The sequence below is a fragment of the Aulonocara stuartgranti genome (assembly GCF_965226115.1).
Source record: "Aulonocara stuartgranti genome assembly, chromosome: 16".
Lineage (NCBI taxonomy): Eukaryota > Metazoa > Chordata > Actinopteri > Cichliformes > Cichlidae > Aulonocara > Aulonocara stuartgranti.
Window position 1 is genome coordinate 11,045,581 of NC_138952.1, and position 72,089 is coordinate 11,117,669.

At 39.9% G+C, this 72,089-nt stretch overlaps 1 protein-coding gene across 3 annotated transcripts; it reads left to right on the forward strand.

Moving 5' to 3' along the window:
- The first annotated feature begins 14,072 nt into the window (after positions 1-14,072).
- LOC309691264 (alsin-like) lies at positions 14,073-47,548 on the forward strand. Of its 3 annotated transcripts, none has more exons than XM_082508863.1 (41): positions 14,073-14,291; positions 16,135-16,311; positions 18,545-18,705; positions 18,789-19,013; positions 19,465-19,655; positions 19,967-19,999; positions 20,084-20,284; positions 21,399-21,499; positions 21,591-21,784; positions 21,956-22,043; positions 22,184-22,365; positions 25,353-25,521; positions 25,765-25,861; positions 26,235-26,312; positions 26,481-26,702; positions 26,879-27,050; positions 27,141-27,336; positions 27,988-28,053; positions 28,239-28,398; positions 28,624-28,755; positions 29,529-29,657; positions 29,916-29,939; positions 32,722-32,792; positions 33,462-33,528; positions 33,655-33,824; positions 34,890-34,955; positions 35,165-35,263; positions 35,550-35,714; positions 35,937-36,048; positions 37,864-37,941; positions 38,101-38,237; positions 38,402-38,554; positions 39,289-39,403; positions 40,416-40,573; positions 41,198-41,296; positions 41,411-41,593; positions 41,699-41,744; positions 41,860-41,921; positions 42,806-42,955; positions 43,604-43,700; positions 44,031-47,548. In XM_082508863.1, exons 2-41 carry the CDS (start codon positions 16,292-16,294, stop codon positions 44,067-44,069), a joined length of 4,908 nt encoding a protein of 1,635 aa, XP_082364989.1. In that variant the 5' UTR covers positions 14,073-14,291; positions 16,135-16,291; the 3' UTR covers positions 44,070-47,548. The 3 variants fall into 3 exon arrangements, with proteins under 3 accessions (XP_082364989.1, XP_082364988.1, XP_082364990.1); XM_082508862.1 differs by having other exon boundaries at positions 14,074-14,291; positions 38,399-38,554; XM_082508864.1 differs by lacking the exon at positions 29,916-29,939 and having other exon boundaries at positions 14,074-14,291; positions 38,399-38,554.
- The last annotated feature ends 24,541 nt before the right edge of the window (positions 47,549-72,089 follow it).

Below are 72,089 nucleotides of genomic sequence, written 5' to 3' on the forward strand. Positions count from 1 at the left end.
AGTTGCCAAAAATCTTGAAATTATTCATTCCCATTCATGTTTTCTTTCAAACATTTACTGAAAGAATAAAAGAGGTCACACGTGGATGAACACGGTCAAAAAGTTTGATTTGCTCAGTTTTATTTCTATGTTTTCGTATGCAGTAACATATACAGAGAGAGAGAACAGAAAAGTTTTTGTTTGCTGATCCTACCATGTTTATGTCACCATGAAACTGCTAAGACTTAGCCTGCTTACTTTGACCGTTTTTCTTAACCTCTTGATAATGTGATTAAAATTAAAGTAATTATCATTAAAACTGCAATTAAAATTTAATTATAAGTGATTGCAACTACTTTTATGTGAAACGTGTTGCTCGCAATTATAAATGGAAAATTCTCATCTGACGGCAATTCAGCTTTTGCTTCTTGTTTTAATTTCACCAGTTTAACTTCATCTTTTTGATTCACGTTGTCTTTACTTGTAGTAGTTAGCTCTATTCGGTGAAACCCATGCGCTGAACAACAGTCGGTCAAAGTTCAGAGTATCCAGCTTGTGAACATAGTGAAGCATTTAGCAACCACAACCCAATACTTCCCTTAGGAATTAGTAGAGAGCAAGACAGAGCTAACAGGACAGCGTATGTTGGATTCACAGTCATCTGGTGGACAGAAACACAACTCCAAATGAATAATGACACTACTACATGACTGCTGGATGTGTAAATAGGCATCCATCTGTTGACAAATTTTCCCTCTTAACTTAAAGGGTGATAATGTATTAATGTGTTTACAGCTCTTGCAGTTTCCACAACACTAAAGAGGGGAAAAAATCTGTTAGTGAGGTTTTAACCTCAAAATAAACACACACACACAACCCCCAAGTAGAGTCTATACCAATGTTAACAACAACAGAGCAAAGCAGAATTAAACCAAACAAGTGAAGGCAAGTTTCTAAAGACATAGTGGAAAAAGATCTGATTGGCTGAGAAGGTGGAGCTATTGTACCTCAAACTCGAGAGATGAGGACGAGTTTAGAAAGCAGCTCTTAAGGTGTAAAAAGGAACAAATTATGTTCTGCTCTAGACGATTTATTTTACTTTTATCGTCCGAGGTGTCTCTTGCCTCGTTTCTATGTTATGGCTGAGTATATATAGCATGACAGAAGTATGTGTGGAGACTCATCTGAGTGGGGGGAGGGGAGATCAACCATAAGAAGTCAGCAGAGAGAGAGAGAGCGAGGGTGGGGGGCAGAGAGGAATGCGGGCAGCTGGTTTGTGTCTGTCAATGCAACACAGAGGGCCTACAGTACTGGACTACACACACGCACATACACACACATACACACACACTGTGATGAAAGAACGATTTATTTGGACCAACAGAGTGTGTGCTCGGACCGTGGTAGGCAGCAGGAAGCTCACTGGCTGACATCTCAACTACTACTCGGACAAAAACTACAGATTATGTGGCCATAAAAATCTGAGCCATTCACATGTATAGAAATAAGAGTGAAATTCGGTCAAATGAAATACAGTCAGTGCGAGAATGGTTCGGTGTAAAAATGTACTATAAGTTATAAACCCTGGGCAGGTCTTGTTTATATAGCGTCACTCTTGCCATTACTCTAAACGGCTGGGAACACAAACATACTGTACAGCGCAGTTAAAAAGCATTAAGACAGTGACAGCTTTCTTCTTCAGTGTTTGGGTTTGGAAATCTGAACTCTGATTTGAATGAAAACAATGGGGTTCGGCTTCAAATGTTTATTGTTCAACTTTAAACCATTATTAGTCACCTTTTTTTGTCCTATAAATCACAATGACACTCTCATTTACCAACTTGTAAATATGTGTCTTTATTTAAATATGCTGGGGACGTCATTAGTTTTGTAGGTATTTGGTGATACATTTAAATACTGGACAAACTACAGGGCGGGGTCACCAAAGTTATTCTTATTCGTGTTGCAGGGGCTTAAATGTGTGTACAAAAATTCACGGTAATCCATCCAACAGTTGTTGAGACTTGGCTCTTAAAGCCACAAATGTCAGCTTCATGATGGTGCCAGAGGAAAATGTGGAGCTCCCCACAGTCAGCAGGATTCTTCATCTGTCAGTTAAGACTGTTTGTAAAATATTCACTCGTAATCCTTCTACTGCATGTTGGGATATTTTAGACTGGACCATAGTAATGGACCACCACACTAAACACACGTTGAAAACAAATCTGATGATTAAACATATAAGAGCACATTTAATCATCAATATTATGAATGATTTGGCTGATGAAGTCACAGGGGCACTTCAGTAATCAATGCCAGATGAGTCTAAGTGACCCAGTGCAAGTCTTCATGGAGCCTGGAGATAGGAAACTGTCACTGAGCCTGCAGGTTTGAGATATGACACTGACACCATCTGCCAGATGGCAGAGGGGTAAACAGTTTGTTCATTGGGTGGCATAGATCATCATATGGGCCTTCCACTCTGACAACGAATGTGGTGTCAAAAATGACAGGGTGCTCTCTGCCAGTGGTTTGCTCTACTGTTCTGGAGAGTCTTGTGGTTGTGAGCACAGTGTTGCCAAATCAGGAGTTAAAAGATTTTGGAGCATAGCTGGGTACATGCAACACTTTGTCTTTAAAAGAAGCATTTTAACCATGTCTGCGTGAACAGTCCCGTCAGGACACCAAAGATAGTCAGACTTCTAACCCTCCCAGCAGGGATGTGGTGTCTCCTGCAGCTTCCTGTAGTCCACTATCATCTCTTTGGTCTTGTTGATGTTGAGTTGGGGGGTTTTGTTGTCATTACACCTACTCACTGGCCCTTGGAAAACAGTCTTAAGTCCACATCACTCACTGTCAGTGGTGAGGAGGTGGGGTTGGGTTTTTTTCTCAGCACTCAAGCCCTTTTTCCTTCAGGAAGTCAAAGATCCAGGTGCACGGCGAGGTGCAAAGCCCGAAGCCTGTGACTTCAGAGCTGTTTTCACAAATGCACTAACGCCCTGAGCTTCCAATACAAAGACATGCATGTTAGGTTAACTGGTGATTTTAAGCTGGATGTAGGTGTGGACAGACAGATAAAGAGCTTAAAATGAATACAATAAAGTACTGTATGAATGTCTGTGAGGAAAAGCAAAACAAAAATAGACTCCTTACTTCATTGTTCAGTTTCAGTTTAGTTAGGTTTCATTAACAAAGCTATGTGATTAGAAAGACCCACCGTTTAGCTTATAAAAGAAAGTCAAAATAGTTAACAGTGTAAAGGGTCGCGTTTAAACCCAAAGTCATATATTTTTCCTGAAGACAACAAAATAATTTTAATGATTAAACCTGGCAAGATGGTGACAGAAGAATAAATTAAAAATATATATATAATTTGCAAATCTTCACCCCATATTTTATTAACGGCAAAAATATATCAAATGTTTAAACTAAGAGATTTTACCAAAAACATTTAAACTAGCTTATTTTGAATTTGATGACACAGAGACAACAAAAGCCTGGAAAAGAAAGTAGTACTAAAGAAAAACAGCTGGAGGAACATTTTGCAACTAATTAGATTAACTGGCTGCTGGTCAGTAACATGACTGACCAGCGAAAAAAGACCATCCTAGAGACACAGATTTCCTGAGAAGTAAAAATGGGGAGAGGTTCACCAGTCTGCAAAATACAAATTTTGAAACTATTTCAGAATAATGTTCCTCAACATTAAATTGTGAAGACTTTAAATATCTCGTCATCTGCAGTACAAAAGCAGCGAGAATCCTCTATCAGACAAGAATGGGACAACATTCCTCTGCCAAAAGTCCAGCAGCTGATCTCATCAGCTCACAGACATTTATGGAGCGTTGTTAAAAGAAGGGACGCTACACAGGTGTTTTTTTTTTCTTAAATTGGTGCATTTTCTTATTTTAACCAGATGTTAAGTTTTTGAATGTTGTAATCATTAAAATATGGATTTATGAGATTTGCAAATCATTGCATTCTGTTTGTATTTAGATTGTTGTTGGTGTTGAACATCCACCTACCAAAATAAGCATTCAGCTAGCCAACCTTACAGCTAAGCTGAGAGAGTATGCCATTAAGTTTTAAAACCTGTCACGCTGTCACTAAAATAATCCTCTCACCAGCGGTCATCATTTTTGGAAAGGATAATTCTGCAGAGTATTTCAAATGTACCACTCAAAACCACTACATTTGGGGTGAGCTTCCTCTTCCCCTGCTGTCTCTTTACAACGTCTGTGTGATGTCACATTGCACTCCTGCAGATAGGAGCATGTGCGATGAATTCACCCTGAGCCAGAATGCGTGCAGTGTGAGGTCTCCCGCTTACTCCGCTTAGACAGCACTCGTGTCTAAATCAAATATAGTATTTTCAGTGGTGTCTGAAGTGGGCTATTTCATACTGTGTGCTAGATGTGAGAAAGAGCAGCTGTGGAAAATTATCCTTACTTTACTATCCTCACATTGTCTAGGGATCAGATGTGAACACAGCCCAAAACTGCATAAATCAGTTCATTGCAGTTAGCTGGGGATTCTACCCTAGAATAGAATCACTTTTACATTTTGCCATCACAAGATCTGGCAAATCTGTCAATCTGTATGTCAAAACAGTGGCATCTGATAGTATGATCACTCCACCGACAGACATTTGAACTGGTTTAACTAGTTTGAACTGCAAAAATGGAGACACAATCAGCCCTTCAAAAGGCACAGTGGGAGAAACTTGCATAGCAGTGGTCCAGTGTGTGTTCACCTTGAATAGGTATGTTAAATACTGGCCCCGTTGAATTTGAAAGCTGCCTCAGCATGTGCATTCCCAAAGCACTGATACCATCACAGTCCATTATGTTAGCTCTTTCTGCTCGTGGTTGAATGTAAACTACAACAGAGCTGCACTTTAAGCAAGTGAAGTAAAGTAAAGCCTTGAGAACTTAGGATAAGAACCACGTCATGAGTTAAGCATGTAGCAGAGTTCTGTCGAAGCAGTCTAGGTGCAAAAACACCAGTTGAGCAAATCCAGGTTATGCAATGCTGCACTCACTTTTTCTAACTTGTTGTCAGTGCACTTAATACTGATCGCATTGTCGACAAAATACCACAAAGGTCAATAAATCCACACAAAAGCCATGCAACAACACTGAGAAAATATACCCAGACTACAGACAGCTTTAAGTGAAGCATACATGGAAACAGACAGCAACATTAAATTAAGCGTCACAGCAACAGTACATGTCTCCCTGACAGCTGTTGTTATACTGGGTTGAGATTAAATTAAGTAGCCTGTTAGATCTCTGTTATTTAAGTGAGTATACACAATTGTCCTGGCTCTTTACTTACCCTCCCCCACAGAACACACACACACGCGCACACACACGCGCACACAAAAGTCTTGGAGGTGACGTGCTAATTGATGCAAAGTAATGGAGGAGGTGAATCACAATGGTTGCCCCACTAAGCTTCACACAGAGCTCTTTTCCAGCTTGTGTGGCTTGTATTACTGAAGTTCTCTGCTCTAAAAGTGTGTTTTTGGCTGATGAAGAGAAATAAACCAAAATGAGAGGAAAAGGGGGAAATTATAGGAGCTGAAAGAGGGAGACGGGTACTTGGTAAAGTAACAGGATTAAGACGGGGGAGGCCTCCTGTGGGTTTGAGGTCCTGACACCCAGCTGTGTTCATCACCTTGCTCTGCGAGGAACACACACACACATGCACACACTGCTGCGGTCATCACTCAGTGGGAGTTTGACCTGAGCCAGATGGTCACCGCTCTCTCTTTTTATTGCTCTCTTTTTCTGTCATGTCCACACTAAACCAACGTTTTTCACACCAAAAAAAATGGGAGTGTTGTCAATACACGTTCCAGAGTGGAGGCTTTTTATACCACTAGTCTTGCATTATAGTGTGAAACAATTAAACAAGGCCAAATTAAGGATCTATAAATAACATGCTCATTGTGAAACCTAGGGATTTAACAGCCAGAGAATACAAACTCTAACTGCAAGTAACAATATTATGTCTGGGTTCTGAAACAAAGTAAAATATTTTATTTTAGCATTTTGCTCAAAATTTCATAATTATACCATTTAATTTAATTATAATTATAAGTAATTGTATCGCAGTTTGGGGGCTTTTTTCACTCATGCACTCAAATATTTTCCACCATTGTGCTGCCAGTTGGAGCCAGTTTGGTGTCTTTTGAGAAGCAGCAGGTTTGAGAACTGATACTACGTAATGTTACGAGCAAAACTTCTTCTTCTATAGAAAGAAAAGTTATCTGCCAGGTGTCTATGACTTTCATGCATTAACCCTTTGGCAATTTTAACGTGACATGCTGATGACAGGTTTTTGGCCTTGGCATCAGTTTTTGTTTGGCTGGGCTCACACTGTGTCGGTCCATGCAGATGTATCCAGCGGCGAAAGAGTGCATGACAGATTAAAGGCATTCAAATTAATTCATATTATTATTTTTGTTGGCAACAAACACACTGAGGGATAATTAAATCTATTTACTTAAATTTGCTCAGCTTTAAAATTACATAATATATTTTTTACTGTGAAACTTTAAAAACTGATTCTTCAAATGCTTTTTCAAAACATTCTTTGTATAAAGCCTGTGATCACTGCAGTGGTTCATTTACTTTATTTTATGTTGTTTCTAAAAATGATTGTGTAAAATTTTAGCTCATGAGCTCTGATTATCACCTAATTTGACATCTCTTCAGGGTGAGATTGTATAGATCTGTATGGTGTTTGACGCTGTCTCCCTCTGCTGTCTCCTCGTTCCTCCCACTGACCTTACAGCTCTGGCTGCAAGAAAAAATGTTTCCATTCATATTTTCAAATCAAGTCAAACAATCATCATTTTGCATTTTTTATAAATAATTTTGTGTCCTTTATCCAAGGATTTTCAGTCAGACAGTAGGCAAAATGCATATTAATGGTGGATGCATAGGCTCCAGACTATTTTGGACAATTGCTTTACATTTTTAAGTCTAAGAGACTGCATAATCAACTCTCAATTGTAATGGAAATTGTAAAATCTGACATTTCGGCAGTTTCCTTCAATTAAATTTACAGTTTTATTTATCCAGCATCAAATCACAACAACAGTCAACTCAAGGTGCTTTATATTGTAAGGTAGACCCTATAATAATCCATACAGACAAAAAACCCAACAATCATATGACCTCCTATGAGCAAGCATTGTGGCAAAAGCGGGAAGGAAAAACTCCCTTTTAACAGGAAGTTCTAAAATCACATGTTAAGCCATCTGACAGATAAAGCTTGGTCATGCAACAGAACAATGATTCAAAAGCAGTATATCTACAACATGTGGCTGAAAAAGAAAGGAATCAAAGTGCTGACCCACTCAAAGTTCAGATCAACCACACTGCAATGGTGTGACCCTAAGAGAGCTGTGTGTATAAGAAGATCTGCAAACTCAATGAACCTAAATGACACTGCAAAGAAGAGTGGGCCAAAATTCTTCCACAATGATGTAAGAGACTTTTAAAGTCGTAGAGAAAATGATTACTCCAAGTTAATGCTGATAGAGGCGGCTCTATGAGCTACAGCTACTGAATCATGGTGTGTGCTTAGTTTTTCAAAGGACATTCACAAGGTGTAGCATTCAGATTACTCTAGGAATCAACTGATATTGATCTAAGGTAAACAAAGTACTCATCAAAACAGTTAATGTTACTATATTCTCACATTTTGATGCTTTTAGTACTCCAAATTAAGACAGAGAGGGAAACGGCTATATTATCTTCTTTTTAGATGTGTGAAGGTCTTTGTTTAGTTTTTATTTTCTTAATCATAAAGTTCACCAGGTTCCCACAGTTACAGTTAACATGAAGTCACAGTAACAGGTCTGTATTTTTCTATATGAGAACATGTTTAAATTGATCTAGTGCATGTTATACTGAAGATCTTCACAGCGTATCTGATGAAGATATTTTATATGTTATTTTTCATGAGGTCAAACTTCTTCCATCCAAGCCAGCCCGTCGGTAAACTTGTATGTGTGTGTCTGTGTGTGTGTGTGTGTGTGTGTGTGTGTGTGTGTGCGTGTGCACAGATCATGCCAAATTACCCACTGCCTAAAATATTCTTTATCAAGCTCCAGACATGTGTTTTCAATGTTCTTTAAATATACTGCCTACAAACACACACACGCACAGCACTTCCAGTGCCAGATAGTTAAAACGAAACCCCTCCCATGTTGTCTCTGAAACAAAGTTCAATTTATCCTTGAAAAAAACATTTACACAACTTAACTTTAGGAGATTCACCTGTTGAGGAAACACCAGAGCAGCAGTCAAATCATTTCAACCTAAAATCTGCATTTTAATACTAGATGTCAACTAGATTTACATTTTACTTTCTGAAAAAGATCCTCTAAAAAACAAACTACAGTGTCAAAGAGAGAATAAACAGAGAATAAATGTGAAAGAACGCTTTTTATAATATGTTTAAAATTTACATTAAACATGACCGGTGTTACCTGATTTTCCCTAAGACTGCTGTGTGTGTGTGTGTGTGTGTGTGTGTGTGTGTGTGTGTGTGTGTGTGTTTGTGTGTGTGTATGTTACTTACTCCTCACGACATTGCGGTCAGTAAAACCCGCCTTTCTTGCTGTGTTTCTGTGGCCTGGCTGCAACCCTGCATGGTTCTACCCACATACACACACACACGTGCACAAACACATACAAACACACACACATACAGCTTCTGCAGTCTTGTAAACCCAGGTTGTGTTGTTTCCAGCAGCAGTAATATTTTATGAGGGTTTGGTGAGGGAATTACAGGCTGCTCGGGTCACGAAATCAGGTTACCGACTGTTTGTCAGTGATGTGAACAGATTTTGTGTTTGAAATTACAGGTTACATAGATTTACATGAACTACAACCAGACATTTTATTAGGTACACCTTGCTAGGATGTGGGTGTAACCACTCTTCCCTTCACAACTGCCTTTATTCTTGATGGCACAGGTTCAAAAAGGTGCTGGAACCATTCCTCACAGATTTTGATCCATATTGACATGGCAGCATAAATAAGTTGTTAAGGTGGTTGTGTGCAAAGAAACCAGTGATACAAGCCAGGATGAATCCACGCTTTCATGTTTTTTACAACAAATTTTGAACCTACCATCTGAATGTTGTAGCAGAAGTTGAGGCTCATCAGATCAAGTAACATTTTCACAAACTTTTGCCCAATTCTGGTGAGCCTGTGCAAATTGAAGCCACAGTTTCCTGTTCTTAGCTGACAGGAGTGGCACCCAGTGTGGTCTTCTGCTGCTGTAGCCCATTAGCTTCAAGGTTCAGCATATTATGTGGTTTCTCTCAGGGAATTGCCGCTCAGTGGATACTTTCTCTTTTTCAGACCATTCTATGGAAACCCCAGAGATGGTTGTGTGGGTGAAACCCAGCAGATCAGCAGTTTCTGTAATAATAAGATCCAGCCTGCCTGGCATCAACGACCATGCCACATTCAAAGTGACTTAAATCTTCATTCTTACCAATTCGTCACCATGTCTGTGTTCCTAAATCTACTAAGCTGCTACCATTTGGTTGGCTGATTGCATATTTATGTCTGGTGACTGTACTTGCAAGCACCTTTGCCGTCCTCAGTATTTTCTTGTGTGATAAGTGCAGCCTCCATTTATACTAAAAGTACTGCATCCTTGCTTTCACGAGTTAGCTTGCCACGTTTCCCTTTTCTTCTGATCAACCAGAGATTCTTCTACTTTGTTCAGAGTTTGAGAATTACAACAATGTAAACTTGTTCAGGAAAAGATTGCAGTAATTTTGTCACACCGTTTTAGATTAACATTGGAAAAGACATTGATTTTAAAAGTTTGATGTCATGAAAAACAGCGATTTCCAAACAGAAGCCATTTTAATTTAACAAGATTCAAGATTTACCTTAATGGTAAGAGGCTCATTCATTAACTTTAAAGATGAATGTTAGCAAATTGTGTCCTTAAAGCACTTTTTTGCCATTTATTAAGCACTTAGCTTAGCTATGTGAAATCCAGACTTTTAAAAAATTATTTTTAGGCAAATATTGATGAGAAAAAGAGCTATACTATTATTCGGCTACGCATGAACTTGAAGTAATCCGGTCCCATGGTGATGACTTGACGAGCATATGAAATCATGAGAACAGCAGCGACTTGAGCAACGTGTCTCCTTAGATGAGCTAGATTTCACAGCAGTGAGACGTTTGTGTGATGGAAACTGAAAATTAGACTGCCAACAAAAAGCGCACATCAGAAGCTACTGCCAGCAGCTGTGATCCTTTAATGTCTCATGTTCAGCTCCAAGAAGGCAAAATATTAGATTTTCTCCCTCTGAATTCACTGCCCTTTCTTCCCCCTGTTTTATGAGAGGCTGTAAAAGTCTGAGCCAAAACCTGCTGGATGCTTTTATATAGAAAACACTAAAAAGGCAAACGAGAGCTGATCACGAACATGGCTGAAAGGAAAGGAAAGGAAGGAAGGAAAGGAAAGGGTGTTATGCTACTTAAATTGTTTATTAAAAAAAAAGTGTCTACAGCTAAAAATGATTGAGCACTGTTTTGAGTATTCGTAACAGACTTCTTATGACTCATCATGCTAGGATTTAAAAAAAAAACGTAGCTGTGAAGATCCCCGTGGAAAGGAAAGGAAAGGAAAGGAAAGCAAAGGAAATGAAAGGAAGGAAAGGGAAGGGAAGGGAAAAGCCACAATTAAGCGATTAGGTCACTCGTATGCGTCACAGTGTTTTAAAGTAACACGCTGGCAACACTGTTGCCTGTGAGTGTAAGTGAGAAAGGGAGGCATGCTGTTACATAGCCTACAAGTTGAAAGTTTTAAAATACAAACACAAAACACCACAGTTAAGTTAAGGATTTGTTACAGAATGACTCGTGAGGAACCACAGTTGTGAAGCAACATATTTGTCATAAATACTGTATGAGGGGTTTTAAATGAACTGAAGGAAAGGCTCAAAAAAAGCCTCCTCTGGAGGGCACTGCATCAAACAGGATTGAGGTACAATACAAACAGATACTGTGTAACAAATGACCACTTACCAAAACAAATGTGTAATTTTAATTTAGCTAAAGCATGGGGTTATTCCAGGTGATTGTAAATATGCAGCTTGCAGTAAAGTTGTACCTCCAGTTGAGAGGTTGATGTATTTGCAGCTCAAAGACCTCTGTTTTTTGAAAGCCCACATGAGGAGCAACACAGAGCATTGAGGCCTGCACTTACATCCATATGCATTAGTCTTGCTATTTAATTATATTAAATTCACCCGAGGAACAACTTATAGTTATCTTTTTTGATCAGTTTTTGGAATCGCGTCATCAGACCTGAACATTAATTGTTTTCCAACAGCCTCTTCATGCAGTTAGATGGCTAAAACTTATTCTGTTGTATGTTTAGGTGATGTGTCGCACCTAAATGTGCCTGATGTGTTTTATAATCAAATGTTGTATTTTTCTTTGATAAATATGCCACTTTAATCTAGACATCCTGTGTTTGCATTCTTTCAATAGTACCGCTTCCCCTTGCAAAACTGCTTTCATGGTTGGTGTTCATGTTTTTAACCTATAATGGCACTAATTGCCATCATATCCGTGTTCTATATTTTCCCAGTGTTTATTCCAGGAAACTATTTAAAAGGGACAAGAGCATTTCCAGGATTCTTTAATTTGGGATGGCATGGCAAAAACAAGGCAGGGGAAATCCACAGGAAACCAGAAAAATGTAACCAGACATTAAAAAGCAGAGTAGAAATACTACACAACACAAGAGTTTAAAAATTATATGGAATAGCTGTTTTACAAAGTGGTGAAAGAAATATTTACACTCTTGAGTAGCCTAATAATAGAAAAAAAAAACTAGCATCAAACTATTCCTAAAGTAAAATCATACGTTATCCAGAGTCATCTATATTATATATCATGAGACTATAAGTATTGATTCATTATTATGAATTATTTTGCACCTGATATGATTATAATTGTTTATACACTCCTGGTATCTATAATACATCAAATCCTTTTCTTATTCACTCACCCAGTTCAGGGTCTTAGGAAGCCTCGCACCTATCCAGTTGTTGTCTCAAGAGGAGAAGTACATCCTGGACAGATTTTCAGTCTACCAACAGGGACAACAATGAGAAACAGACATCTATTTAACCATTTACATCTAAAGGCAATTTTGAAATCACCAACTAAGCTAACATGCATGTCTTTGGACTGTGGGCAGAGAGAACCCATGCAAACACAGGGAGACTCCACACAGACTTCCCTGTGTAACCTAGCATTATATCATATACACATAATAGAGTTAGAGGTAGATTTACTAATGCACTGCACCAGAACAAACTGGATTTTAGTGCAAAAAAAGTACTATTTTTAAAGAGAGCGAAGTGACGAGATTGCGTGTAAGATCTGATCCTGTTGCAAGTTGAGTTTCACTGTCTCAAAGTGCAAAATATAAGAAGGAAAATATTTAAATCAAGAGTACAAACTGGTTTACTAATGTCAGTAACAAGCAACTTACTGCTAATTGTCCTAATATAAATGCTGAAAAAAGCATGTCCTACCTGAACTTGATATTATACCTGCGATGTCATGGTCCTGGGCCATGTTGGCCCAGTATTCTTAGTTTTCATGTATTTTTGTATTTTGTTCCTTATTTAGGCCATGTTTCCTGAGTTGCCCTGGTGTGTTGTTCCCCAAGTGTGTTCCCTTCGTGACTCTTACCCCCTGTGTGCCCCTCCGTGTATTCATGAGCCCTCGTCTCTCTTTGTGTTTATTCTGTTTTCCCCAGCCCGTTATGTCTGTGTTTTCCCCGTGCTCTCTCTCCTCCTGTCTGAACCTCTGTACTTCCTGTTTTACTTTGCCCATCTCCCGTCAGTGTGGTGTTCACTCCTGCCGTGTCTTGTTATGATTATCAGTGTCACCTGTGTTCCCCGTGTGCTCCCACTTCCCTCGTTAACCCTCCGTGTATTTATGTCTGCGTCTCCCTCAGTTCTGTGTCGCGTTCTCCCTCATGTTGTGTGTGTTCTTCCCTGTGTTTCTTGGCGAGCTTTGTATTTAGTTTTCCCAGTTTAGTTTTGTATTTCCTACGTTCTGCCTCTCCAGCATTAAAGCTGTAATTTTTGAGTTCATCCCCGTGTCTGTGAGTTTTGCATTTTGGGTCCTCCTCCTGCCTGCCACACAGCGATCCATGACATGCGATAAGAAAATAGTACAGCTTTTTGAAACACCCGTAAAACTAACCACACCTATTGGAACTATTTGGGGATCATGCTCACATGCTATTTTATTCTGTTTAGCAACTCTGGCCCTTATTCTATTATCTTAAAGCTTTAGTTACTTAGCATGTCATTTGATTATCAATCAAGTACACAGGAAGAAAAAAAAATGCTGTTTGATGGGAGCTTTTTCATTTCTATCCATCCAGCATGCAGATAACTGAAGACCTTTTTGTTAACACAAGTTATAACATAATTCTAATGTAATTACTGAATTTAGTGCATTAACGAATTACCGTCCATCCCTAGTCTGTTTGAAAATGTAAGCAGTAAAAGTAAAAGCTTGTCAGAAAAAACAAATACTCAAATAAAGTGCAAATACCTGAATATTCAATATAAATGCTTCCAGTTAAGAGAACTGGTTATACATCAGGTGGGACCAGTAACAACCCAAGCCCAGATTCTAGACATGGCTAGGCAACTCAATAGTGGAGGGCCCAGAGTGCCAAAATGAATTAAAGAATTAAAGAATTAATTATATATTTAATAATTAATTAAATAGCTATTCATTTAATTTAAAAGATTTAATAAAATACTTGTTTACTTATTTAACATTTCAATGAATTGATGTCACGTTTAATTAATTATTTAATCTGTATTTCTATAATTCATTTTGGCACTCATGAGTCTCCACATAAAACAGATAACTGGATTTGAAAAAGATGATACGCCATTCAGACTGCATTCTGGAAACAGAGCTACAGTAGACCCTATTTTTCTTTCTGTATACTAGAGCTTCTTTCGCGTGCTGCAGCAACAGGTGAGTCGCCGCTGTAAAGTTTGTCCCTGCACGGATGCCATCGCAGAGTTTCCTCCCAACAACAACCACACCACTTCTGCTTTCACTGCGCTGCACTGATTTGAATAAATAACAATCTAAAAAGAAATGCCGTAGCTCGGTGCCCCTCCTGTGACACCTGGACACAGTTCCGGATTTATTCACAGTGACCGCAGCACAAATCTCCGCAGCCTTCCGCCGACTTCAAACGGGCGCTCGGTGAGTTTAGTTAGCTTCTTTAGCAGCTGTAGCATCGAGCTAGCCAACTTCTTTATTCGCTTTTCTCTCGTATTCTTAGATAGTGTAGGAAATTCTGTCAGGGGAATAAAAAAAAATGAAGATGATCACAGTTGTTTCTGTCTTTACTCTGTGACAGAAGAAGCATGGCTGTCAGTCTGTGAAAGTAAACAGCTTCCGAGATTAGATAGCTATTAGACAGATTAGATATGGGTTTTGTTGCCGCCACTGTTTTGTAAATAGAGCTAAAAAACAAACAAACAAACAAACAAACAAACAAACACGTAGTCATATTAAACTGACCTTTAATGTAAAAGCATCGATTTTAGTTAACGATGATCACATTACAACGTTGTAATGTGTTTGTATTTCGTATATAAGTGATTTAATCGCCGTGAAGAACCAAAGGTGAAATGTTTGGCAAATTTTGAGAAAGAAATTACTAAGAAGTCGAGCTAAAGTTAATGTTAAAAGCAGAGTTACTTATGTTCATAAGTCACCGTCACATTTTTTAAAATATAATATTAAGAGGCTCTCTCTTTTAATATAAAAGTGGGGGATTTCGCGCAGAATTTGGATGAAAATGTGTTTGTCCATAATAGGCATTAATAACTGTAATACCATTCACCTGATCTGGACTGTTTTAAAGAATATTATGTCCTCTGGATATCAGAAGCTGTAAATATAATATCATTGCTCTACCTGCCAAACTGTGCTTTTTACAGACCTCCACAAGTTCTGTCAGAGATCAGACATCCAACTATTTTAGGGACTCAAAGCATGGGTCATTGTATGTTAGCTTGAGCTTCACTCCCGAGAGTCCATAGTGATAGAGCCATATTACCAGATACCAGATATACCCATAAAAGTGCAAAGCAGCCAGCTCAGGTAGTTTTCTTTAGGACTTTATTATCTAGAAAATGGCAATGATGATAGAACATAATAAATAGGATGGATATAGGGCATGTTCTGTTTGCCCATCAATCTTTTTATGCTTATCCAGTTTGTGGCTGTGGGGGGGCTGGAGTCCCCATTGTCATAGGGGAACAACCTTCTCATGGCTACCACATAGACTCAGTCAGCAAATCTTGGCTGGCCTAATGAGGCCTAATGAAACAGGTGCCTTTCTCTTTACTCTGGATTCACTCAGTGGATTCAAACCAAGGACCTTCTGTCTGTGAGGCTACAATGATTAATATTTAAAAGTTAACTTTTAAAGACAAAGTGTCAAGGACAGGATACTTTAAGCATGTCAGTACTCTGAGACCACAGTAAAGGAACCTGGATAAACTGTGATTACATCAAAAACATCAAGTCTGTTAACAACCTGATCAATGGAAACTATGTTTACATCAAAGAGTATATCTCCTGTAAACCGAAGAACAGGATTTATGTGATACATGATCTATGTAAATATCGCTTCCTTCACCATGTCACTTTTCATGTAATAAAGTGATGTATTAGGGTACAGGGTGCTGCACAAGAGGCTGAAAATCAGTGTTAATGTTTTCTAATATATTTTACCCTGTTCTGTGTTACAGATTTGGTTATTGTCCCTTTATGTGCAGCCACATAAAGGGCCATAAACAAAAAAGAAATTAAAAACTTACACCTGAATAGTGGACAATTGTAAATAAATGCCTTGGAAAACAGCTCTTGACCACATTTCAGTCATATGCAAACATTGGGACAAATGTTATTGCATGTTATTACATCTGAACCAGAGAAAACCAACTGACATAATGACTTAAGTGTTTTTGGTACATGCCAGAGTTGCATCAAGTGATAAACTGAATGTGTCTTTGTGGTTGTTGTACCAAATAAGCCCCTGGAGCCTGATAAACCAACGAGGCATTGCAGCAGGACAGAGGATTCACTTTGTTCCTATCAGCTGAGTCATTCAGAGGGAAAACAAAGAAGAGCTTTGACGAAATGAACATACAAGTGTCATAAGTGTACTGAGGAATGGGGAGCCTGAAGTGATGGAGATTCCAGAGGCAAGGTAAGCACATAGGAGCGCTTTCAGCAGACCTTGGCTTTATAATCTCTGAGAAACTTGTTTTAAGTGGAAGCATGTTGAACATAAAAGCAAGATCCTTTATACCTTTAGCCTTCATTTAATCTTGGACAATCTCTCAAGCAGTGTGTTAAACTTTTATTTATGTACATTAAAACACAAAGTTCATACCATTAATCTAAGAGAAACTGCTTTGCAACTTACAAGTTTTTTTGTGTGTTTTATTAAGCTCTCATTAGCTCCGTATATTCACAAATGGGCATATATCGACATTCACAAATACAGAAATGTAAACAAGCATGCTCTTTTCATAGGGATATTGAAAGTCATAGAAGAGAACATAAGAAAAAAATCACTGTTGGTGGACATTTACTCAAAAACAATAACAATTAAAGTTTAATTAAACCTTACTTATTGAACCTTTTCTGTTCAGTAAATAAGTATTCCAGTAAACATTAGTTCTTCTATAATTTCATTTCCACTACAGCTCAAGCGAAACTTTTATGCTAATGGTTATAACTACAGCACTGTGCAAAAGTCTTGAGTCATTCCTCATTTCTTTATATTAATTAAATTAAATTTTATTGAGTGACTGTGTCTTCTTTTGAACTGAGAGAATTGCTCTTCAATTTTCTCATCTGATTCTGATATTTCTGATAATAGAGGAAAACAAGCTCTGAACAAGGTTTTACTGATGATTACAGGCATCAACATTCATAACTGTAAGTAAATGATGGGCATCCTTGTTTTCTGATGCTGTCTATTATTACAGACTACCTAAATTAAAATGTAGAAATGAAAAAATAAATTAACTTAACCTTGTAACTTTTTCAGAAGCTGCACACTATTGTTACAGACTAAACAATATTTTTTACCTGGGATGTTTTTAACCAGCTCCTCAAAGCCCTGCTCTTCCACCCTGCAAACCACACCAGTAATTTCCATCCATCATTTCCTCTTCCTGTCTCATGGAGTGTAGCTAGTGATTCCTCCAATGTTTTTGTAGAGTCAAATAAAGAAACTGGAACAAATGATGTGTTTTGTGCCAGGCTGCTTGTAATAGAGTATATAAAGATAGAAATTTAAGAATTGCTTCTTTGGCAAGTTTCACTGTTATGTGTTTACCCTAACCATGGTTCATCTCTTGAGTTAGGTGCCTTTTTAATACTTTAGTGATTCATAGGGTAAGTTTAACAACCAAACCAAATAAGCATTAATCTTAAAATGGCCGGATACAGGGACTGGAATGACCAAAGAAAAAGAATTCAGAGATCTCCAGAAAGCTTGAAGAACTATTGCTTAAGACTACTTTAAAAAATGTAGAAGTCTGACTTATTGAAAGCAAAATATGAAGAAATGAGGGGTTATTCAAAAGTTTCCCACAGTGGTGTGTGCATTTCATAATCACACAGAAAATACACAATACCAGAAGTACATTTTTTAATAATGTGAGAGTTTTGGTTTGGTTTTGTACTGTATAAAAAGAATAGACAGAGCTTCTAGGTCTGAAAAGTAATGCCAGTGCTGAAGTGCCTTAAAGCTGATGGTAAGCAGGGGGAGATACCTTTGTCTGTGCTCCCTTGACCGTGCCCTCAGTAAATACAATCTTGATTAATTTAGAGTTTCAGTCAGTAAATTCCACTGTTATTGAATACTACATGATGTCTATTTTGTGAATTATGTTCCCCATTAAAGTGCAGAGAAACAATAAATTCTATTGTAACATACTCAGAAATCCTGTATCTGTAACATTTTCAGCTTTGATTACATACAAACAGGAATATCAGAACCTTACTAGGTGTGCCTATACTCAGTTGTTTATTTATTGTTTATTGGTACAGGAACATGTGTATATATCATAAACACGTGCCACATGCCACAAGTTCTATACCCTAAGCTAATTTTTAGTCCCAATCCTGTCATATATTTGTGTCTAGTTCAGTATGAGGGCTGTGTAAGCTGCACAGACTTGTTCGTCTACTTCAAAACTAAATTGCGTGTCAGGGCCGGCAGACATTGAGCAAATAATTATTGTTTGACAGATGGATGTGATGGAATATAATCCATCTGTCACTCAAAGTTGTGTCACTAAACCACATCTAATCTCTGCAGTAGTGGTTTCCAGGTGCAGAATTTGGAGAATCTGTTCAGGTTGATCACATCTGAATGCACAGACTTATTAAGACTTGCTTATTTAATCTTTCACGCTTCATTGCAGCCTCGCAGATGAGCAGGCTCCCACATCTCCAGACCGAGGACTCCTCCATGTTTGGCATTCAGCGGGCCACAGCAGGCAGCTCTGTCCAGATAGGGTGCTGCTGTCCAGGCCCGTGCTGCAGGTCTCCCTGGGGGAACACCACGGCCTCCTGCTCGCACAGGGTAAGTTTGATTGTAGTAAAGAAGGCCCCACTTTCATTTATGCTTCATCACTGCATTTCTTCTCAGATGTTACTGTCTTTCAGGTGGTCAGGTGTATTCATTTGGAGAGCTTTTATGGAGGGATCTGAGCGTCCCCGTGTCTGCTCCGGTGCCAGAGGTCTCTCTGCTGGGAAAGACGGTGGTCCGTGTGGCTGCTGGCGGCTTCCACTGCGGTGCACTGAGCGAGCAGGGTAGCGTCTACATGTGGGGGGAGAATACTGCAGGACAGTGTGGGCAAACAGAGAAGGGTACAGTCACAAACATCACCGGTTAGTTAACACCTTTCTTCTGAATGTTCCTAACTTTTACCCTTGTGTTCAGCCTCTGCTCTCCATTGTAACTTCCCTCCTTCCTCACTACCTCCGTCAGCTTCTTTCTCGCTTATCTTTTACTTCTGTTCTTTGTCAGAGATTCAACACTTTCTTTTCTCATTACTTTTATCCATTGTTGTGAAACTTCCATTTTCTGTCAGTGCTTCCTCCCATTTTTTGCAACATGGTTTATTTTTTTATTTACGTTCTTTATAAATGCTGATATTAATTTACCAGCTACGTGTTTATGAGGCCTTAAAACTGATTTTTAAAGCACCAATGGTGATAGTAGATATGAGGTTGACAAATAAAAACTTGTTAAATTAGATGAAACAGTTAAAAAGAGGCATTTATTTACTTCTATGTCAGGCTTAATATGATTTAAATGAAACAGAAAATTACCCCACAGTTCCAGAGCCTTGTCCTGTCATCGTGGTGGACGGTGAGGTCGTTCCTCCAGTGGTGGTTCGAATTGTGGACCTTGCCTGTGGACGGGAACACAGCCTGGCTCTGTCAGCTCAGAACGAGCTGTGGGCGTGGGGTAGTGGCTGCCAACTCGGCCTGGTCACCAACACCTTCCCTGTGGGGAAACCACAGAAGGTAATACTACAACTCTTTTCCTGTTATAGATATGAATGAAGATTTAAAAAACCTTCCCTGTTAAATGTAGTTGTAAGTTGTTAATGAATTAAATGACATGAAGTACTGCTGTAGCAATAGTTAAACAAGTGTCACTACTAATTTATTTATACAGCTCATACAAATATCACAAAACAGGAAAATAGGTGCTCGAGTGTAAATGGTTAAACCGTTTTCTCAGTACATGTTAATAATATTAGACATTTTAAAGTATTAGTTAATTTATGAAATGGTTCATTTACTCTTGTGTTCTTTATCCTCTGTGTCCAAAGGTGGAACACTTGGCAGGCAGACATGTGATTCAGGTAAAATCTAATTTCATTGCCATGTTAAACCTCCAAAGCTGTGATGTTCTGTTTTAGCTTTACTGGCTGTATTTCTTCCTGCAGGTGGCCTGCGGTGCATACCACAGCCTGGCTCTTGTCCGCAGGTTACCTCCTCAGGACTATAATACCCAGCATGCCCCTAAGAAGAAGGAGCGAGGCCAGTCACCCCACTACTCGGTGACAGAAAGGGAGGAGCTCTCAGCAGTTGAGGATTCTCATTACTGCCCACTCGGAGTGGAGTTAACTGAAGTGATGAAAGGAGAGGTAAATAAAAATACAAACAGGAATAAGTAAAAGAACAATAATGAAAAGGGGACTACACAAATTGTAAAATAACTGCCAGTACTTACAACAGTAGAGCAAATTATTGTGAATACTCTAGAATAAGATGAATGCAGCTATTAATTCCATATAGGAGTTTTAAGTACAGGAGAAACGCATTTTGAAGTCTTTAAAAACAAATGTGAGCACTTTACAATTATCACAATCTCAAGCCAAAATATAATTTTTGTTCAGCTTTTTTCTATAACTGTCTTGGAGCATCAATATTAAAGGATACATCACAGTTTCTGTAGAAAAATGTAGAGAAAAAGAAACAAGCATCAGTGCCCTGTATGTTTAAATTCTGATAATACACGGGGTGAACTTTAAAGAGTCACACCATCATGTGGCATGGGTGGTCAAAACAAGTTCTAGCATATGAAAGCTCTTCTTTATAACTACATTTTAATTTGAGGCTCATCTTCTATCTGTGATTCTTTCTGTGTCCAAATCCGCTAATTTTGACCAGGTCAAGTGGGAAGCATGGAATAAAACTCTAAACAGTGAGAGTTATTCTGGCATACATTCCACAAGTATACTGATGTTCAGTTTTACTTGTGTAATGAGGCCAAAAAGGATATGGTTGTAGGTAATTTCTTGAATTTTATTTATTTATTTTTTGTAAAAAAATGTAAAAAAATAAAAAAATAAAAATGTAGCTTTAAAAAAAAAGGTACGGCACAGCTAATCAGAGCTGCCAGTCAGGAAGTGTGAAGGAAACTGACCGGTCATAAAAAGGCCACTTCCTCCCTCCCTCCCTTGCAGCAGAGTTATTTGAATGGGTCACTACTGAATGTGTCACCACCTAACACACTGTTGGTCGCTATTGGTGACATGTAAATGACCAACAGTGTGTTAGGCGGTGCAATCATGATGTTTTATCGCATTAGTGAGTGTATATAAAGCCTCAACATCCTGTTAATCTGAATAATGTCCAGTTCCAACATTTTACAGGTGTGTAATTGTTGAAAATTGACTAAAAACAAGTAATTTACATAATCAGGAACCATAGCTTTCTCAACAATGTGTGATACCCCTTGTCATTTTGTGTTCACAGACGTCTTTCCAAGTTCGAGGACCCAGACGAAGGCTCCGGGCTGGAGCAACATCAGCAAGCAGCAGTCCTGGTTCTGATGACAGCAAATCTAACACTAAACAGTACGTTACTACATAACTCACTTAATTTTAAAAATAATTCCTAACTCTCATAGTTGTCTTTCCTTGCCTTTCCTCCACTGGAAAACTTTAGCCCAACCCTTGAATCTCAGGGTCAAACTGACAGTGTAACAGAGACTGACGGCAGCCCAAAAGTGCACTTGCTGTCAGGCTGGAGAACCAACAAGAACTTCTCTGAAGACCTGGAGTTGCAAAATCTCCTTGAGGAACTCTCTGATCAGTCATTAGATAAACAAGACACTGACTCACTGAGCAGCCACACCTCAGGTTTGTGATATTCGTCTCTTCGATGTTTTGAAATTTATCATTTAATGTAACAATTAATATAATTGACTGTTTTTCTCTTCTTGATTCATCCTTCACTCATTCCTTTGTTTTCAATTGCTGTTTTTTGCTGCTTTCTGTAATGTTTTCTCTTCTCTTATCTGTTCTATCCAGACGACAGCTGCATTTCCTCAACTCCTTCCTCTGACCTGCTGACTTCCAGTTACAAAGATGACTTAAATACAAAGAGACAAATGCACAAGTAAGACTGTGTTTCAAAACCGTGTCCCAGAACTGCAAAGCATGAATAATAATCGTCGACTAATGCAGATACACGCCCTGCCAGGATGTCTGTTATCTTCAGGGTATTAGCAGCTTAACATTTGACCTTCTGTTCCACAGTAACAGTGGACTGTCTGGGTCACACTCCTCTTCCCCAGTGTGTCTGAATGAAGTTCGACTCTGTCTGGAGAAGGAAAAGCCGTCCCTGCAGGGACTGAAGAGCTCTAGTCTCACAAACATACACCAGAAGGGGAAAACGGCAACGAGCAGGAGAAGCTCGCTTCCTGGAACACCCACCCACGGTAGGAATGATAGGGTGTGAACAGCTTAACTGTACATTTGGGAAATGAGCTTATTTACTTTACTTTCAAGAGTGAGATGAGAAGATTCCCCAAACTCAAAATATGGAGCCAGGAGACTGTTAGCATAGCTTTTCATCAAGACACTGAGAAGCTATTAACAAAAAAACAGACACACCATTTGATTCTGTGTAAAACCACAGCTGTTAGTTTTTTGCATCTGTACTTGTATTTGAAATGAACAAACAAGAGGTAATTCCTGTAGTTCTAGCTTTGGAACTACAGGAACTGCTGTTAGGATTGTGTTTGATTATGAATTTTAACTTTTTACATTAGTAATTAGTGAAATATAGCAGTATGGACTGAACACGTTTATACGCTATCTGGCACTTTTGTCGATTACCTGCAACAGAACACACAGCGCAGTTCCTGCCTGTGTTTGCATTTCACTTTGACGCATTTAAGACCAACATATCTTTTAAAACTTGAGCTTATGTGTTCAATAAACTGATAAGTCAATCAAGGTTATTCTTGCTTTCTGAATATATCTTTTTTCATTATTAAAGCATTTCTCAATCTCTATAAAAAATGACATTCAAGTAGCCTGAAAATGTCATTTGGTCTCACCAATAAGTTGAGAAATCTCTCTGTACATCTACCTGTTTTGTGCTTATCTTGACAACTGCTTGTCCAGTCCAGTCAGTGTTGGCCCTTGCATTACTGGGGACATGTGTAAGTGCTTTGCAGAGTATGAGATTATTTGGGTTATCCGTTCTCATACTTTGGGTCACTTTCATTTACAAGTGGCCCTCTGCCTGATCCACTCTGTGTACGGGGAGGAGGGGCAAAGAAAGTTTTCACAGGACTGTTTGCAGCCATCTTAAAAATTAAGGGCACTTCATGATTCAGTAGCTTGTAAAACCTCCTTTAGGAGCAATAACTTGAAGTAACTATTTTCTGTATGACTGGATCAGTCTCTCACATCATTGTGGAGGAATTTTGGACCGCTCTTCATGAACGCAATATTTTAACATGCTAACTGAGGCCTAACTTATCTGAGCATTGCATAGTCTGACCTTTGGGTGAATTCCTTGGGACGTCCACTCATGGGAAGATTGTGGGATTGTGTTAACACACAACTGAATGCTCCAGACCAGAAAATTGCCAAAACTTCTGCATTTGTAGAGGTGGTGACAGCTGCTGATGATCAGTTTATCACATACATTCGATGAGCAGCACCCACACAATTTCTAATTTTGTTTGGCTGTCTTTGTGAAGATATAATAATGCATTACTAATCATCTTACTTTTAATATTACCTTTAAGTTTAATCATCACTAGTAAGTGCCACACTCTCGCGTAACCTAATTCAACCAAGTCTTTAGCCCTCAACTCTTGAAAGAACTTTGTGAGAATTTTATTGTAATAAGTCATGAAATGTTGTAAAGCTTGCTGGACATCTAATTTTACATTTGGTGTCCTGTAATAAATTACCTCCTTTGTTTTGTTTGGATCAGAGGATCTTAGGAAAGCTGTTTTGGAATATGATAAGAATATTTTAACAGGCATTTTATCAGATTTTAATTAAAACGTTACCTTCTAGCCTCTATTAAAACAACACAATCGAGATGAATGGATTATTGTGCCACATACTTTTGCTTCTCCAATTTCACTACCTGATAGAATAAGAAGTAAACCCGCAATGGGTTTATTTCAGTTCACTTTTTCATGTTGCATTTTCAGTGGAATTAGACCTAGAGTTCTTCATTTTTTTAGGATTCAAGTTTACACAGTTTTCCCATTTTAGCAAACACCTTATACTCTCTCTATATAACTCTATCCCAATACTAGTACTGGTAATTTCTGATGACTGTGCTAATGATTTCAAATAACTTTACTTAATAAGGGTTGTATGAAATACATTGATTGTGCCATACAAGGGCCGGCAGACTCTCAGTTTCTGGTTTTCCAGGAGTTTCAGGAGCGTAAAAATGAAAGTGTCTCGTCAGCCGACGCAGAAATGAAAACCACGTTGACATTTTAGGTTTTTGCTGAAAAGCCTTGTTTAAAAAAATAATAATATATTAGATATATTGAATAGCAGAATGTTTTTATTGATGTTGTGACTTTCTGCTCTGTGCCTGCTTATCCTGGTTCAACAGCTTGACTCAGCTCCCGGTTAGTTTAAGTATTTTGTAGGTACAAGGTGGCACATGTTGATTCCAGTGAAGTAGTGAAGCTCTGTGAGTCGTTAGGGTGTGTTCATGCAAACCCTTGTGGGTGCGGTTTGTTTGCGTTTGCTCATGTAGCATGGTCAATAACACTGCACTGAACTCTGATGCAGTTTGTTTGCAGAGAAGACATAAACACTGAATTTTCTGAATTAATGACATCTCTTAAAATCTCAGAAGAGCCACGAAAGTTTGTTTTCACAAGCAATAACGATCCCCTTCCTTAGTTTATGCTCAAAATATTGGGAGATACTGGCGTCTTTATCTGTTGAGTCGCCCCTTGGCCAGTCTGAATTCATTTTCAATGGATCATCCTGAAGCTATGTTGATTCAGCTGATTGTGGGAAACACTGCAGATTGTATTCTGTAGCAATAACATTCATATTACTCAAAGATTGCTCAAGTCCATCTAGGCTTTTTTAGGATTTCAAGATCATTCTGAAACATTGACAAAAAACATTTTGTACTAGAGTTATGTAATTTTAATGAAAAACTCAATTTACAATATAGATAAATGCTCAAATATGACAATTATGTGAGGATTCAGTTATTTGAATGTCCTCACCTAGTGTATTTTTTCTTTTATTCAGTCAATGCTTTCTTATTCTGTGATTTGCTGGTGTGGTAGTCTTAATGTAACGACAAACCATCATATTGAATCCCAAGCATCTTTTATACATGGACTACTCTCTGCAAAGCAGGTTCCCCCACAGGGACATTAAAGTTTTACTCTACTCTGCTCGTGTATTTTTCCGTTAGGGTCTCCTCGGAGGCGACACCCTTGTGCTTGCAGGCCGTCCTCAGCTGGTGGGGCTCCGGCTGGAGCACCAGAGGAGGCAGAAGATGGCCTGCCATTTCTGGAGACAGAGATTTGGAGCTGGGGCCGTGGCTCTGAGGGACAACTTGGTCATGGAGATCAGCTCGCCAGGTGGGGACCAAAAATAAAGTGTAACAGTGATATTTAAAATTAAAATGTCTATATTGTATTTACGATATGTCTATGATGATGTAATAAGCATAATTATTATTTAAAGGTGAATTGAACAGAATTACATTAAAAGACAATTAGATACAACCTTTTGGGATGAAATGCTCAATTGAATTAGTTGGAAATGTGTAAAGAAAGAAATTATAACCACAAGATTCGAGTGAACTGTGTTTGTGTGTCCAGACTCCAGCCTCTATGCATCAAGTCTTTAACAGGTGAAGAAGTGATCAAAGTTGCTGCAGGCTCGCACCATTCACTGGCTCTCACTGCTCAGTGCCAGGTAACAAAAACGGCACACACTTAGCATGATTAGACAAACAGGTGCCATTTCTAAGTACCCCCTTTGACATTAAATGCTCCCAAGCTCTGGAGACCTTACCCTACTAAATATTGCTACTTGTACTTGCATGCTGAGATGAGCTTAACATTTCTGTATGTTTTAATGAGAAGTCCAGAAAGATGAGTTATGCTTTAACAAAATGCTAATAGACATCCTAATTAAACATCAACATTTGTGACTCAATCTTAAAAATAAGATGTAATTAACTGTCTTATGATACTTTAATCATGTTATTTTTCAAGGTCTCAAGTTTCAAGCATTACTTGTATGTAAGTGCATGCTCACCCCCTATTTCATCTCTTCTGTGCTGTAGGTGTACTCATGGGGCAGCAACATGTGTGGACAACTCGGCCACGTGAACAGCCCCGTCACTGTCCCTCAGCAGGCGAAGGTACAGAAATCTCATCCCATTTTTTAAAATTTAATTCACACATTTCACACTTCTAGCCAAAGATTTAGTCATTCACATAGATTATTATTTTCGCTAATGTAGGAAAACATAGCAACACCATCCATTTCCTAATATTACTACTGTTTCGTTGTGGGTGGACCACCATAGCTGTCTGATGGGCTTCGTGTTTGGGACTTGTCAGCCGGTCAGAGCCACACCCTGCTCCTGGCTGATGGAGACTGTGTGCAGCCAGTCCTGTTGTACTGCGGCCAACAGAAGGAGCCAGTGCAAACTGAGAGGCTAAACCAGAGTGAAAGCTCAAGCAAGAGGTCACCCAACAGAGTGGAGCGTTATACAGTCATGCCCACCCTGCTGCCCTTCTGCATTGAGGTTTGTAGGTCCAAAGCGCAACTTAACACAGACAGTAAGGAAAATGATGGGTGGAGCATTTTTTCCGCTAAAGCACGAACATATTTATGAGATGGAAGTTCTTACTCACACCAGCCTAACTCTGACTGTAATTGTAACCTAAATGTTACCCTCTTGTTTTTGCTGTGTGTGTGTAGATGGGTTACGTTAGCAGTGTGTGCAGTGGAGGTCAGAGCTGTGCGGTGCTGGCAGACCACAATGTCATGGGTTTTATTTCGGCTATCCACGAGCTGGCCTCCAGAGAGAGGCACTTGTACTGTTGGTGCAGCAGCGTCAGGAAGATCCTCCTCACCCCTCTGCGTAAAAGAGGTCAGAGAGCATCTACTGCCTCGTTCTGCCTAATTAAAACATTTATTAAAATGAGTGTTTGTGTGTGTGTGTGTGTTTTCTCATCTGCAGAAAGTTTGTGTCCAGTGTTGGGTGAGCAGTGCTCTCATCTCTTCTTCTCTCTGTGTGAGAGTTTTGTTCAGCTGAGCACCCTGATTGGCCAACATGCCACAGCACTCACCTACTTCCTGCATAACGTGCAGGGCTGTGATGTCACTACCCTTCCCCTGCTGACACACACAGAGTATTTCATTGACACATACAAAAGGTGAGTTGGGTTTTTTTGTCTCACCAAACAAAAGTCCCATCATGTGATTCCCTCAAAGAAAACATGAACAGACATACTCATGTTTATGTCAGTAATCCCTGTGATGCCTTTTTATCCCCTTTTCTCCATTTTTTTTTTTCAGTTTTTACACTCACTGGTGACTGTATTAGTTACCTTACTTGTAGCAGGTTGCCTTCAGAACTGCCTTAATTATTTGCGGCATAGATTCAACAAGATGCTGGAAAAATATCTCAGAGATTTTGATCCATGTTGTCATGATCGCATCACACAGTTGTTGCTGATTTGTCAGCTGCACATTCATGATGCTTTGTTTATTCATGCATTACAAAGCAGTTATAGTGCTGTGGCTAGAATTACTTTACATACAAGCAAACCCTCCTGAAATTCGGGATCACACATACTTACGCTGTGATCAGGTTAGGTTTCATCACATCTTGTTTAAGCTTATAGATAGTTAAAAGAAACAAGCCAGGAAGACAAACATATTTCAAATGATCTTTAATAGTACAAATGCCTCTAATTTGAGATGGAGGGTTTAAGCTCTTGCAAGTTCACTTGACTTTGTAAAGGTGTATCTTGTGTGTCACTGAGGGGTAAAATCTAAGTTAAAATCACTCTGTCTGACTCTAGGTTTTTTTCTTCACTTGGTGATTTCCAAGTAATGGGCGGATTCCAACCACTTCACAAACTCTCGCTGTAAGCACTTTTATTTTTCTTAAGTGCTCACTGTGGGAGTGCAGCTCTCTTCATTTGCAAATACATGTTCTTGTATGTTTTCTTCTTTTGTGACTAAACTAAAAGCATAAAACTTATCCCAGTCACTTGACAGACGTGTTATTCTAAGAGTGTATCTGTCTCTGCCTGTCTCTGTTCCTGCCCAGTGAGAGTTTAGGCTTTCGGCAGACTTTGCTCACTCAGCTGTCCGTATCAGATCAGTCAGCCAGTGGTGATGTTGATCTGGTTTCAATGTTGTACTGGCCTCTGCAGCAGCTCCACCAGTACAGCCGAGCCCTGCTCAAACTGGCGGCCTGCTATGATGTGGTGAGAAAATCTCTCTTCTCTCTTTTTGTCTCAAGCACTTTTTTGACCTTCCCCCTTCTTTTTCTTCTCTCTTTCCCTTGCTCCGTTCCCTCACTTTCTGTTTCGTTCCCATGACTGAGCAACATTAGAACAAGTGGTTGTTAATGTCACTATATTGACTTCAAGTCTTTTATATGTTCAGGTGTACAAAATTCTCTGTCGTGCTGTCTTTCCTTTTCTCCCCAGTTAACTGTGGAGTATAAGTCCCTTGATCAGGGTCATAAAGATTGCGAGTCCCTGTCTTCATCACTGCTAAGAAGGAAGAAGGAGGCTGAAACCACCTTCCTGTTCTGGAAGACCCACTCTGGCAAAACTACTGTGAGCACAACTCTGTTTTATGTGCCTGCATCCTGTAATTTTTTTCTAGTCTATACACATTAGTCACTATGCTTTCCTTTGAGGTTTTAACCCATGACAACAAGTGTGCTTCTAAATTTTATTTCACTCCCTAGAGCCACTAGCCTTCCTGGCAGCACTCTCTAAGTGCTCCTTTTCAAACTGAGCTGATTCCCAGAGTATTAACTTGCCCTGAACAGCCCTGCCCTGCATTTCATTGGCTAAAGTAATAGGGTAGTTCTCACTGATGGGTGTAGCATGCTGTTCAAAGACAAAACAAATAGGTACAGTTTTGAATACTTTCAGTTGGATGTCAGTCTCTTTTCTGCACCTCCTTTCTTCAGTTGTTAAAGAACTATAATAGATCTGTAGAGCAACTGGTGTGTAAAAACACACACCTGAGGTGTGTGTAAAAACACACACCTGAGGTGTCTGCTTGCACAGAAACCTGTTTCCAAGGGTTTCCTCTTGTAAATTCATCAAATTCCCAGACAAATATAAATCACCGTATATTTAAATTTGTTGCACTTTGATCAAGGTGTCTGCAAGAGCATCTGAACTGCACGCTGCTCTGCAAAGCAGAAACCCATCATTGTGCAGTACAGTCTGTTGAAAGTAATGGTTTTCAGAGTGCAGCCTCTTCCACATCCTGTGTGAAAACACATTAAGTTATGAGACATGTGTTGCAGCTTATGAGCTACCAGAGTACTCCGGGTTTTATTAAGGAAATTTATGTGTGTGATTTTGTTCTTCAGGAGTGCCTGCGTCTTCCTAGGCGTCGTGTGGTCTGTGAAAGCAGCAACCGATCTCTGACTCCGCAGAACGCCGGGCGGTTCTCAAATCACTGGTTCATATTGTTCAATGACGCCCTGGTGCACACACAGGTACTCAGAATAAGTCAGTATGAAATCAGATATATTAAAGTGCTTTTCTTTTTTATGTTAGTAGCATAAATTCATGTTGGGGGAAGCAGTGTATAAAGGAGCCTTTAAGTCTTTTAAAATTGTCGTTATTTCATTTTTTTTTGTTAACAACAACAACACTCACTGTACACCAGAGAAAACCCAAAGGATCTCTGCTGACAGTGATTTCTGGTCATCTGATCATGAAGCTTACATATGAACATTGTGTCTTTTATTCAGGGTACAATTCCCTCTCAGAGCTTCGTGAGTATCCCTTCCACCAGTTTACCTCCAATAACAGACATAACTGTAACTGAGCTTGAGCTTGAGCTGCAGCAGCATACTGTAGGTGGGCCGGCATCTGTTCAGTGCTTCCACTCTGACAGGATCAACTAGGATTTGAATGCAGCTATATAAATGTTAATACAGGACAGGTATTACAGGTGCTTAAAGATCTGGGGCTTTATATACTTTCAGAAGCAAGTTCTTCTGTTAGTTCAAAGATCTGAGGTGATTTTTTTCCCCTGCAGAAATAGGAGCTCTGCAAATATCATATAGGCCGAATAATTAACTGGCTCACCAGTGAGTCTCTCATCCTGTGGACATGCTCCAGCTCCATCTTCTTGAGTAGCACTTGGCGACACTAGTCTATGCTCTGCTTTGCAGCCTTGTTGAGCTTGGGTTGGCAGCACACAAACCTATTCACCTCTAGTTGGAGTAGCCCTCCAGCTTGCACCAAATCTTCACAGCAGAATAAGATGGTGGAGTTGAAGTTGGTCTACCTGAGAGACAAGAGTCTCACTGGTGGGATCACATCTATGGCAACTGGTCAGTCCTTTGATAGTAAATGAAAAGACAGAACAAACTATCGACTGATCTACAACTAAACTAAGAATTTGTTGTCTGTTTGTATAATGATGAACGATGGCTTGCGTTGTTCATAAATTAATTTTTCCTTTGATGTCAGAATTGCTGGCCATTATGTTCCCTAATACTCTGTTTTTAATATTTTGTCCACTCAGTTAACATGAATGAGGCTAAAACAAACAGTGATCATTGGCCTTTGTAATATTCCAGCATTACAGATGTCCTGTGTTAACATTTATTCTGTGCATGTGGTCCTGATGGCTGATTCTGTCCAGCTGCTGCTCAGCAGGCTGCTGTGTGTGGATTCATTTGTGTTTAGAAGATTTTCCAACATTAGTTAGTGGTGAAAGTAGATGAGGTCATAGCTGCAGTAGTTCAGAGCTTGGAAGGGTGATGGTGAAAGGATGCATCTCTCACTGCTGTGGTCTAGCTTTAAACAAGGAGACTGTCACTGATTTCTTCCAGATGATGGCTTCTTTATTCTTACACTTACTGTCAGCTTGTCCTCTCTGGCTACTTTTTTTGGTTTTAGAGCAGTTTCTTCCTGAGACTCTGTTTCCTGTTTGATGTGGTGTGGTGTGTTGGGCTCATGTCACGTGTTGTGAGTTAAAACTTTGAGCAACCGTTGATGTATTAAAAGTCATTTTGTGCATCATAAATAAGTCTTATAATTGTAAAATGTGGTTGGTATGCAATGTGCACTAAGAAATGTTAATTCTTCCCATGACAATCAAAAATTAAAGCTGGTCAGTTCCCCTTCAAGGTCTTCACCTTATCCATCCATCCGTCTGTCTGTCCGTCTACCCATCCGGCCATCCACCAACTCAATTCTGCTTATCTGCCATCAGGTTATGCAGGATATTGTAGACATCTTTCTCCCCAGCATCTCTTTCCTGTTCCTCCTGAGTGATCATGAGGAATTCCCAGGCCCAATGAGATATAAAATCTCTCAGTGAGTTCTGGATCTTTCACTCTTAGATGTTAGATGTGCCCAAAAACCCTCCATTCATGAGTCATCCATGAGCAGATGCTTCACCATCTCTGCTAGCTTCTTTTTTCACACAAAGGCGCAAAGGCTTCAAATTCCTTCTGGATGTCTGAGTTTCCCTAAGAATTAGCCCAGAAGATCTTCAGGTGATTTTACTTGTTTGGTTTTTAGATCTCCTTACCATAGGTGAGAGTTGGAACTCTCGCTTTACTATCCAGTCATTCAAGAGAAAACGAATTTGTCATGACAATCCAGTCACACGCTGCACCACTCTGCTGGTCTACCTCTATCTTCTCAGTACTGGCAAAGAAGATGATGAGAGTTCTTCACTTGGGGCAGCGTCTCTTCCCAGATCCAGAGGGAGCACTCCACTGTTTTACAGCGCTCAGACTTTGAGCTGCTGATTGTCATCGCAGCCATTTCACACTTGGCTACAAAATCGAAGGTCACGCACCACTAAAGACAACAGAACTACATCTGCAAAAAGCAGAAATGCTATTCCGAGGGTCAAAAAATGGACCCCTGCTTATCCCTTAAAATCCTGTTCATGGATCAAAGACGAGGGTGAAACCCTGACAGGTCCAACACTCACTTCTGTGTGTCCACGTCCAGCATGGTTGTCATTTCTATGCTTCTGTTTTCAGCTCACATGTTCAAATGGTCAGAACAAGACTTCTACAGATAGACCTAAAAGCAGCAGAAGTCCTTGAAGGAGAAGTCATCCAAATTTAAATCAGGATTATATTGTAGGAGTCACACAACTTAATGGTTACATCTCATGTAGTTAAAAAAACAAGCTTTTATGGACCTTTAACTGTAATTGATATAAAAAGGAATTTAAAACAGTCAATTACTTTGAATATTAAAACACAAGTCATGTTGAAAACAACTGAAACATCATAAAAGGTCATAAGTTTATAGAGGAAACTGCCTTATTAATGTAGGGTAGTGTAGCTGAACTCAAAAGACGTTGGACTTCCCCAATTTACCAGCACACAGTCAGGAAACCACAGACAGTTATAAAGGCATATCTTTTGGTCATCTATCCTCTTCTCTCCCTCTCTAACATACACACACACACACACAGAGTAAGATTTGATCATTTCTAAAGTTTTGTAATCTCAGACAGCGCGTTGTTACCTAATATGTGAGAATTACAGAAAAAGTGCTGCTCTCCCTCTTTGTGTGCAGTTCTCCACTCATCACGTCTACCCTCTGACCTGTTTGTGGGTGAAACCGGTCACTGAAAACGGCAGCGGACTGTGAGTTTGTTGTTGTAGAAATCAATCTACATGCTGACTAATGCGAAGTAAAGGAATGTTAGTCGCTCTGATAAAAACATTTATGCAACACTATAGCCTCAACAGCAACATGGGAGCAGTGAGATCCATGCGGGGATCTTTTTTTAATCTTTTAATTTACTTTGTATTCATTGGATAGGCAACAAGCAGCAAAACATTAAGCCATGGTTATGGTTAACTTCCCATGAAACCTACTGCTCTTTAAATCATCTACTTTTAAAAGTACTGGTACATTTGTCACCTTTGTTTGCTAGCTGAGACCCCAGAATAGCCAGTAGAGTCCCGTTCAACCCCCAGACTAATAAGATGGTAATAAGCACTTCATGTACTTATAAGGATGTCATTTATGCTTTTTATTTATGAGTCAGATTTTAAAATCTGAGCAGCTGGGATCAGTGGAGTGAGCTCTGACTTATTCCAGCTTGCAGAGCATTGCATGACCTTATGAAAATCAGCAGGAGACAAGAGTGATCTAATTCTAGAAATATTTTTAAGTTGGACCTCCAGCCTACAAAGCGTTTAGGGAGTGGAAGTTGGATGTCATTTGTAATACAATATTTAAAAGATCCACCTCCTTGTTTTTTTTGTACCAATTAAGTTAATTATTGCTCTTGTGCTGCATATTTTCAGTCATGCCCTCAAAATAACATGTCCAGAGGAGAGTTTCACCCTGGTGGCCTCAACACCGCAGGAAAAGGTACATTTATGGTTTAAACCATTACTGTTGCTCAGTTTTTCAAAATCAGTTTGTAAAAAAAGTTTTTTTTGAGATCGAATTCCGTCTTAAAGCATCACCTTCGGTTCTGTGCTTCTTTCTCTGCAGAACAAGTGGTTACGATCTCTTAACCAGACAGTGGATCAGATACTGGGCGGCGGAGGTCAGGGGTCGTCACCAGCAATGACTCGCACGGCCTCCTACACGTTCACGGCAGACGAACGGTTCAAAGATGCTCAGTACACCGGGAGCTGGTTGGCAGGACGGGTTCATGGCAGGTTAGAAAACATGTTTGTATGTTTTTGGCATTCTCTTTAAGGGCCCCTGAAGGCATCATTTAGGAGAACATTAAAAATGTTCCTCATTTAATACACCTGTAAAATCAAACAATAATAACAGGATTTAATGGAACTGTATTATTTTGTCACGCATAAATGCATAAAACAATGAGCCCAACTCAATAGGTTTCCAATACAACTTGAATACCAAAAAACAGCCAGTTAGCAATACAGTGGTCCCTCGTTTATCGCGGGAGTTATGTTCTAAAAATAACCCACGATAGGTGTAATCCGCGAAGTATCCAACTTTATTTTTTACAATTATTATAGATGTTTTAAGGCTGTAAAACCCCTTACTACTCTCTTGTTTAAACACTCTCAAAGTTAAAAACTTCAAAGAAAAAAAAAAGTCCAGTATTATAGAATGAAACCAAAAGCACCCGCTGTTGCCTTTGACAGTGCAAAACGCCTCGTCGACGTTGTTGTGTTTGTCGGGGAGAAAACTTACAAACATACAGTACAGCACTTCAGTGTCACACTGTTAGCGATTGAAGATTTGTGTAAATTTGTCAAGCTGAACGCATTCTTTAGTGTACAGGAGACACGGCACGAGATTGATTGACAGTGGTCTACAGCCAATCAGGGTGCAGAACACAATGCGTTGTAAGAAAAAAAAAAAACATGCAAAATTGGACATAAAAAATCAGCGAAACAGCGAGGCCGCGAACTGCGTTATAGCAAGGGACCACTGTACAAAACAAATAATCTAACTTTATGTCTTTGGAATCTCTTAGAAACAATGATTAATGTAAAATATGTTTATATATATTTAAAAAGCAGAGCCACTTCTTCAATACGCAGGTTTGAACTCATTATGTTTTTAGGTCAAAGAGGAGCAATGTGCATGAATGAGGAATCAAATCACTAGAAACCAATAAGTGAAGTCAGCATGAATGAAGAAAAGACTGTTTCCAGCCTTCTTGTGTAAATTCCTTCTTTGTGTGGGGAGCCTAATTGATGACGCTGGCTAAATGGTTTAAGCAGAAGCTATATTTTCCTTCACAGAGGAACCATGAAGTGGCCGGATGGGCGACTGTACAAGGGGAACTTCAAGAATGGACTGGAGGATGGGTCAGTACAGTAACCTGGTCTTATACAGAGGTGGTTACTGGATATGTTGTTCATTTCCAGTAAGAAACCTCTGCTCTTCCTGCCTTTGGTCATGTGATAAAAAAGAAACAGAAATAGTGATGTAATTGCCCTACACTTCACCTCCGGCATGTTTTAAATATCCACGTCGCAGATTCTGATCTTTGCTAACTGTTACTTTTTTTCCCCAGCTATGGAGATTGTGTGATCCCTAATAAACTACTGAATAAAACCGACACCTACCAAGGACAGTGGAGAGAGGGCAAGATCCATGGTTTTGGCAAGTACAAGTCAGTACACATTTTCTACCAACTTTCTGGTGTGAGATAGCACAAATTGTACGTGTTGCCTTAGTCAGGTGTTAAGTAGCAGCGCTGGACGTCCATATACAGATATAAAAGCTTTTTAAGTTTTAAAGACATCGGCTCTTATTAACAAATGTCTTGGGTCAGCAAATGTGGAACTAAAATAAAACATCATGTCTCCACAGTGGTTTTTTTTTTTTTTTTTGAAGTGGCCACAGCTGTGGGCTCTGCACACTAACACAGAAGGCTGCTGTATATGTGTCATACTCAGGTATGCAAGTGGCGAGGTGTACGAGGGCTGTTTCTGCGATGGGCAGCGGCACGGTTACGGCATGCTGAGCTCTGGGAAACTGGCGAGGAATTCCTCCAGTGTTTTCATCGGGCAGTGGGTCCACGACAAGAAGACAGGATATGGCGTCTACGATGACATCACAAGGTCTGAATAACCCCAAGAAAACTGCTATTTTAGAAATATGGAAACTCAGAAGTGTTAAATGTGGAACGCATCTCCTTAGGTAGGACGGAGCAAGGTTTCGTCTAATGGTCGGTTCACAGTAGTCGATATCGGTCCTGGTTTCTAAAGATGGCCTATCATTGAATGAATTTTGTATCAAAGACATGCTCCTGTCAGCAGTCCCTGATCTCATTTTCCCCCCAGAGGTGAGAAGTACATGGGCATGTGGCTGGATGACCAGCGGCATGGTAGTGCGGTCGTCATCACGCAGCACAGTGTGTACTTTGAAGGAACTTTCAGAGAGAACAAAATGAGCGTAAGTACACCCTGAAATATGTATCTGCTTACATATGTGCTTACAAATTTGTTAGCTGATGAGTGAGTTTGAGTACATTTTAATAAGTGGTTTTTTGCTGGTTTATTTAAATACATGTGCAGAAAAAAAAAAACTAGTTTGAACATTTACAAATGCATTTTTGTCTTTATTCATCCTATGTGTTAGTTCTAAAAAAGCTTTTAGTTTATAATAAGCATATACAAACCCCTGCACCTGAAATAACAGATAAGTTGGGAGACATGCGGTGTAACAAGGCTTGAATTGTTGGTGCTGACAGGTAGTAGCTGCAGGCCTGTGGTGTGTTGATAAAATACCAAATGCATTTTACACAATGCATCCTACATGCGGCAGGTAATAATTAAATAACTTATCCTGCTTATCATCAAAAAGGATTCTCTTTGATGTCACTGAAGCACATACCAGAAGGGGTCCTGGGATGGCGGAGAGGGGTGCAAAGCGCTCAGAGCTCATGCTTTTCCTTCTTCAAACAGCAGAATTTAAAATATGCTAACCCCACTGCTGCTCCCATTAGTAGACTCTAAACATGCCAGCAAAGGACATCAGGCTCATCTCAGCCAAACAACATATACAAACCCCAGTATTACCCAAGCATGCTTTTTTAAAATACATGGTCATTTTAATCCTTTTATGGTTATGTAGATGTAAATTCTGTCTCAGTTGTTGCGAGATGATCACACCTATCACTTCTCTGCCCTCCAGTATCAGCGTTACAGTGGTTAGCCCTGTTGCCTCACAGCAAGAGAGTCCTGGGTTTGAATCCACCAGCCAGTCAGAGGCCCTCTGTGTGCATGTTCTCCTTCTGTGGGTTTCCTCCGGGCACTCCATTCTTTCTCCACAGTCTAAAGCAGGGGTGGGCAACTCCAGGCCTCGAGGGCCGGTGTCCCTGCAGGTTTTAGATGTGTCCTTGAACCAACACAGCTGATTTAAATGGCTAAATTAGCTCCTGCAGTTCTCCAGAGGCCTGGTAACGAACTAATCATGTGATTCAGGTGTGTTGACCCAAGGTGAGATCTAAAACCTGCAGGATACAGGCCCTCGGGGCCTGGAATTGCCCACCCCTGGTCTAAAGGAGTGCATGTTGGGTTAATTGGTGATTCTAAATTTCCCGTAGGTGTGAATTTCTCTGTGTTAGCCCTGCAGTCTGCCAACCTGTTGAGGCCATGTCCTGCCTTTTGCCTTTTAAGAGAAACAGATGGATGACACAGACACCTCAGTGTGTGAATCAGTTTGATAAAATGAGTTTATCATGCTCTAGTTGATAAGATAATATTGTAAATTAATTACTAAACACAAACATCCCCTTTCCAGAGAGTACAGGAAGAGCGTCCAGCAGACTCTTGTTAATTAGGTTGGGTTTGTCAAAAAACATCGAAATGATGTTTTTCAACTGCAAAATGTTTTCTGGGATGTTCTTAGCTTGAGTCAGACATTTTAACAAAAAAAAACAACAACTTTGTATTTACTTAAATTTTAACTATAGATGTCTCTTGTTTTGCAACTGTTTATATTGCACAAAGCACATAAAAGACACAAGGGTTTCACTCAGGATCGATACATTTCTAATCTTATCCATGACATGTGACTGGACTGCAGTTTGTAGTGCATGTTGTAGAACTGGTGCACCTGTGCACCTCACGCCTTTGAATTCTGAACTAGTAAAATGTCCTGCCTGCCTTTAAATCTGACCTGATGATGAAATGTAAATAAATATAATGTGGTGATGAAATCTTAATCGTATTGGTGACACATTTGATGCTGTGTGCTTTCTGACAGGGTCCGGGTTTGCTGATGTCAGACGATGACACAGTTTTTCATGGGGAGTTCACTGACGACTGGACCATCAGTGGGAAGGTAGAAGTGATTTCTGCTCTTTGTTTAGGACTTGGTGTCTGCAAAGGTCTTATTTTGATAGTCTTCAAAACTTTAATCTACCTTTTTTTCCTTTTTACCACGGTTGTTACTAATAATACTCTAAAACAAGTTTCATTCTTCACTCCTCTTCTCCTTCAGGGGATTTTAACCATGCCTAATGGTGACAGTCTGGACGGCCAGTTCAGTGGAGAGTGGAGCTCAGGGCTGAAGGTGGTTGGAACGTACACAAAGCCAGGCATTGTTGAACCTCCAAACAAGGAGAAGAACGGCCTGAGGTGAGTATTTATTGCACTTTAGTGAGCTGGTTTTATAATAATGCATGTAAATGTGCTCCTGATTTGTGCAGGCTTTTATTTGTCAACTTCTTGTCTGTTACGAGGGTATAATCGTATAATGCCGTGTCATTTAAAACTTTGAAAATGTTGCACATGTGCAGCAGACTGGGTCAGTACGCCGTGCCGGCAGATCAGAGGTGGATCTGTGTGTTTGATGAATGTTGGAGTCGGCTTGGCTGCGACGCTGCTGGGAAAGGAGAGAGGATGACGGCCTGGGAGAACATCGCTGTTACAATAACAACTGCACGACGGCAGAGGTAGACACATAAAGGACGCAACATCAAAGCCTCAGATTTAATTTGTGTTAGTTTAGACTGCAGATTTCAAATAAAAGATTGATGTAGCCAAGTTGAGGTCACACATTGGTTGATGAAATCCAGTTTTAAAGGCTCACTTTCAACATTTTAATAGTCAGTAGCCTGATTTTTTTTTAAATCAGGTTTCAATAATAAACTTCTTTATTGTACATTTTACCTCAAATAGCACCATAATTACGAAAATGAATATCATATTAAGACTTAAATCTAAAACTGAGAACATAAATTCATCAGAAAGGTGTTTACTGCCATCATAAATTCTGTGAGAAGTCGGGTCATTTTCCCCTAGACTTCTATAAAACTGACAGGAAACAGCTGATGACTTAAAGCACCACATCATCCATCCAACACAGCGGTGGTTCTGTCATGCTTCGGCACGTTTGGCTGACAGTGTAACTGCCACAGTGGCATTAATAAAACACTGTATCTGTTAAAGTGAAAGCTCTGCCGCACAGTTTTTATAATGATGTAAACCTACACATTTTAAAGATGAGACATTAATGCAGTATTTATCATTTTACTTTAAACTAAATGTGCTGAAGCTCCTGCAGAAGAAATATGTAACTTTCCAAACTACTTAATGGGCCGCACAGTGTGATAATAATTCATCGTGTCTTACGTATACAGTTGTCAACTTAAATAAGTGGATGTGTCTGTGTGCTGTATGTTTGTAGCCCAGACCTCAGCAGGTCTCAGACCAAAGTCCTGGAGTGTCTGGAGTTTATTCCTCAGTATGAAGAACCTGTCACTGCAGCAAACTACAACAACATACGAAGATACCTCACCAAGGTATAGTGATCATACATTTAAATAAACAGATTTATCCTTCATTAAGGCGCAGACGCAAATGGTTTTGGAAAGACAGAGTTAATGATAGGACTGTGTGTACGGGGTGTGATCAAAAACTTGGATGTCCACCCAACTTGATCAGTGGAGATCCAGCGTGCATGGCAGAGGTAAAGGTGCAAAGTGGATGAATTAGCAGGGAGGCGGGCCTTGAGAGGAGGTTGTGTGTCTGCACACAGTTGCATGCTAGACAGATTAGCCTGTGATAGAATGGCCAACAACAGTTCAAGTCCATTTTAAAATCTCCAGTTAACCGAACAGGCATCTGTTTGGACTGTGGGGAGAAGCCAGAGTAAGTGCAGAAATCCCATAAATAAACAATAGAAAACATAAATTAAAATGTACATTTTAGGAGCTTTTCAGATTACATAGAATAAATAAATTAGAAGTCACATTTTTGAAGAAGAAAAAAAGGAAAGCTACCTGAAACGCTAAAACGCAAATAATAAAAATATAGGTGGTTTCCTTATATTTTATCTGTCACGTTGGTCACACTTCGATACTTAATTGCCAAGATTACGTATCAGCTGCCTTTAAAAAGCGTTGCATTTGTATTTAGTACTCATTATGAACTTCTAAATCTCACTACTGACACATATTTTAGGAATTTAAGACTAAAGCTAATAACTAAACAGCAGAAATGTGGAAATTCACTCTTTGAACAGCTGAAACTAATCTGAATTCAAAACAAAATAAAATAAACCAAAATAGAAACTGTAATAGCTGTGGCAACTGGAGACCCAGCCCCGATCAGCCGCGATGATCCATCACGTGATGTTTGAACGCATTGGAAGCCGTCCAGGCTCAAAGAAGATCTTGAGGGGATATTACCAAGTTTAAGTTAGGTGCGGTTTGATTATCATGAGCTGTTTTCCTGCGTCAAAAAAGTCTTCTGGTTTTGGTTATTTGTAGTTTTGTTTTTGTTAATAGATGTTTGTGTATGTGTGTGCATCAGGCATGTGAGACCCCCCACCACCCTCTAGGCTGGCTGGTGGAGACGTTGGTGACAGCGTACAGAATGACGTACGTCGGTGTGGGATCAAACCGCAGGCTGCTCAGGCAGGCGGTCCAAGAGGTCCTGGCCTACCTCACGCATTTCTACGGCGTCATCAGGTAGATTCATCTGTTTGCTGGGCCCTCAGGAAAGAGTTTCTATACACGGGTCTGAGACTGGAGAAACTTCCAGGACTGTGCTCTGAAAATTAGGACATTTTGCTGTTTCCCTGTTTAAGGTCATCTTAGTGCAGCTTTCTGTGCCATTGCTACATTTCAGTCACTACCTTGAAATCCTGTTCTGACCACCTGCACTTGTGCATATGATTTCACCATGGACCTGTGCAGAGATTTTCCAGGTCAGATTTAACCGACTTTATGTCGAGGATCTGAAAATTTCATGTGGGTTTTTCGTGCACTTAAGTTGTAAGAGTTCCACAATTTTGGAAAAAAATAAGACAACCTCTCCCCTGTGACTCTGAGGGCTTTTAACTCTGAGAGTAAACATGACATGTCTTCATATTAAAGTTATTGTACCAAAAATAAATCAATCAGCTGATTGTGAGGGAGTCAGGACTGTGGTTTAAGATTTGGTTTACAGGGACTGAGCCCTTATTAGATTTAAAAACTGAAGGTGAAACCAACTTAAATAAAACTCTTGTATACAATAAATTTTACTATATATGTATATGTGGTATAATGTCTGTCACCTGACTAAATATGGGTGTAATATTCTGTCTGCAGGTTTTTATTCCCAGGATTACCGGACGATGGCAGCGTCCTCCCAGATGCCCCCACCTCTCCATCTAAGAGCAGACGCAACTCTTACACAACAGGGCATGGGTGAGTGACACACACACACACACACACACACACACACACACAGGACACATGAAGTTTTCCTGACTCTTCATCTGTGTTTTTCTCCTCTTCTTCCTCCACCACGTTATTCTCCAGCTGTGTTATGGTGGTGAGCTCCTCCTCTCTCCTCCTCCCTCTGCTGCTCCCTCGACTCTATCCTCCTCTCTTTACTCTGTACTCCCTGCAGGAGGAGCAGGAGGAAACTGAGTACTGGGAGCGCATCCTCCGACTCAACAAACAGCCTGACCAATCACTGCTCAGCTTCCTGGAAGTGCAGGAGTGAGTACAAAACACACAAAATAAGTAAAAATATAAAAGGTTTTCTTCTTTAGAAAAAAACATTTTGTTTGTTTGTTTTGTGTCATTTGAATTTTTCCACTTTAGGAAGTTCTGGCCGCTGTGGATGTCAATTCTTGGGGAGAAAAAGCAGGTGAGGCAGTTTTTTTTTTTCTTTCTGTAATTTTCAGTCTAAATGTGCAGCTTTTATTTACAGCTGCAGCTCTCGTTTCATTGTCTGTAACTGGATCTCTTTGCATGCATTACAGATTGTGTCCAGCAGCAAAGACGCCTGTTTTGTTTCTGCTGTAGAAACACTCCAGCAGATCAGGTAGCTGCCCTGTGATCACGCACAATGTCATTAGTGATGACTAGACACTAAAAATGAAAAATGGAGCTCTTATTCATGGTTTAGAGTTTTGTGTATCTATAAGAGTGATTCATTTGCAACTGAATTTACAGATGTCCTGGTTACAAACACACAAGCTTTTCAAAATGTAAATGTTTCTTCACACAAGTAAAAAACTCCTTAGAAGCAGATTTTATTAAAGCGGGATAAAGTTCATGGTTCACCTGTCGGCCATGAAGAAGAGCGTCACTACACTGAATGATGAGCTGTGCTCAGTTCAGAGTGACGGATGATGTTGTCGATCCTGACGTCCACCTTCACATCCTGAACCTGAGCGCACAGATGTTCAGCTCTTTGGTGGGCGGAGCTTCCTGACTGCGATGGAGGGTCTCCTCGAGGGTGCTCAGTATTTTGCACTCTCCTGCTGACCTCAGAGCCGCCAGCAGCTCTCTGTGTGAACTGAGTAAGCGGTTAAAAAGAAGGATAGTCGGATGGGTGATCACTTGAATGGGATGTCGCTATTGTCTCCTTTTCCTTCATCAAGGATGCTCAGCTATATCCTCTCCTAAAGGAAGCATTAAACACCTTTCCTAAGCATTTAGAGAATTTGCCCAGTTCTTGTGAAGACTGCCACACAGATACTTTCAGGTCATTTCACTCAGTTAGCAGCTGATTATTCAAGCACACACTGGGACTCCTTCACTCAGCTGGTTTTTTAATAGATGTTGTGATGCTTGATCACAAACTATTGAGACTTTGGTAAAGGGATACACACCCACGCACTAATAAAAATGTCACAATGTCATGAGTTTATAATGTAAATTCACGAGTTGAGTATTAAAATTCAACCCTTCATATTTACACAGCACCAGATTCACTCCGTCAGACAAGCTGATGGTGATCCAGAAGTCGTTTGAGGAGCTGACCCTGGAGGTGAAACCTCTGCTGCATGGTGACTTCCTCTGGTGCATGGATGATCTGTTCCCACTCTTCCTTTATGTGGTGCTCAGAGCCAGGTATCCTATCACACATTCATGCATTTGCATGTAGTAAGAGGTGTCTGTATTGCCTTATTGGTGGTATTTGAGGTCTGTGTTGGTTACCCTAACCTTATGCTTTTATTGAAGTCTTGACAATCAGGGAACAAAAACAGTCATCAGTCTACCTGATATTTTTCAAAAATACTTAGATTTTTCCCAAAAAAGTACTTTTAGCTTGTCTCCAAATACAAAGGAGTAGGATTCAGGGTTGATGTCAGCCTAGCCGGTGAGTTAGACCTCACAGTGTTAAATTTGTGTCCCCTCTTTAGAGATTCAGGTGTAGGAACTATAGCCTCAAAGTTTTTTAAACACGTGATATTTATAATGATTAAAAAAACGGAACATTTTATAAGTGATAGCTGGCAGAATTTATATCTGTAAGAGAATGAAGGGCATTTTCCATCCTGAGCTATTTTCTTGAGTATTTTATAAAGTACTGTGTTTTGTTGGAGGTTGTCTAAGTAGCTGTACAAGAAGTGAAAACCAAACTAAGCAAGTCAAAGAGGACCAAACCAGTCCTGATGGTTTTCAAGTTCGCAGTCTTGTTATTTTTACTATCCCACCTCTTTGAAAGTAGTTTTATAAACATCCAATTAATCCATTACACATTATTCTGCTGCTCAGGATCCGAAACCTGGGAGCTGAAATCAGCCTCATAGAAGATATGATGGATCCCAACATTCAGCACGGAGAGCTGGGACTGATGTTCACAACACTAAAGGTGAGAGCAGCCGACTCCCAGACACATTTACATAAAAGGTGTAAAAGTACCTGTTTCAACATAATTTTATGGACCCTTTGTGTTTTCTTCTGGATCTGAAGCAGCGTAATTAAAAAAACCTTTTCAACAAATTCCTAGTTTTGTGTCAGTTTACAATAAGAAAGGTCTATAAGCACTTTCCTGACTCCATAGTTCCTCAAAGGAAACAAAAAATCTTTGTAAAACTTCAGGAAATCTCCAAATTGCTGTTTTTGTTTCAGCTGTGACTCCAATCACAGTTATTCTTCGTCCATCATGCGTGCAGGATTTTAAACCATGTCTCTGCCACAGGCCTGTTACATCCAGATCCAGCGGGAGACGAACACGTAGGAGACAGGAGGATGCCACGCGCTGACAGGAAGTGCCATAACCAAACCGAAGCTGCATCGAGGCTGCAGACGTGCACAGCAAAGGGAATGTGGGAGCTAAACCTCTGAGCAGGAGGAGGTCTGACCCCTCTCATTAACTCCACTTTTTTCTATCCAACAACCTCATCAGGCCTATAAACAGTGGGAGCGTAGCGCCCTCTTCTGGACAGGCTGCGACACTGCACCTTCATTTTCAAATGCACTTTGACATACGTGTCAGTTTAACTTCCATTTGAGTTTCAGAACTATTTAATGAAAATTTTATTTTACAGTGTTTCCCTGACTGCTGAATAGGGCTGCCACAAACGATTATTTTGATAGTCGACTAGTCACCGATTATTTTTGCGATTAGTCGACTAATCAGATCATCATCCATTGGAGTAAAACTACAGCTTATTGCACCAGCAGCATCTGCTCTTATATAACTATCATTAGCTTACAGCTTTAAGTATTTAAGGTCTGTGCTAACTAAAAATAAAGACAAGATAGTTTATTAAATTTTAATGAAATTTGCAGATTGTTTCGGTGAAGTTTAATAAACTCCTTGCTATCTAAAATATAACAGGACACTGGAGTATATTCTGGAGCATCTCACACTTCTGATAATCAGCTGTCTGCTTGACGTTTATTCAGCTGTGTAAAAACTATAACTTTAATCTCAGACAAACTGATTTACTCAGGAACAAATAAAATACTAAAAAAAAGCCAAACAATAACATTTTAAGTTATCTAAGTGACTCATATATATTTAACCTGAGTAGCGAAAGATGGCGGTGGGTTTGAAAACGATTTGCGGGGAGTCCGGTGTTCTCACGGCGCTAGTGAGCCTAGCCCCCGGCTCGCTAACGAGCTAGTGGGTAACAGATGTCTCCAAAAACGTTGGAGCGTTTTTGAAAATATGTGGTGTCCTGATAAACTGAGCAGATATTTGAGGTTTACACAGCTACATTCTCGCCTGAAAATATGTTAAACGTTTATTTTGTGACCCAGAAAGAATAATAAGAGTAACATTAAAACTAACTAGCTGCCGCCATTGTTGGAAACTGCGCTGGGCCGCGCTATGAATTCTGGGACACAGCTGCTTCTTCTTCTTCTTCGGGGTTTAACGGTAGCTGACATCCTTGTACATGCAATGCTGCCATCTTCTGTTTCAGTCCGTTATTACACTCTTAAATCCTGCCACTTATTCCTGCGTCTTTTGTGATCTTACAAAGCTTCAAACGACGCGTCGACTATTAAATCAGTCGTCGACGATTTTGATAGTCGACGTAATCGTGACTAGTCGACAAATCGTGGCAGCCCTACTGCTGAATATACAGTGTATATTATACCGATTTCATCTGCTCTTTGCATCAACTGGATGCAAAAAGCGCTAACTACATCATAGATGATAAACATAACTGTGTTTTAAAGGGAAAAGTCGGTGCTAATAACTGCAATAACGATGTAAATATTTTTCTAAGGGTGAAAGAGTTTTCAAAAGGGATCTTTAAGGCTGTTAATGCTACGATCGTTGTTTTTATTTAGCTGAATTTGAATGCAGTGGAAAACCAGGGAGAGAGATGACGAGTGTGTTCTTGGTAGCAGATTTTGGATGAATACACTGTTGAAGGCTAATGTGGGCTACAGTGCAGGTACTTACTGAACGTGCAGCATGTGTCAGCTGCAGTTAAAGTTAAAGTGTGGCTCTAAACCAGAATTAGGTGCTGCTGCTGCTTTGTGAGGCTGAACGATTTTTCTCCGTTTTAGCTCAATTTTATTTTGAGTGTGAGTGACGCGCTCACTTTTCACTGAGCAGCCGAATGAGACAGAGCTCGATCAAACTGGGCATCCCGCCGATGCCGATGCACATTAACAAACTAAAACTGTAACTCTGACACACAAACATAACTCTGATCTCCTACAGCTCTGATATTTTTAACCAGGATAAAGTGACCAGCAGGATTACTGATTTTGGTCCTTCGCTGAACAGGATGAACAAGCTCAGCATAAAGGAAACTTTCATTCTTTTAATCTGAGTGCTTCTTCTCTTATTCTGTGTTCTTGTTTAAGAATATCATCTTCAGATCCAGGAACGCCGAGTTTTCTGGGCTTTAGTTTACTTCCACGTTCAGCCGGCGAAAGTCTGCAAAAGGAATCTGCATCTGTCATCTGTCATGTTTTTGTATCAAGCTGCATGAAAGGAACATTTCTGGGTTTTTCTTTTGTTTTTGGGTTTCTGTTTGTGTGTTTTATTTTGTTTTATGTTATTAAGAAAAGCAACTTTGCAACATTTCCAAAAAGTTTGACAGCAAAGTTCATGAACATCTCAGTTCAGAGAAAATGGTGCGCACATTCACGTCATAATTGTTACTGTGTGTGTTTTAATGCAGATCCAGATTTTTTTAAAAACACATTTGTCCAGCTAGTTAATGAAACTTTTAGGTTGTTTTGATCCCTTGAAGCTGACTCAGAATAATATTTTTTTTAATGTTGTGTCCTTGTGTGTTCAAGGAAAAAAATAAGACATGAGGGAGTTTTGTCACTTTAAAATGATTTTCTTATTTATTTATGATTGGAATACAGTTTAAATTAATGATATTGATTATAAATTATGAAGACTTACCACAAACCTGCACAGGATCCATCTAAATTTGAGTGAGCTGAGGACTGTGATGCTTTTGTATCATCGAGACTGACGACAACTTGTAATTTCAGTGTTACTGAAAGCTGCACTGTATTCACTGCCACCTCCACCATGTTTTTATTTTTGGCAGAGTCACTTAAACCTGTGTTCTGATTTAGTTTTTTAAAAATACTACAAGCAATGGAGTGAGAGTTGCTGAGAGTTCATGGTGTAAAGCCTGAGCCGTGAAATAATTGACCCTTTTTGAAACTGGTGTGTTTATTGAATCTATTGCTTTAAAAAAATTAAATAGCAGTTTATAAATGATTTGTGTGATTGTCAGTCACACTGATTATGTACAGATCTCATGTATCTCATGTATGTATCAAATATGATACAGTCTGTGTTACAGGGTTAAATCTTTGGACCTATCAGGTTCAAGGAGAGAGAGCCTCAGCCAAATATCAACACTGTCTTCAGCTCTCAGACTGACTTTTGTTGATTTGAGATAAATGAAAAGTTTCTCTGAGAATCGTAATGCACTGTACAGCAGCTCTCCGGCTTCATGCATTTCATAAAGAGAAGCCAGTGTCTGCCTAGATGGAAGAAACCATTAGAGGAAAATAAAGTAATTAAAACTGATGAGCTAACATGTAAAACATGTTTCAGACTAGGAAGCATCTTTGAGGTGATTATTTTTTTCTAACTGGGTGTATATTTTTGTAACCTTGTAGAAAGAGTTGATTTGGGGGGAAATGATTGATGACTGTCGAGTAAAGACTGATTTCAGATGTTTATTTTTAAAAAAGGCAATAAATTTATTTTAACTCTGGAAAGGTCTCCTCGTTTTGTTAAAATCACGACTGTTTGAAAAATGATCAGCACTCCTTCGAAGCACAGAGTGTTTGCAAACGGACTGATTCTTATACAGGACCTTTCTACTCTCCCAGAGCTCTTTATACCCACACTTATTCATACAAGTGCTTTCTATCTAACATTCAAACTCCATCGGAGCGCAACTTGGGGTTAGTATCTTGCCCACAGATATTTGGCATGCAACCCAGGAGCAAACCAGGTTAGTAGATGACCTGCTCTAACTTCTGAGCTACAGACACCTGGAAACAGCTCCAAATATTTGAAGGAATAGGTGTGGTCTGAGGGTTATTTAGTTCTTTTGCACATGTAGGTGAAAGATTTAGACTCTGGATTTTGAGGTTTGTGAGGCTGACATAAGGGGGAAGCGATGTGTAGAGCTGAGCAGGATGATGGAGGGTTTTTCGGAGAGTTTGTTTATAAGTACCAGTCTCTGATGGAAGTGAGAAGACTTCATACGCACGCGCGCACACACACACACACACACACACACACACACACACACACACACATTGAAGACAATAAAAGGCGTTTAAAATTAATATACACCACGAGTTTAGTCTATAATTCAGCAGGCTCCAAGGGAGGAACTCACACATTACAGTCATTTGATTTATTGATAATATGAGAAATATTGACTAGTAAAGTGTTTTATGAGTCATGAAATACAAAATATCTGTTAGTTTTAACACACATGAAGAAACTACAGAGATGCGAAGCAGTCCTTTTTTTCCTGGGTCGACTGAGAGGCCAGCAGGCATTTTAACAATTATAAGGAATATATGAAGAATATCTGAGTGAAGTCCGTAACCTCTCACACTTTTCTTAACATAGGAGCAGACTGAGAGAATAGCCCTGTAAAAAGGTTTACCAGTGGTACAGAGCAGAAAGCTGACCAGGACTATTCAGGATTGTAATACATCTAAGGGCCCCATTATAAACAGTATATCCAGTACATGTAAGCACTGGAAAAAGACAGATTTCAGGACAAGCGTAGCTCATATTTCGTTTTTTTCCTTTCTTTTTTTAGCCTAGTTGTAGTTCAATTCTGGGGACAAACATTTATAAAATGTTGTGAGAGTGAAGTCTACACTGATTATAACTGTTTTACACATGCAGAGATATAAGAGGAAACCATACAAAGCAGGTATTTGCATTAAAAAAAAACCAATAGGAAACAGTGATGTGGTTTCCACAACCAGTAAAAAAAAAAACACAATAGATTCATTCAGCCTCTTTAGGATCATAAAGAGCAGATCAACATAATCCACTAAATGTAAAGGATCCAGAACTATAAACGGTATAAAAGATGGTCTTTTTAATGGCCACCAGGGGGCACCCTTGTTGTTAGAAAGTGAGTTCTGGTCAAATAGGAGTCAATGGGAAAAGCTCTTTTCAGCTCTTTTTCTCATGGACCTCAGCAAACACTTTCCTGTTGAATTTATTGTCTCAAGCACTATTTTACAGGAGAATAAAGGAGGTTTTCCCAGTTTGACAAGTCCGCTCTTCACTCTCCACAAATAATTGCAATCACAAAATTAATAAACTTGAGGTTTTCACTTACCAGTAGGTCACATCACATTGGCAGTGTCCATCTTTTAGGCCGCCTGTGGCGTGTACACAAGCTTTAACCATGCCTAAACACTAACACGTTGTGACCATTTCATATTCAGGCCCAGGAGCGGCCGTGAGGGATCAGATGTTGACTCTCTGACATTCGATTCAACCTGATGTCGCAGCTACCTGTGGAGTGTGATCTTAGGTTAACACCTGTGTGTTGGAGCAGGCTCAGGTGTCCGTTTCATTAATGATGGATGATTGTTTCTTCCTGACATCACCTGGATTTCTAACAAAAAAAGAAAGTATTTGTGCCTCATTCTCGTCTGCTCTGCTGAAGGTAATCCAGTCAGTGGCTTCAAGTTTTACATCAGGAGTTTGTCATTAGTTTGGTTTCTTTAAAAAGAAACAAAAAACATTTTTTTAAAAAGGAAACACAGAGTTAGACACCAACTCTGTAAAATCCTCATTGTTGTCTGAAAAGAAAAACTAATTATACCAGCTAAAACATTTTATTCAGGCAGCTGACTGTGAGTCACCCTGGGCTGCTCTCTCTTGTAAAGTACGTGCTCATGATTAAAAACATGTGATTTTATCTTCATGCAGCCAGTTGTCTTATTAAACTGTCAGCCAGCCTCCTTTAACTGTTTAGTTTTGACTGTTTTTAATGTTTGATCGTCCAGCTGAAACGTGCTGGCTGGTCCATTGATGAAACTTCACTGCATTACTTTTCAGTAAAGCGGTCAGATAACAGCTGATGAACAGCGACATAAAAAATATTCCTTCCTCCCAGCCTCGCTGACCTGTAACCAGGGGTCAGAAAAACAGGAACCGCAGAGTGTTTTAAAAATATCGGACACTGCTGGCTTTTGTTTTGGAAAGAGCTAAATGGACCTTGAAAATAAGCTCTTAAAGGTCAGGTATATAAAGGTATATACCTGACCTTTAAGAGCTGTTCTGCAGATCTCTCACACACACACGTACATATATGTACACAAGATGCCTGGATGTTTAGAGGTTTCATCTGCATAAGCCAAGAGGATGCATACATGTCTTTAAAGTCAAGATTACAGGAATTGTAATTCCTACCATCCATCCATATTCATCCATTAACCCTTAGCAAACAATTTTATTTCCTAAAATAAAATAATTTCCAGTGTTAAATATAGAACTTCAATTATTTTATTTTAAAATAAAATGTAACTATATTGAGTTGCAAATACTTACAGGTAGGTAGACTAAGAATAGAATAAATGAGTAATAATCGGGTTTTCGCAAGAACAAAAAATAAATACACTGTCGGGAAATTTAAATAATGTGTAAGTAACTTTAGGTAGTGCGTGAGTAATTCAAAGTATTGCATAACTTCGGGTATGTTATAGGAACGGAGACAGTCCTTTCCTGAAATTCCATTAAAGTACAAGTGAATTAACGTCTCAGATGTGGGCTGTATTATAAAGTGTTACCCAATTTTTAACCGATAGTCTGAGATTACAAATTGAATTACAGAATTACAAAACACCTGGTCATAAAAAAAAGACCTCCGAAATCTCATTGTGTGTTTAGTTAAAATGCAGAAATGATTGTGCGTATGTTTTACCGGATGCAAAATAATGTAGTGTAAGCCAGAGCCACTCTCCTTATCTTTCATCCCTGATTTCTCTGTTTTTACTGCAGCTAGTGTTCTTTTCACTGTGCTGTTGAAAGAAGGTTTGCCAATTCTCCCAGCATAGACTGTGGAGGAGATACCAGGAGATGGGTTACCGCAAAACGTGAGCAGGACAGGACCACTAGAAGGGCATCAGCCCCTGCAGCAGGACTGCTCCTTTGTGTGAGGAGCCGGAGGAGTGCGTCCAGAGCTGGATAAAGTGACCTCCAGCAGGAGAGTTTTGTGCATGTTTCTGTCCAAACTTTTAGCAGACTATTAGGGTTGCATAACGCCCTGACTTCATTTAGTGAGATCTGTGCTCACAGACCAGCATCATGCAGCGTGACTGGCATTATCCAGAGAACAAGGGAACCAGCAGATCCACCAGTGAGCTCCATTCTCTGTACGTGTGACACATGAGGAAGAGAACTTTACGCCTCCTGCAGCCTCCATCAGCACGACTGGACGGCTGACTGGCAGAACATCCGGAACGGTATACATCAGTGCATCCGATGCTGCCAAATAGCCCGACAGACCTTAAAGTCATTGATCTAGGTGTGGGAGGAGATCCATAGGACACCATCTACCGTCTCACCTAAAGCATCCCCCGTTGTCAGGAGGCATGTGGGGGCCAAAAATACGATTGATCCACATGTAACACCCGGATCAGGTTTTTTTCGAGTAGTTATTGTTTATCTTCAAAATAAATTCAAAATGTGGAGATTAAATGTTCAGTTTCAAGTCTTCCACGGCTGTTAAACTGTCTACGTTCCAATGCGATTGAAGAGACGCTGTATCTGGTCAGAAGTTAAAACCACACAAACTCATAAGAGTTGGCCAGGATGTTGATGGCTGCACCCTTGTGCAGTAAAGAGGGGATATGTTGTATTGCCAGACACAATGAGTCAGCTGGTCAAGTTATTTCACTTACCCATCTACACAAGGCATTATGCAGAGAGGTTATAGGAGCCATGGCAGAGATCCACATTTCAACTTTAATCTCAAAATAAACAATAAATGAAAAAAAAAGTGCTATTTTTTGTCTTAATGTGCCCGTCATAAAAGAAATGGCACATTTATTCAATTATTTATTTACTGTTTTCCAGGGTGGTGTATTCCAAATGGGCTGCTATGTTTGCTTAAACATATTAACTTAAATTTCAGATCGACTTTGCCCTCAAAATTTAAGTCAGCAGACGATCCCGGGGCTGGTGTGACTCACGTGTCAGCAGATTTCCTGGAATGAATTCAGTACTTGCACTGAAAGCAGCACGCAAACACGATCGCTGAGACAGAATGTCATCACAAATAAAGAATATTTACGAATGCCTGCAGGTCATAATGAACAGGATCAAGCATCAACAATCACCCACAGCTTTTACATGAAGTTTGTTTACATTAATAGATATGCAGTAATCGTGTGCTTGAAATCTAGCATTTGTCTGCATGAGAGAGGGAGACAGAGACCGTTATTCTTTTCATCTTGACCCAGATGATGTAAAATGAGACACTTTTTTTGGATCAGCTGATTCAGATCAGTTCTGGTCTCATTCATAATTGTTCCTCCTGTAAGTGCTGACGTGCAGCCCATCTGCAGGGCGAGCGGTGAGCTGAGGCCCCGACAAAACTGCAGGTCAGACGGTTCGGATTGGCAGAGCTTCCACACACACACACACACACACACACACACACACACACACACACACACACACACACACACACACACACACACACACACACACAGACTTTGATTGTGTGCCTGCATCTCAGCTGTGTTTGTGTCTGCAAAGGATGAAAGAAAGTGAGGATAGAGAGCAAGCCAAGAGCTAGGAAAGAGCCTGGTCAGGTTAACCCTCTTAACCCTCAGGGCATCAAGACAGTCACATTAGGTGTTTATGTGACCTCTGACTTAAGACCTCCTCATTACTGTTATGAGAAATCATGCAAATGCCTAAGTCCCCTTTTAATGTTGAAAATCAAAAGTTCAAATAAGTTCAAATAAGTTCAAATAACGTCAACATTAAAGGATAAAAATTCCTTTCAGTGATTTCCTGAAGCCTCTGTTGCTTATTTGTGTCTCCTCTCTGATGATGGTGCAGCTTCATCACATAAACAACCTTCTAACAGACTGAAAAAGGTTGATTGCATTTAGTTTTTTACAGCCAGGAGAGGAAAAGTCTGACATGCACATCCACACAGCTGCTCCTCCGGTTAATATGCTGCAAAATGTTTCTGAATTCAAATTATACCAGCAAAGACTTCAAAGAAAAAAAATAGAGATGCTGAAAGCCATCTGATACACGAGAAGGGATAATTTGTCCCTGTGCTGTTTCTGTCCCTCGTCCTGTCCTACTGATCCAGTAAAAGGGAATAAATGAAGGAGCATTGAAGGAGGACACAGGAGGGATTATGGGCTCTTGACCCAGTTACCTGCCGTGACTAAATACTGGCATAGCCGGCACACTGGCCTGGACTGGCCTTCAGCGCATAAGGACAGCTAGAAGCAGCATTTATTCACTCACCCATAAACACACATGCGGACAAGCAAAGCTTTTCCTTTAAGCTAAACTTGCACGTATCAAAAAAGTACTGAGTAAATCTGTGTTTTTAAAGCATTGATCCTGAATATTTTGTGCACTAAAGCTGACAGCAAGGTCAGATATGCCCATATACAGTGTGTGCAGATTCTTTCTTGAATGCAGCAACTCTCTTTGATTAAAAGCTCATCATTTTGAAGTAGAATAAGTGGGACTGTGAATGAGGCTTTAGAGTAAAATAGTGCTGTTAAGTACCATGTGGTTTACCATACTGACCAGTTTTTCAAACTCTTCAGTATGAGTCTGAACTTTTTGTCAGATTTTCTTGGTCCTTTTTTCCATTCTTAAATATTGCACTGATTTTGTGTATTGTTGGCCAGGATGAAGTTATGTCAGCAGACCTGCTTTTGATTGTGGTACAGACACACTCCCAGACACACAGCAAATTAGGACACCAAGTCTTATGTGCAGACTGAGAATGCACACACCTGCCAAGGCTGAAAAATCCCTCCACATCCACGTGTGTAGAGCCCAGGAGGAAATAGAGATCCAGGTTAAAGTGTTTGAGACAGTGACAACCAAAGTTGAGATGTTTCCCTTCCTCTCAGTGGAACATAGTGCTTCCAGAAATTGGATCCAGATGTGAATCCAGAGATCATCAAGACGCTGGCTCCCAATTCTGCCTGTTTCATTTTCATGTATATTTCTATTACTAGATAAGATGCTAGACACAGAATGTCCAATTCTTCTCCCTGTTGCAACAGTAAATACTTCAAACCTAAAAGTCTAAGGTGGGTCGCTCCCACCTCTGGCAAAACTCACGCATATCCCTCTGGCAGCTGGGATTGGCTCCAGCCTCCTCAAGCCCGAGTGACCGACCAGATGGATGTTTCTAACCAGGCAGCTCTACACCCCTGCAAATTTTTAACAGAATTTATTCAAAACTTTGAGCCGTCACGTTTACAAAGAAAATAACACATACACACATTCACACACCCTAGCAATAACATAACCTCTTTGGTGTGGATTTAAAAAAAAGGCCAAAAGGCAAATTTATTTGTACAACCTTGCTTAGAAGAGCACAGTAAAAGTGAAAACTTGAAAAACTTACTAACCTCTTGTAGGTATAGTTTGTTCCAAGAAAAACCAAATATCTTGTAGCTTAAAAATTTTTGCATGGAAGATAACTGACAATAATGCAAAGCACAAACCAGTTGTTAAACTGCTAAAAGGAGAAATAATAACTGCTGAATTTATCCACCATCCCCGTGGTGCTGTGAAGGCACTGTCACCTTTATTTGAAGACACTGGACCTCTATCACCAAGTGTGAAAACGTTATTAACCTGCAACAAACAAAAAACCCATGTGCGCCAGTCAGTTCTGCAGCTCACTAACATGCATGTGTTAATGGATCCGACTCATCCCAGATAATAGGGTTCAGCTCATTGTTTGCAGAATGTCTGTTATATGCAAACGTTTAGCTCAAGGTGATGTGGAAAGAGCAGTGATTTAAAAGAAGCCTGCAAAAAAGCAGGAGACATGCATTTTTGCAGGAAAAACCTAAATAGTAAGGTCTGAGGTGGAAGCCAGAAAATGCACAGAAGACATGACCATTTGAAAAAATTAATAAATACTAGTTTTAAAAAAAATCAAGAAAGCTGATAATAGAGGCAGTGTAGCTCAAGTTTAAAATAATAAATAAGATAAAGTTTCTAAGACAGCCAGACCCTCAAAATATTCATAAATCACTCATTTGTGCACTGTGTTTGCAAATGAGGCCAAATGTTTCAGAGTCCAAATATTTGGAAATACTTTCTTTAGGTTCACATTACTAAGGCAAGAAATAAATCAGTGATTTTGATTACTGGCCAGTTGCTGCAGTTGTTCCATATTTTCTTGATGTAAGGGTCAGTCACAGCCAACTAAGATAACACAGCTCTGCCAGAGTCAGATTTACTAAACCGACACATGTCAACGAAATTTCAGCGTTGTAATGATAAACATAAATACAGAACTTGTTTTGGTCACATAGATAGAAGGATTTCTGCTTTGAGGACTCCTCTTGCAACTTTCTCCATCTGGGTGGAAAACCTTTGTTGACTTTGGTTCCAGGCACAGTTTGAACAGCAAACACAGCCCTAAGGAAAAACTTCAAATTCACAGCCCTGCTTCTCACAAAATTACCCCAGCTCTGGTATTGCTGGGCATCCTCAAATGAACTGCTTGAGGTCCTTCCACAGTATTTAGTATCAGTATCTGACCTTCACTGTTTAAAAGTAAATCTTTGGCAGAGTTGCCGGTGCTCAAGGTGCAAAAAAAAAAAAAAACATTTAAAAACTAGCGTTTGTAAAAAAATCTAACTGAAAAAAACATTATGTGGGAAAAATCTTCAGTTTTAGTCTTTGAATGTGGTCAAAGCTGTCAGCCCAACCAGTCTCAGCAGGCTTTGTTGCTTATTTCTATGACTGTGATGTCTGTTACTGTGTCAGGTGTCTGCTCCGAACCCATTAAATCTCAGTAATAACCAACCACAGTGTAAGATAAAACACAAAGACTGAGACTGAAGATTGTAATGAAAAATCCACATCCATGCACTCAAGTTATAGGCTTTAGTTAGCTATAAATTTCCAGTTATATTTCCTGGAACAATGTTTTATTCATCGTTCCATTGTTGATTGTTGGAAGTTCATGGTAGCCCTTATGAGCCCTTATAAATGCTGTGTTTCTCAATTTCAGGCAAAAAATTCTATTTTGATCTCACATCCATAAACACAGCCTCCCACCAACTTTCTGGTTTCTCTTTGGTGAATTTCTTAGATGGTGTTGGCCTCCTTGTTGCTTTACTGCCACGCAAGCCGTTCACCTTCAAATTTTTCTTTGAAAGCACACTCATCAATATTAACCTTGGCATGTCCAAATGTTTCTGTTGCAGTACTCCTTTCATGCGCTGGCAGCTTAAAGAAAGGAGCCACACTGCAAAGGACATTTGTCAGCTGGTCCATGTGTTAATTAGGTGTTCCCATGCCATGTATTCATTGCTACTGGAGTCAGCGATCACTCGGGGTGTTGTGTTTCACTCCCCAAGGACTCGTGTACATCCAAGTGTGCACGCGATATTGGATAGTTGTGTTTGTGAGAACTGTCATCTACATGACAGTCTGCAGCCACAATAGCTCTTTGTCTGCCAAGAGAAACTGAAGCAGCTAAATATCTCACACAAGATAAACTCAGCATGAGCGTTGACACATTTTTTAGACTCTCGCTCAGCATTTTGAAAAGCGAACATGTGTTTTTAAATAGCTATTTGTGCTTTGCATTTCAGTTTGTTTAGTTTCTTGTTTTCGTGATAATGTCGGAGTGAGATTTAGCACAATAATTCCATTTAACAATCCAGTTAGTCTGTCTCACACATATTGTTAGTTTTTTAAGTCCACAACATGGTCTCAGTTAATTTTATTTTGTCTTTAACACTAGTTTATTGTATCTAAGTTAACTTAAACTTTTGCACATCTGGTTTAATTAAGTTCACTATACCTTTAATGTGGAAAACAGGTAAACTACAGCATGTATTTTTCTTCAAATAAAAGCAGAAAGGTAAAATTGGTATTTATGAAGTGCTTTACTCTTGAGTACCTGATGCACTTTTCCACGGTAAAGTCATTCATACTGTGCACTTTAAATTGTTTTGATTCATTTTACAGACAGGGGCAATTTAGTACCTTGCTCAAGGACACCTTGGCGTGCAGACTGGAGGAGCTGCCAACCTTCCCACAGGTGAAAGCTCATTTACACAGAGCACAAAATAAACAGGACAATATGGAAAGGTTGGCAGCAGACTGACGTATCATGAATTTTACACCCACTTTTCCAAGTGCATGCATCTATTTATGAGAACACAGTAATGTCCTGTTGTGTATCTGACAGCCATACAGCTGCTTATTGTGAACTGTTACGGGAGTCACTAAAATGATTGTTGTACTTCTGTGTGCCACTTTCTATTTTTTATTTAGGCATGTTAAAACAGCATTTAATATCACTACAATGACTTTTGTGCAAACCATCAAAGAAAGAAAAAAATTCAGAGCAAGATATATTAAACCTAATCAATGAAATAAACTGTACAGAGCTTTTTGAATTTGGTCAAGTCAAGTGGCTTTATTGTCATTCCAACCATGTGCAGTGGTACAGTACATAGTGAAACGAGACAGCACTCCACCAAGACCATGATGCTACATATAACAGACGATCAACACAGGACTACATAAGTGCAATGCGCAAAGATTGCAAACAAAACAAAGACAGTGCAACACCAGGCAGAACAGAACAATACAGACACAAGACAGTGCAGACACAACAGTGCAATAAAAGCCATCAGCCATCTCAAGTGAACTTTTAAGTTTCCATGTTAAGTCCTCGTTCAGTACCTTGGAATTGTTAATCGTACCAACTTAATCTGTTGCTACATTAAACTGTGCCTGTATGCATATTCGTGCAACTTCTGACTTTCTTGTTCCATCTGAATGCATCACTTGAACTGCTCAAATGACAACTACCTGTACATTTAAGGATAACATGTTCATATGCTGCACATCTCTGTAAACAATGTCCTTGTAGTCATCAGTAATTTTTTCTTTTATTACTTTCTACCTCGTACATTTTCAAAACGAACTCGTTACTTTTGGTTTAGCCTGTGTGCATATTGTTGCACAGTTGCTGCTAGCTAAAGATCCAGCTGCTGTATTTCACAGGGAGAGAAAAGAAAGAGCTAACTTCACTCAGAGATGGAGAAAGACACGAAAGACAGGACACTAGAGGAAGAAGAGAAGTTATATTTAAAGGTAAGGACTGCTCAGTGACGCTTGATGAACTGCAAATTTAAAGCTTACATGTAATAATTTTAATCACATATTGGATTTGTATATGTTGGGTTTTAATAAATTAGGTATTTTCATTTTGTGAAACGTCTTGCAAAACAAACTAAGCTATTCTAGCTTTGTTATTCAAATGTTGCATGAAAGTATGGTTTGGGTTTTCCAGAATAAACAGGTTAGTTTGCAGTACTGTGGTGAATTCACAGTAAAGTTAGACTCATCAGTGACTGCGGTGCTGCTGATGGTCAGATTTAGGTTACATCAAGGTAGCAGATATGAATTTCAATTTAAGCTGAGGGTGCTTGGGTTTATTAATTGAATTCCAACTTTATACTGTCTAGTGTAAACAGTATAGTGTCAGTGTAGGAAATGGATCGATGGGGTGTGTTTGAGGTGTGGTCCTGCTCCTGAAATTCAGATAAATTATCTTGTGCTCTCATGTTTCCCTCCTCTTATCTTCCTTTGTTCTTAGCCAACAGTACCATAGCTTTCATTGGCACCCTATTGGCCAACAGCAGCGTTAACCTAGGCCACACTCTTTACATTACATGTAAGACCAAGACTTTAAAACAGCTAGCTGCAAAAATATGATCATAAACTAAAATTTTGGGGATGTAACATTTCAACGAAAGATTGTCAGCTGAAATGCAAGAGTGAGTCTACTAGGTAGACAGTTGTTTTGTCCACGTTTGTGCAATGAGTGCAGAGATGATGTGTGCCACAGTGCTCCCACTGAGAGCTAACTGCCTGATGAGTCACCCTCTTCTGAGAAATGGAGGCTCCAGTCCCTGGGGCACTGTTCTTAGAAATAATTAAATGTAGTGTTTTCCGAACTTCAGGCCCAGTTTCCATAGAAGCTGGCATGTTGTGTAAAAAAAAAAAAAAAGGACAGAGTTTGATTTGCAAATCATTTAAACTCTAAATTTAGCTGAATCTAATATAAATAAAACATTACATGGAATCTGGGACATCTGCAGTGCACATTTTGAACACATTTAAAAGATGTCAAGACATAGGAAGTTTACTGGGGTATTGTATTACCCTCAGGATATATTGCTATAGTTTTTTGGGGAAAAAAAATATACCATCCCTTCTCGTATGATTTTAGCTACTCAACAGTTTGAGGCTTTCTTAAGAGTATTTTTGTTGTTGTTGTTGTTTTATAATCCTAGAGCTGTTTTCACTGGGTGACAGGCCACTTTAACAACTTTGCTCGACTTTATATTTCAGTGGGTTAAAACTGCAGAAGGTGCACGCATTTTTCTTTCTTGCTGAGATTAGATGTTTCCTGAAAAAGATGTCCGCATGGAGGACACGTTATAAGCAATTACATTAAAATTAAAAAACAATTTAAAAAATTGTTCTATGTCAACTTTCTGCTATTTTAAATGAAATACAATGCATAAAGTTAATTACATTTTATACAGAGTCCTAACTTGCTTTAAAAAAAAAGGTAAGTTTGAAGCCACTTAACTACAAACCTTAAACGAAACAGGCAACAAATGCCTGTGATAACCTTCTCATCTCCACCCAGTTTTATTGCCAAAACCAAATCAAAACTTTGGAAACAGGAAAAAGCATTGACTGCCGATGGAGATAAACAAGAAGCTCTCATCTTTAAACTCAAGTAGGAGGGTTAAAGAATATTGTAGAGATGAAATATTGACCCTGGGGGAAAAGGCTTTTTAAAAATCGACTGGACCTGAGATTATATACACAATCACAGGTTCAGTCAATAAATTTCTGCTTAGTAATACTGAGTTGATTTCAGTGAAAACGGACAGCTGAGTATTTCCAGGAAAGCGTAACACATCCGGAAAGCACTCGTGAATTAATTAAAAACATGAGTCGCCGTGTCGAGCTGAGGCCTGAGCCAGGCAAGAGGCAACAGGAGAAGTTTACATTCCTGTGCAGAGTCATCACCTCAACCAACACACAAGACAGCATACAGTTGCATCACTGGCGGAGGTCCGACACATCCCTATGAGGAATTCTTCACTTACCCATTGTAGATACAACGACACACACACACACAGATAGAAAAGCCAAATATTACGTCAGAGGTGCTGCTGTTACGAATGAGGCTGACGGTAAAGGAGCGCCGGCCAGCTGAATTACTCATTACACCATCACTCTTGAGAAGTGATAATTAAACCTTAGCTAACAAAGAACCGGGACAGAAAAGTAGTTTTCATCGCATTTCATTGCACGCTGCATCTGATTATGTAGGTACATACTGCATGGATATGCTGTTGAGTATTACAAGTACTGTTTTGAGCACATATAGTGAGGCTGCTCTTCAAAGGAAATGTCAGTTATATTAATTAATTTCAAGTGAGGTACGCTGCCACGCAGGGTACATTTGACAGAGAAAAGAGAACAGGCCGGTGAGTCCGTTTGAGATCACATGAAGGAGAGATTTCCACCATGTGATTCCATTTCAGTACTGTAACTGCAGACGCACATGTGTTATTTTACCTATGAGGCATGCAAGAGATGCAACACGTCACTGAAATATAAATAATGTCAGGAAGAACAGTCTGCAAAATAAATATTCCTTTGTTGTTGTTTTGGTTATTTTAAGCTGATCAACCTTTTTGCCCTTCCTTTCTGTTTGTGACTGTGATATGTCACATTTGACCATGTTGTGAATTTATTTAACCTTCAAGAGACCAAATGAAGTCAAACTACTTTTTTTTTTTTTAAAAAAAGAAAGATTTGTCACATTTATTTGAACAATATGGACTTTCTGTTCATTGTGCTACTGAACTGATTTGTTTTGTAGAAGTAAAAGAAAAAATTTAAAATAAAAGTAATTTTGTTTGTATGATTTGTATTTTAACTCCTTTTTGCTTAAAAATTATTCAAAACCATATTTAATTATTTTAGAACCATTAGAATATTATTCATAGATAAAGCACTCTTGAACAACTTAACTGAAAGTTATGATTTGATGCAATTTGCAGCTTAATTAAAGGATTTCAAAGAAGCAAGAAATCTCCTCTCACAGCATGGCTTATAAATTTTTCATTTACTTAAAACATCAATTTTCTCAGAAGCAGTACACTCGGGCATAAAGTTTGCCTGAAGCAGAAGAAGTTTTTACTAAATTTATATCCCCTGCGTCTCACTTTTATTTCAGTCTGTGAGATGACAAGCACTCATATCAACAGTTAATTTCATTACATTTGCGAGCTCCCTTGTCATGCTGAGGCATCACAGTGCAGAATTAATGAAAAGTCTGGGTCTGGTTACATAAAAGGAGCAGACTTTGTGATTTCTATCAAGTGTCGTGACTCACTTAGCGACCAATTCTGGGTCAAGTTGACCTGTTGCCACTTTATGAGAGATTTTTTTTCCTCTTTCCTCTCTGCAGCGGTTGTCTGCTCATCTGCAGGAGTGGCCACAGGTGTGTTAGTCAACCAGCTGCAGCCAGTTCCATAATCAAGACCTCTATATATACAGCAGACCTTTCACTTCCACCCTGCTGCTCAGTTGTGTAAGGTTGGGTGAGCAGCTGGTGGTTTATGTGAAAGGTTTTTAATAACTCCCCCCAAAAAAAGAAACCCTATCCTGTTTTTCTGTAATATGTAGCAGCTCAACTCCTCCTTAATCAACATGTTACTCCCAGGTATTAAGCCAACTAGCTCCCACTTGCCTAGCGGAAATTCCCTAAGCCCTACCTTTCCCCAGAACTCACAATTGTATGAGAAGTGAACCTGGCAGCCTTAGTGTTGCCCATGTGGTGTGGTGTTTTTTTTGTTTGTTGTTTGTTTTTTTTTTTTAATTATTTTTGGAAGCCTGATCCTTGCTCTACTCAAATTACCACTGTTTGGGGTTTTTGAGCCAGAAACTGCCACTTAGACAAGGTGAAGGTGGCTGGTGCTAAACTGACTATGCTAGACTTCCTCCCAGCAAAACTAAAGCACAGACCCAGCCCAGCTTAAATCTGGCTATGTCATGAAAATATGGGCTTTTAAAAAATGCCAGACTTGATTTCTCTTTATAAAAGGAGGGGAAACTTTCCATAAAAGCCAAGTGTCTTGAACAAGGTAAAAACATTTCTGAAGTTGGGCGTGTGTTTGGGGTTTTGTTTCATATTAATAAACAAGTCTTGAATCACTTGAAGCCAAATAAGTCATAAGAACTGCTGGATTTTAGATCTTGGACGCTGGATCAACTTTGCTGTGTTCCTCCATGGCATGGGAAACAGCAGGAGAAGTCTTTCAGGCACTGACGCTATCAAGATGCACTGTTTCCTCTGGCTTCTCACTGACTACCCAACATCAACACACCCATGTCTGAGGTTCCTGACATGTCACCATCTAGGGGGAGGGGGAAAATGGAATAGCAGCCTCATCACTCCCAGTTCCATTTTCTACAGCAATGCTGTTGCTAGTGCTGACACATGGTGTTTCACTTATCCACAATTTCATTGTACAATCAAGGGCTATGCTATTTGACAGCAGGAAGACTAGCACTACAGTAAACTTCATAATTGTAGTACTTGGTGTTGAAACTAGTACACATATATTCCTGAATGAAGCACATAAGCCCTAAACTGATAAGAATGGCGTTTTGGACTTTCTCTCTCCCCTTTGTTATCTAAAAGGTTTTGAGGGTGCGGCATTTTAGTTTAAGGTTAACGTTCGGGTAAATGAAGTAGGCACTCTCAAAGGTCTAGATCTGCATGTGTGGGTTCATGTCCTTGGCCTGCCAGGTGCTGACCCAGTTTCCCCTACTGTGCGTTGGCATCACCGCCAAGCACCAGCCGGTTGCACAAGGAGTCATTCACCCACCTGCAAACACGCAAACAAAGAAGAAATGTGACTGCGTTTGAATCCATACATGGATGAGTGAGGTACCATAGAAACCTACTGGGAGCAGTGTTTGTTGACCTTGGCTCTCTGAATGTGAGGCTCTGCATTGAAACGGTTTTGGAGTTGCTGTGGCACTCACAGGCACAAGTCTACAGGAAGAGGACATTTTCCAGCATGTTTATCCAAAACATAAACTACTTTGGTTTCTCAAGACGAAAAGCATAAATGCAACTGCTGATTGACTCTTAAATAACCATATGCTAAGTCAGACTGAGACTTACTTCTGTAAGGAAGTTCAGCTCTTCTGTTTTAATCAAAATGCCAGTTGGACAAAAATTTGGGGCTTGGCTCTAAACCTTCAGGGCAGGAAAACAGCCAAAATATCAGCACTTTAATAACAGCTTGGTGTGATCTGCACATGCTAATCCTGCAGTGACTGACACTGCACCCATTTAGCTAATCCCAAAAGTTCTAGACATTTGGAAACCTGTCCATAGTCTCTGAGATGGTGCAGTGCCTGCTTAATCTTAAATATGACATCAGCCAGTAATGTGTGGAAAACTGAGGTGGCACTCAGAGCCTCAATTTATGGAAGCAGTATGAAAGGTGCATAGTGATGCGTATCTTTCTACAAGATACAGGGTCATACTCTTAAAATGCTTAACCGAAGCCTTAAATTCTAATGTGCTTGATATAAAACAAAACCACACAACCTCAAAACAGGGAACCACTGAATTTGTCACTTAAGAGCTGTGTGTGTGTGTGTGTGTGTGTGTGTGTGTGTGTGTGTGTGTGTGTGTGTGTGTGTGTGTGTGTGTGTGTGTGTGTGTGTCAGGCCAGTCAGTCACTGAAAACAAGCAAAAACAGAACAACACTGTAGCAACAACACAATGGGGCCTGGGCCCTATCCGGATGAGGACAATTTTCTTGGCAATGCATAGGACAGTGAAAACAATGTGGGCTGTGTTCATTTCTGTAGTAACATCATCCAAGTTGCCCAACAAACACACTAAAGGGAGGCTAGAAATTTACATTTCAGACACTTTGGTTCTGTCCAGCAGTTAAAGAAGTTTTGGCGCAGGATATGTGAAGACTTATCAAAGAGTGTGGATGTAATTGTCTATTGTATTGCCTTGACAGTGTGAGCAGTTGCTGTAAAGCTGGGCTTATGCCGGCCTTACACTGCAATATTTTATTTATTTTTAATTTTTTGGCCCATTTTGAGACTATTTGAGTCGTGCGACCGTTTTGGTGATCGGCCCGATTTTGGCCTTCATCATGGCGTCGTGTACTATACGTGGGGTAACGAGAAGCGATTAACACCTCACGACCAGCTCCCGATCATCAATTGCTTGGTTGTGAGGGTGTCACCGCAGCCGCTCACACTGCGCACATGCAAACCCATAAATGTTAGCGAAAAAGATGGAGCAGTGCAGCGTGTGATCTGGACACAAGCGCTGGAGGCACAACTTGTAGAACTTTGGAAAGCTCATCCAAGCCTTTTCGACGTGGCCTCACAAAATTATCACGACCACAACCGTGAAAATGGTTGGATTTACTTTGCTGCTCAATCACAGCTGCCTGATCAATGTTTTTCATTAGCAATTTATCAAAGGTGGTGTGAATGAAAGACTGTTAGGGAGAGTGAGCAACAGATTTTCTGTTATAACCTTCATTTTATGGACGCACAGTGTGAGCACTTAGATTGCATCTAACCCCTGCGAGTCAATTGTGCAGTTTGAGCAGAAGCTGAGTAACGCGACTGGAAGAAAAATCGCAGTGTATGCCCAGCATTAAAGGGTCATGCGCAGCAGGGTGCTCACTGCTTTGTGAAAGTGTATTTTGAGATTAATCAGTGATATTTGGCTTTAACGTAGCTAAAACCAGGTTTAGTGATAAACATGGGTCCCTTACATCCTGTCGTTCTCCATTATTCAGTCAGAAAAATGTAAAGCAAGAATGGGGCAGGACAAAAGCCAACATGTTCTTATTTCAACAATTCAATTTTATTTATATAGCGCCAAATCACAAGTCTCCTCAAGGCGCTTCATAGATGCAGAGAAAAACCCAACAATCATATGACCCCCTATGAGCAAGCACTTTGGCGACAGTGGGAGGGAAAAACTCCCTTTTAACAGGAAAAAACCTCGGGCAGAACCAGGCTCAGGGAGGGGCGGGGCCATCTGCTGCAACCGGTTGGGGTGAGAGAAGGAAGACGGGATAGAAGACATGCTGTGGAAGAGAGGCAGAGGTTAATAACAGATATGATTCAATGCAGAGAGGTCTGTTAATACATAGTGAGTGAGAAAGGTGACTGGAAAGGAGAAACTCAATGCATCATGGGAATCCCCCGGCAGCCTATGTCTATTGCAGCATAACTAAGGGAGGATTCAGGGTCACCTGCTCCAGCCCTGACTATATGCTTTAGCAAAAAGGAAAGTTTTAAGCCTAATCTTAAAAGTAGATAGTGTCTGTCTCCCGAATCCAAACTGGAAGCTGGTTCCACAGAAGAGGGGCCTGAAAACTGAAGGCTCCCCCTCCCATTCTACTTTTAAATACTCTAGGAACAAGTAGGCCTGCAGAGCGAGAGCGAAGTGCTCTATTGGGTGATATGGTACTACAAGGTCATTAAGATAAGATGGGGCCTGATTATTTAAGACCTTGTATGTGAGGAGCAGGATTTTGAATTCAATTCTGGATTTAACAAATGGAGCCAATGAAGGGAAGCCAAAACAGGATAAATATGCTCTTTCTAGTCCCTGTCAGTACTCTTGCTGCAGCACGTTGGATTAGCTGAAGGCTTTTCAGTGAGTTTTTTTTGGACATCCTGATAGTAATGAATTACAGTAGTCCAGCCTGGAAGTAATAAATGCATGAACTAGTTTTTCAGCGTCACTCTGAGACAGGATATTTCTAATTTTAGAGATGTTGTGCAAATGGAACAACGCAGTCTTACATATTTGTTTAATATGTGCATTGAAGGACATGTCTTTGTCAAAAATGACTCCAAGATTCCTCACAGCATTACTGGAGGCCAAGGCAATGCCATCCAGAGTAAGAATCTGGTTAGATACCATATTTCTAAGATTTTCAGGGCAGAGTAAAATAACCTCAGTTTTATCTGAATTAGATCATTTGTAACCTTCACTAAAGCGGTTTCTGTGCTGTGATGAGCTCTGAAACTCTTCAATAAGCTATTCCTCTGCAGATGATCTATTAGCTGTTTGACAAATACTCAAAGTGGGGCGATCGTGGCTCAAGAGTTGGGAGTTCGCCTTGTAATCGGAAGGTTGCCGGTTTGAGCCCCGGCTTGGACAGTCTCGGTCGTTGTGTCCTTGGGCAAGACACTTCACCCGTTGCCTACTGGTGGTGGTCAGAGGGCCTGGTGGCGCCAGTGTCCGGCAGCCTCGCCTCTGTCAGTGCGCCCCGGGGGGGGTGTGTGTGTGTGTGTGTGTGTGTGTATAAAGTGCTTTGGGGTCGTTAGGGACTAGTAAAGCGCCATATAAATACAGGCCACTTACTCTTTCAAGGATTTTTGATATGAAAGGAAGGCTGGAGATTGGCCTGTAATTAGCTAAGACTGCTGGGTCTAGAGATGGCTTTTTGAGTAAAGGTTTAACTACAGCCAACTTGAAGGCCTGTGGTACATAGCCGATTATTAGAGAGAGGTTGATCATATTTAAGATCAAAGAATTAATGGCAGGACTTCTTTGAGCAGTTTTGTAGGAATGAGATCTAAAAGACACGTTGATGGCTTGGAGGAAGTAATTATTGAAGTTAACTCAGAAAGATCAATTGGAGAAAAGAGTCTAACTTAACATCAATGGTACTAAGAGTAGCTGTAGATAATATTACATCTGTGGGATGATTATTGGTAATTTTTTCTCTAATGATAAAAAATTTTATTTGTGAAGAAGTTCATGAAGTCATTACTAGTTAACGTTAAAGGGATGGTTGGCTCAACAGAGCTCTGACTTTTTGTCAGCCTGGCTACAGTGCTGAAGAGAAACCTGGGATTCTTTTCTTCAATCAGTGATGAATAGTAAGATGTTCTGGCTTTGCGGAGGGCTTTCTTATAAAGCAGCAAACTATTTCTCCAGGCTAAATGATGATCCTCTAAATTTGTGACACGCCATTTCCTCTCCAGATTACGAGTCTTCTGCTTTAGGCTACATGTTTGAGAATTATACCACGGAGTCAGGTACTTCTAATCAGAGACCGTTTTCACTGGAGCTACAGTATCCAGAGTCGTATGTAGTGAGGAGGTGAAATTATTAACAAGATAATCGACCTGTGTTGGTACAGGGCATTGAAGATGAGACATACTGCACGAAGAGCGAGAGAGACTAGCAGCTTTCTGTTTACGCCTTGCTCTGGTCCTCCTCTTGGTCCTGGTGCTCAGTCTTGAGTGCCCCGAGGTAAGCTCAAAATTTACAAGAACCTACAGAAACTCACATTGTCTCGCTCAGTATAAGCAGCTCACGCGCCGGGGCTTTGGCGTGTTGCGTTGCCGAGAGTGGGCCTGGGTCTCAGCGGTTGCTTGAGCGAGCATGGAGCTCTGGGAACGAGCGGCCAGACGGCCTAGCTCTGTTAACAAGTCTTGTCTCTCAGTGTCCGAGAAGCAAATATTTTTCATGGGAATCTAGCTGTACTTGTGAAGGTAGCCTGGGAATCTGACTCAGAGGGAATAGGTAATCCTCCAACTCGGAGATGTCTAAGAGTTAAATCAAACAGTTATTGTTATTGTTATTGTTTAAAATTACCTGTTATTTGTGAGGGTTAGGGTTAACCCTTCTATATTATTAGCGGCATCATTCACTAAATCATCTATAATTAGCAAATTTGTTCTTGTCTGTAGGTAGGAGGGTATCATCAGCTTGAGGTGTGTGCAATGTTATCAATACGGTGTGGAATAATCCTGGAAGCCTTTTCAACAATATTTTTGACAAAGTCTTTCTGCAGTTACTGGGGCCACTGACGACCATGCTACAAGGGAGATGCAGTCTGCCATTAAACCCTTGCTCTAATCTGCGTTGTATAGTCTGGAAACACACGGCACTTGTAGGCCGCTTTGACCTTCTTCACAACAGTTTCATTCTTCAAATATCAGTTCTTTTTATTGCATCTGATAGTATCAGGCACAGCTGTTAGGTGCATGTCTGGCTACAAACGCACAAACTAATCCTTTCAAGGAGTCGTAGGTGGCAACTTGAGTTTAGAGCGTTGAGTGTCACACCTTTACATTTAATGGTGTGTTTATCAACAATTTCGCCTTTATCGTTGTAAGAAATTAAGTCTGGCGAACGGTTCAGCGCTGATGAAATAAGCTCTGCATTCCTCCTACTCTTAGATGTGTGTAGCATCCCTGTTAAGTTGTTCGGGTAGGGATAAAGACAATGCATTCTTTTCATGGGCACCTTGTCTCACAAGCGTGAGGTATCTTTGGAGAATATCACCATATATATTATTAATATTATTATTATTTTTTAATATCTTATCTTAAAAAAAAAAAAATCAACTTTTTTTTTCCTTAGCTTTCTCATACACATCTGTCCCGGATTGTTGTAACACTTGAAGCATCTCATTGTCCAACTCATTCTTAGCCTGTTGTCTGATGCTGCCTGTGTGCTGCTGTTGCTTTAATAAGTCCAACTAGTGTTGGGCCACCAAAAGCATCTTTTGCACATGTTCCATTTTCACCTGTTTGCAATCAGACTGGTTATAAAAGGGATTGCAGCCCCTAATAACGGTAGTCAAAACCCGCCAGATTATTTGATTGTCTCTTTTTCAAAATTGCTGAGAAAAAAGATCAAATCAGTCTGATTATTGACTGTTATTGGACCCCCCCCCCCCTTTCATTTTTAGATGTTTGTACTGCTGATTGGTCAAATGTTGCCTTGCAATACGTTAAAGGCTCTCACACAACGCATTGATGAAATCTAAGTTTGCATTACTAATAATAACTCTGTACAGTAGGGCGAGCCTTGTATATCAACTCAAACAGAGACAGATTCCTCCGCATGTGTGATGACATCCTTTCACCTCTTCGCTGTGAAAGGATGACCTGATATTTATCTCATGGATTATTAAACAATATTAGGGTAGTTAGTGTTCAAGGAAATAGTTCTACTGGATTTTTCTTGAATAAACAGATCTCTCTATCGTTCAGACTTTCTCTATATATCAGTGCTATGTACAAAGCCGAAATAATTTTCTAGCCTGTCAAGGTTGTTGTAAATGATTTGCAGGTGTCCTAAAGGATGTTTGTTTTTGTTTTGTTTTTTTTTAAAAAGACTGCACTGTGGGATAGACTGAAGTCGTAGTAATATTTTTTTCCATCACATGTAGTCTGGTGGTACAGCTTTAGAGCGTTTGTGCGCCCACCGAAGAGGGCATCTCATGGATTCAGGCGTTCTGGCTTTCTGTATGTGTGCATGAAAGCCACAACTGTGGGGTCTGTCTGCTTCAAGGCAGCCCATTCACACTCCCACATCACAACCATGCTCATACTGTGTTATCTCAATGCATCCACTTTATCACAAAATATGCAATGCCGCAGTCCAATGGATGCTCTGCTGACATGGTTAACTTCACTCCCGGGGTAGCATTTAACACAACTGTGGTGAAAACATCCAGCAAATTCATATGCCGTATTACTTGTGGGCTCAAAATATGGACCAATCCGCTGTTCGCCGCCTCTGAGAGCATGTTTTACCACTGTGTTGGTAGTATGGGCCACGTATTGAAGCCATTCAATAGATGTTAGAAAACGTCTTATTCTGCTCGACGAATGCACCATCATACGTGAGAGCAAGCGTGTCTCTAGGCAGAAACAGTGTTTTATACACACACATGCTGAATGCAGCTAAGGTAGTATACATGAATGGATCAATGTGTGTACAACCCAGTAGAGTGTCACGATATATACTGCATGCTTTACACAAGACATCAACATTATTAACACAGTAGCGCCTGAGTTCAGCCTGAAAATCAAAGGGGTTTTGTGAGGCGGTGTGATGGATGCATGCAACCACACAACTGAGATACTTGGGTAATATTCATTTGGTCTTTTGTCTTATGTTTATGTTATGCTCTAAAGCTTCTGTGATCATAAGTTAACTAATTTGATATTTTGAGTTTACCTGTAATGCATGACAGCACTAAGCTATAGCCCAAATGGGGGCATAGACTTTGCTTTGCATTATTTTATATAGGTATGTTATATTGATTATATTTCTGCTCTTTCTGAGTTACCTGCCCTCCGCTCCAGTCCTTCCTGGTTTGACTGAAAGAGGAGGGTGGAGCTGGTTAAAATGCAGAAGCCAATAAAGTGGACTGGACCATCTATTGTGATCATGCAGGGGGAATGGGGTTCTTCTTGAATGATGGTTAGCTGTTATCTCTTTAGTTTTACCTTTGGTGTATATAATGGTTTATTCATTTGCTATATAACTGGAGCTGTTTCTCATTTGGGCAGGTCAGGTTGAGTTATGTTTTTATGTTTTTGGCTTTTCAATCAGGTGATGGTGTTAATTGTGCAGGTACATCATGACAGTGTTTGGGTTTGGCTCATCATGTGTGAAAAAACTAAGATGTTTACACCCTGCAGCATGATAATAGATTACAATCTTGATGTTTTAAGTGTTCTCAAATTTGCTGACATCAGAGAATGATACTTGCTGTGTGTCACATAGGCCTACTTCAGCATGCATCTGTTTAGCCATAGCAATTTTATCATTATCAGGGGATAATGAGTTTAATCAATGCGCTATGCAAAGGAAGAAGCACAAATTGTTGTGCGTTTGGTGTGTGCAGATGTTTACCTTTCTTTGAGAGAATCTCATCATATGGGATGTGAACCAGTCTTAGGCGAGCACCACTGCTACTGTTCTGCTCAACTGTGACAAACTAATTCATCGTCACTGATAGCTCAAGTTATGCAGAGTAATGATGAATCTATTTGATCGAGAAAAAGATCTGGATCGTACTAATCATCAGCATTTAAAACAGCTTGAACATCAGAAGCCAGCGACGGTCCTCGCAGAACTACATTTAGAACACAACTCTGCTGAGATCCAACCACTGCCCTATCACGCAGGCTAAGCAGTCTCTCACCCTTGCCGGCCCTTGTTCTGGATCATCAAGACTTATGTCCCTAAAATCAAGGTGCTCACGCAATTCTTGGGCATTAAAATTGGGTATCTCTCTAATGCTAGGGTTGACTGTGTCTACCAGACCCAGACTGAACAACGGGCTCGACTACTGCAGCACCTGTTTAACACAAACATTGTGAAGGACTGCAAATTTCTTGAGGTGTTGTGTGGAGGAGAAATACTGATCATTTGTGGTGGTGCATCAGTAGCAGCAGCAGCACCCAGACACCTTTTGTGTGCCAGGTGCACACCCCTGAGCAGGTGTGACAGAAGCATTAGTAAAAACAGCCCCAGTAGCTGTGCCGACAGACAAGGATGTGCATCGGACGCAAGATCAGCAGCAGCTATACAATCACCATTAACAGCCCCAGCAGCAGTAGGAACAGACCTACAAGGATGTGCATCAGATGTTGTCGCACGAGCCCTATGAGGTCTTGTATGCAGAATATCACATTTGTTTATTATTTGTTCAGACCACTGGTTAAAAGCCTCTAAGTCAAACCATCTAGCAGGAGCGGAGGTACCGTTATTGTGTTTAAATAATTTATTAGGAGGGTCCATGATGTGGATTTTAAGTCAGGAATTTAAAATTCTGGTGCAGATGACATCTAATACGCTGGAGGTTTTGTTTATTACCTCTGTGATCCTAGTTGGAGCACCGGCTATTTCTTGCAAGTGTCCCTGTGCTGCTTGTTGATGATAATTGAGTTTAGCTTCAATCAAACATAATTTATCAACTACTGAAGCAGTGACTCTGTTCAGCAGGCGGCAAGCCTGCAACATTTAAGTATGTGTCGTATGCCTGTGATATTTGAGTCTGTTATGCAGCTTTCTTCAAAATCTGTGTGACTCGTGGGTATTTCTGATACACTCTGGTGTGGTGGGTATGTGAACTAAATTGAAATCCGATATGCTGT

Coding starts and splice junctions, on each gene's coding strand:
- LOC309691264 (XM_082508862.1), top strand. CDS start 16,292: ATGGAGATTCCAGAGGCAAG. Junction 27,337..27,987: donor TTCATTGACACATACAAAAG/GTGAGTTGGGTT, acceptor GTCTGACTCTAG/GTTTTTTTCTTCACTTGGTG. Junction 36,049..37,863: donor TCAGAGAGAACAAAATGAGC/GTAAGTACACCC, acceptor GCTTTCTGACAG/GGTCCGGGTTTGCTGATGTC.